Source organism: Martes martes (assembly GCF_963455335.1).
Source record: "Martes martes genome assembly, chromosome: 5".
Lineage (NCBI taxonomy): Eukaryota > Metazoa > Chordata > Mammalia > Carnivora > Mustelidae > Martes > Martes martes.
Window position 1 is genome coordinate 115,921,765 of NC_137892.1, and position 72,089 is coordinate 115,993,853.

The window sequence follows — 72,089 nt, forward strand, 5'->3', positions numbered from 1 at the left end:
GTCCATTTATTCAGATTTTCATGTATCAAAGTAAAGATTGAATAGTTAATGCCTTTGCTAATAGCTATCGCTCATCAGATATTTCCAAGTGATGGACATAGTGTTGATTTATACTCATGAACCCATTTGATCTGCCCAATGTCCCTCCAAGGTAGGTACTATTATTATCTCTATTTTATAGTTAAAGAAACTGAGGTTTAGACTGGTAACATGAGCTGCTCAAGGTCACAGAGCTATTAAACGCCAGAAGTGGGCTTTGAACCTGGATCTGCAGGATCAACCATTACCCCACCTTGCTAAGCCACTTGCCTCTTTACTTTGGTTGGCAGATGTATTCCTGTGCCTGTCCCAGGGAAGACAATGACCCAGGAGTGTTTGGGTGGCTGGAGAAGATTCAGTAGGACTGCTTTGCTGCCGGTGGGGAGGTCAGAGTAGAGAGGCCATTTTCCCCCGAGGGCTCTTGAATTCCATGTCCTCTCTCAGCCTGGCCACAGTGAGGTAACCTGAAGATGTAGCGTGTTGCAGACTCTGACTCGGGTCCAATCTGGAACCAAGCACCTTATGAGGACGTGAGCCACTGCTGGGCCAACCTTCCTTTTGGAAAAAGGCAGGAGGCTGCCGCTGCCTTCCTGTGCTGCCTGAGTGGCCTCCAAACACCAGTGATGTGTGAGGTCATCAGAACTGAGCAGCTCAGGAAATGCCTTTGGTGCCTGTGGCTTCAGATATCTCTGGTCCAAATTACAGCTTGGTCCTGCCCAGCGAGCTACAGTGTGGTGTTTATACCACAATTATTTCATTGAATCATTTGGGTTTCCTGATAGTCTGTGATGATCATGTCCTTTTGACAAATGGGAAAACAGGCCAGGAGAGGCAGGGGTGAATTGCTCAAGGTGACACAGAGCCAAGAGTTGAACCCAGGTCCAACTGACTCCAAGTCCCACTTGCTTGCACTAGACCAGTGCTTTTCAAACCTCATTCTGTGGAATCCTTGGGTGCTTAGGGCAGGCCAGAAGGAGGAGCTGAGGAGGAGAGCAGTCAAGGGGTTGAGGCTCTGTTGTCCTTTCCTTCTTCACTCTGGGCCACAATTATGTCAGGAGTCTGTGTAAGGACTGTTTGAAAGATCTGGATTGTTAACAAAATGTTTTCAGAGGACTGCTCCAAACTGCTGCTGCTTCTCTGGAAATTAGGTTCAGACTCTTCTTTTCCTAGTACTCTTAATCTGTAGCGAGGCAAGAAGACATCTGCTCTCTATTAGAGGATGTACTCAACCCCTACATGGCAGCACAAGGGAGTGTAAAAGGTACTGGACAGGGAGGCAACAGACTGGGGTCCTAGTCCTAGTTCAGTGTCACTTAGTCAAGTTATTTACTACCATGGTTTCCCTATCTGTAAAGATGAGGTGATTGGCTCAGATAATTCTGAAAATCCAGTTTAGCTCGAATAACCGGTAGATCTGGGGTATCATGTTTGGTTCATGGGATTTTAAACAGGGATGAGTCATTTGAAATTGTATAAAAATATTATATGTATAGTGCATTTTTTTTTCTGGCAGAAGAATGTACAGCTTTCATCAGTCTCAAAGGGATCTCTGACATGGAACATCTAGCTTCTCAGGACTTTTTACTTCTCTTCTTTTTTTTTTTTTTTTTGGTCAGAACTGGTGGGAGATATTTCTCCTTTTGGGGGGGTTTCAAGCTGTAAGAATGGTATGAAAAAATTATCTGCAGAAGGAAATGAGGAAAAATAAGCAGAGCTAAGATGAAAGCTAAATGAAAGAGTCAGAACCTTCTGAGCAAGCTGACAATCTTGTTTAAGCTCCTGGATGCAGCCATACCTGATACCCCTGCACTTTTCAGTTACATGAACTACTGCTCCTTTTCACTAAGCATTTTCTATTCAGTCATCTATAGAATAAATGTCTGATGCACTAACATTATTAGAAAAGTCTCCTGCCATTTGAGAAAGCATGAAGCTCAGCAAAAAAAAAAGCAAAGTGGAAAGAGAAAGGGATTGAGGTGGGTGTGTTCCTGTCATGCTTTTTTTGAATTTCCAGGAAAAAAAATGCTCTGTTTTGTTCCCCAGCCTATATATTTATATTTATTATTGTTATTGTTATTATTATTATTATTATTATTATTTTAGCAAACTGGAGGCTTTCAGAGGCAGAGAAGACCCTGGAATCAATTCCATCATTACACAGATGGGAAACCAAGATCCAGAAAGGGAATGTGACTTTCTCGAGGTCTTGCAGTAAATCAGCAAAAGACCTGAGTCTAGAATGGAGGTTACTTTCTCCCAGGTGTGCTCCACCTCTCTGTATAACTTTCCTCAGTGCTTCTTCCCCAGACAGTCTCCTCAGTTAGCAGAGCTTATGAGGGTTCTTGTGCTCATGTATGTTGCTTGGTCACAGGGATCCATATCTTATCCAGAAAATTCTTCAGTCTGCATTTCTTTATCGGCCTCCCTGGACACGGGTGAACAATGGAGTATTTGGCCTAGGGATGCAGGGAGGAGGTGAAAGGAACCAAGCCATCTCTCTGCCTGAGTCCCATCCTGTGGGACGCTGCACAGTAGCTTGAGAGAGAACCAAACCAGCCCCTGACTCGCACCTCCTTGAAACCTAAGGGTTAAAGCAATCCTGTGGTTAATAAGTTGAGGTGCTTGAGAATGGGCCTGTGCTATGGGTCTCACGCTCTCCTGCGCGACCACCCTCTGGGGCTTATCTGGAACAGGACATGCAGGCCTAAAGCCGTGAATCAGTAACTTGACTTGCTGTCCCTGCAGGGGCCATAAACTGCACCTGATGCCCTTGGCCCTTCTCTGTCTACTTATCTATAGGGAACTCATCTTTAAGCAGCCCTCTTGGCACCATGATGTTTGCACATGAGCCTTAAGAAACCTTCTAAGGGGAACCTGTGGAAACTATTCTAAGAATGCAATGGATCACTGCTTCCTTGTGATTGTCTCTGTACAATACTTATACCAGAGCACTCTTCTGAATAAACTGGCATTGCTTGGACATCATCCACTTTGCCCCTCCTGTCCCCATCTCTTTGCGTCTCGTCTTCATTTCACCATCCTCTTACCCTCTCGACCCTGGTCGTGTTGTCGAGCCGGCAGTAACAAGCATCCCCTCTCAAGTGACAGGGCCACCTTACCCTCCCGGCTAGGACTGGGGTCCCTAGGACCAAGCCAGGCATTGCCCACAGTGTTGCCCACAGCAAGAGGATTAGATACCAATGAGGGTCCAAAGCAGGCAAGGAGGATTTATGGGACAAATCCACCCGCTCACTTCCAGCCACAGGGTCAGATCTGTTTAGCGCTGGAGGGCAGTAATGGCAAGGGTAGAAGTGGGGCCAAGGGACCCCAGCACAACTATCGCCCACAGGCCCATGGGAGCGACGCAGACAAACCTGAAGGGGAAGGAAGAGGAGACTCCAGATCCGGCCCACCGCCCGGTTTCACAAACCGCTCAAAGGCGCACAGGAGAAATGACCTTTAATGTCCAATGTGTTTCCAACCCCGCCCAAGTGCCATCATTCAGTAAAGTACAAGGAGGGACTTGAGAGGTACAGTCACGAGATAAACACCGCCCCCGCTGCCTCCCGGGCGCACACTCGCTCTGCCCCCGCGCGGGTGGCCCCACACACGCACACATGCAGACCACACGGACACCGCACAGACACACGCACGTGTACCCCGATTAAATACGTGTACAGAGGGACTCGTTTGGATATGTACAGAGAAAGAGAGAGACGGAAATCCCGCCCGGCGTCGGGTCCTCCAGGCTCTCAGCATGCTCGGCCCAGCTCTCCGCGCTGTACCTGGCACCCATGCCCCTGCCAGAAAAGCAGCTGCCCCTCTCCCCGCCCCCCTCCCCCCGTTTACCCCCGGGCCCGCGTCTCCGGGCGCCGACGCCCCCTCCCCCCCTCCGCCCGCCCTCCCCCCACGATGTTTTCTCCCCCGGGGCCCTAAAACTCCCCGGGCGCCAGGGGCATGTTGGTTTTGAAGCCCGGCTGCCCGTTGGCCACGTCGGTCGCGGCCTCGCAGCCGCCGTTGCTGGCGCCGCCGTCGTCCCCGGGGCTCTCGGGTTCGGACAGGAGCTTAAAGGTGAAGAGCGGGCCCGAGTCGTGGCGGCCGCGGCGGCCGGGGGGCTCGGGCGCGGGCAGGCTCAGGAGCGCGCCGGGCGCCTTCCACTCCGGGAAGGCGCACAGCTCGACCGACGGCGGCGCGCCGCGGCCCAGGTAGCCCGGGCTCGGCGAGGCCGAGGGCAGGGTCCGCTGGCTGCCGCTCAGGCAGCTGCCGCTGTCGTCCAGCGAGTCCTTCCGCGACTGCGAGCGTTCCAACGAGCCGCCGCGCGTCCACGGCCGGTAGGTGTAGGCGCAGCCGCCCAGGCGACGGCGACGGCGGCGGCGGCGGCGACCGCGGCACTGGCACCCGAGGATGCGCACGAAGGCGCGCTTGAACTCCTTGCTGGAGCACGGGTAGATGATGGGGTTGAGGCAGCTGTTGAAGTAGCCCAGCCAGAACACCACTTTGAACACGGCGTCGGGGGGCTTCAGGGTGGAGAACAGGGAGCCTGCAGCGGGGAGGGGTGGGGTGGGCACAGGGGCAGAAAGACAGACAGCAGTTCGTGAGTAGTCAGGCCCTCCTCTCCCTGCGCTCCGCCAGAACGCCGCGAACGCGCGGCAATCCCGCCGCCTGGTCTTTGCCCAGGCCACGTTCTCTGCCCCCAGCGCTCGCCTTTCCATCTCTAAGTGAGCAAGTCCGACATTCCTTTTTAGGGCTAATCTCCATAACTTCCGCTTCGCCTCTAAAACCTTTCCTGGACTAGCTAACCAGCCCCTAGGTTCCCACTTCTCTCGACTTGCCAGGACAGCGTTTACCACTTTCGACGCCAGCGATAATCATCATCACAGGTTCCCACCTAAGAACTATCGGCATAGTTCTTAGGTGGGAAGCATTGTGCTAGGCGCTTAGCTTTATTATTTTGTCCTACAGAAAGACCTTGACGCAGATGCCGATTTATTTCCATAGTAGATATGAGAGGTATTAAAGACCTAAATGTGAAAGGTAAAACTTTAAAGGCAAAAGAAGACAACGTTCTTCTTTGATCTAGGGACGATTATTTTTATCTAGCAGTGAAAGAAAAACGACTCAACACCGCAAAAAGATAAACTACGAGGCAAGGACGGGAGAGGATATTTCCAATTTTTAAGACAGTCAAGGGATCAATATTTAGAATATAAAAGATACTCCTGCAAATCAACAAGAAAAAGAGCATTCCCAGTAGAAACGTGGGCAAAGAAAATGAACAGGCAATTTACAAAACAGGAAACCGCAGGGCTAATGAACATAGGTCAAGATGCTCAAAATATTAGAGGTTCAAATAAATTAAAATGAAAACCACAAAGAGATACAACATAGCTGTTCAGCTGGCAAAATCAGGAAGCTGGAGAGTGCTAAGTGCAGACAGGGTTGTGGGGACAGGGGGAGCCTTCTGCATGGCTAGTGCGGGCACAGGCTGTGAGGCCCTACTCAAGACTCTGGCCCCACTTGGTGTCATTAATTATATATACAGTCTTCTTCTTCTTCTTCTTCTTCTTCTTCTTCTTCTTCTTCTTCTACTACTACTACTACTACTACTATTTCTTCTTCTTTTTTTAAAAAAGATTTTATCCATTTATTTGACAGAGAGAGATCACAAGTAGGCAGAGAGGCAGGCAGAGAGAGGGGGAAGCACGCTTCCTGCTGAGCAGAGAGCCCAATGTGGGACTCCATCCCAGGACCCTGAGATCATGACCTGAGCCACCCAGGCACCCCTATATACAGACTTCTTGACCCAGCAGTTCTGCTCCAGGGCATAGATCTCAAAGAACTTTCACACAGGTCCATAAGGCGACATTCACGAGTATACTCAGAGCACTGTTGCTTATGGTGACAGACAGTTGGACAGAACCTAGGTGTCCCTCACTGGGAATTATGGAAAAGTAGAGTAGGGTAGATGCCTAGCACAGTGACTATGTGCCACTTAGAGCCCTAGACGGCATGTCCATATAGCACTAGGGAAAGATCTTAAAAAATATTATTCTTCATGAACAAATAGGAAACAGAATGAAGATTTACAACATAATACTATTTAAGTAACTCACCAAGCAACCACACACATTTAAAAAAACACTTCAAATAATGTCAAACACAAAATAGTTGCCTAAGGGTGAAGGCAGAGGGAAATGGAAATAAAAGGAAATAAATCAATAAAATAAGAGAGAGGGCTTACAATGAGGTGCTATGATGGAGAAACATGATTAACTCACCCCTCTAATTTCAGAGCCAAAAATATTTTATGACAATATTTAATTATAAGCAATTTCCATTTTAAATGCAAGGCAACTAGGATTGGAGAGGGTAAATGACTTGCCCCAGGATACTCAGTATGTTTGTAGTATAGCTGGGATTTAAACTAAATTCTGTTTGAATACAAAATATGTTTTTAAAATGCTATTTACAATACCCTGTGTGGAAAAATGAGAAAAATATACAAAAAGGAAAAAGAAAAAACATGACCCCGCAATGCAAAGAAATCAAATTTGGTGCATATACCTTCAGATCTTTTTTTCTGTTGTACATACATCTTTAAATGTTTTGATAAATGCAATTATACTTTACAGGGCTTTCCTTCTTCCTCCCTCCTCTCCCTCCCTCCCTCCTTCCCCTTCCTTCCTTCCTTTTTTTGTTATTTTAAACCATGTTCCTGGGCTCCTGGTGCAGGGCTAAGCCAGGCAAGGGTTTAAACTTAGAAAGAGGGTTATCCAGGGTTGTCTGGGTGGCTCAGTGGGTTAAGCGTTTGACTGTTGATTTCAGCTCAGGTTGTGATCTCAGGATCCTGAGATCAAGCCCCATGTTGGGCCCCACGCTCAACACAGAGTCCGCTTAAGAGTCTCCCCTTCTCCCTCAACCCTGCCTGCTCTAAATAAACTCTTAAAAAAAAAAGAAAGAAAGAAAGAAAGAGGGCTATCCATACCTGGATATACTGATTTTTTTTTTTTAAGTTTATTTAAGTAATCTCTACACCCAACGTGGGGCTCAAACTCACAACCCTGAGGTCAAGAAGCGTGTGCGGTACAGACTGAGCCTGCCACACAACCTGTTATGCTGATTCTTTTCCCAACTCGGGGAAATGTGGGAGTGAGCTAGATTCTTGGTTTGGTTTGAAGGAGGCAGATGAGGGCAACACTTCATGGTCTGATTTGTGACAAGGCCGGCACCATCAGGTTTTCATCCCACCATCCCAGATACTCCTTTAGATTAAGATGCTATATGGAAGGCATCGGCTGAAATGTACATTTGGCATGTGAACACCTAGTCCCCATGACCGGATGGGTTGTCTCTGTCCGTGGGGATGTTCTTGTTTCTGTCACTGAGTCTGAAGGGCTTAGGTACTGGCCTTGACAAATGCGAACCTGGAGAATAAGTTTTGGGAGAAGTGGAGAGAAGGCGGAAGAGCTAGGAAACCTTGTGCATTACCTTGGAGGGTAAATGCTGATGAGCGTGTATACAGGCGGGCACACCACCCTGATGAGGACACTTAGGGTCCAGGACTGGGGATGCATAGACAGTCATGCAAAAGTGAGGAGACCAAGAGTAGGAGAGCTTACTGAAAACAAACTCATAGCTGTGCTTGCCAACCCCATTGAAGATGATTGTAGAATCGAAGTGCTTAATGGGGACACTCCTTAGGGACTGGCTCTCTTAAAGGATACACAAACAACAATAATACTAGTGGCTAATATTCTTCAGAACCACTGTTTATATTGTATGTGTGCTCTGTACAGGTCTTGTGCTAAGCCCTTTATACCATCAGCCCATTTAATTATCACAATAATCCTTTGATGAAGGTACTATCATCAGTCCCATTTTGTGGATTGGGACACCAACATATAATAGTAGTAGCTATTTACATTTTCATACACTCATTCTTTTGCTCATTCATTCATTCCACAAATACTGAGTTCCTGCCAAGTGCCAGGGATGAGGCCAAGCTGCGGGGATACAGAGATGACTTGGGGTGTGGCCTCTGTCCCAGGGCAGCCCACTGACAAGTGGGGAGGCAGGTGTGTTAAAAGGTCATTGCAACAGAACACACATGGCATCACGATAGCAACATAAATGATACTCTGTCCCCCTAGACCCATGTGGCATTTCCTTCTGGTTCTTCTTCATCACTACCATATTTGAAGCCCCTAATCAAGGATGAAGATGGCTGGATCTTTGCCTTTATTTTCGTACAAAGTATTCTCCATGTACTGTAGCTCTGAGGAATATTCAGCCAAAAGTAAAGGGATGATGCTGACTTTTTTCCTAGCATTTGTTTATAACCACATTGTGAGTTTGGGCTCCCCGAGCTACTTGTTCCTCTGAAAAGAAGGTCATTCTCTGCCTTCCATTCTTTGCCTACCTTTGTCACCCTTCTGCCGACATAGGCAATGCGATCCTGTGGCTTGAACACAGGATACGGGATCACTCAAACCTAGTCTTGAATTCCTTTGTTTGTGTACTGGCTGTTTGATTTTAGAAAAGTTAATTGGCCCTCTCAGACTCCATTTTCTCATCCATAAATTGGGGATAGTATTTGTTCCATAGGGTTATTCTGAACACATAAAAATACCCATGTAAAGTACTTGACACAGGGACAATAAATCATAAATAGTGGCCATTTTCCTAAAATACTTTATATCCTGGTCCAGTCAGGAGCCTTCTCCAGGAACTCTGCTCCGATGAACCCCTCCCAGCTCACATTGACTTCTTTCTTCTGTATTCCTCAGAACGTATACAATCACATCTTATTCTGTTATTTTACTGTTTGCCTGTTCAAGTTGTAAAGCCATCCCAGGGCTGGCTGAGTCCTCGCTCACCACTCAGACTTGAAATTCCTTCTTGGCAAGAACTACCTCTTCATTTCTTTTCTTTCTCTCTCCAGATTTGTATATTCTTATTACAAAAATAACAGATGGAGGGTTGAGTAGAGGGAGCACAGAGGATTTTTAGGGCAGTGAAACTACTCTGCATGATGTTACTATGGTGGATACATGTCACTATACATTCATCCAAGTCCACAGCACGCATAACACCCAGAGTGAGCCCTAATCTAAGCTACGGACTTTGGGCGACAATGATGTGTCAGCAAAGTTCATCCAGAGTGGTAACAAATATACCACTCTGGTATGGGCTGGTGATGATGGCAGAGGCTGTGTGTCTGTGGGGGCACCGGGCGTATGGGAAATCTTAGTACCTTCCTGTCAATTTGGGTGTGAATATAAAACTGCTCTAAAAAATAGTCTGTTAAAAAAAAACCTCACTTGGAACCCCTGGCCGGCTCAGTAGGTAGAGCATGTGATTGTTGATCTCAGAGTTGTAAGTTTGAGCCTCACCTTGGGTGTAGAGATTACTTAAAATAAAATCTTAAGAAAAAATACAGCAACCACCTCACTTACTTAAAATAAAAAAGTGGTATGTACTGATTAAAAAAAATTACATTATGAAAAAAATTCTATATAATATAAATTGAAAATTCTTCTCCATTCAGATAGAGGACCAGAATGCAGTTTTATTTTTATCCTTTTAGATTTTTTTTTTTAATGGAGTGATACATGTATTGCATGCCCACCCTGAGCAAACCCTTGGTGACTTCTGATAGGGAGTCTCTTTCCTTATTAGAATTGGACTCGTTAGGATAGAATGCAGGCTCTCTCACCAGCAGCCAAGTGACCCTGGGCAGGTTTCACAGTGTCCCTAAGCCTTAGTTTTCTCAGCAGTAAAATGGGGCTAGTAATGATGGTACCATGCCTCTGGGTTATTTTGAGAATTAAGAAGATAAAACATATAAGGTGCTTATTAGCACTCAGGGTACCAGGAGCCCGCCATCCAATCAACTTTGCATTAAGGCTAATTAACAAAATAATTCTTTTTTTAAAAAGATTGATTTATTTATTTTAGAGAGGGAGAGAGAGAGCATAAGCAGGAGGGACAGAGGCAGAGGGAGAGAGAATCTGATGGAGTCTCTGCACTTAGAGCAAAGCTGGACTTCGGGCTCAATCTCATGACCCTGAGATCATGACCTGAGCCGAAACCAAGAGTCAGATGCTTAACTGCACCACCCAAGCACCCCCACCAAATAATTCTTATTCTTGTCAATCACTGATTGGGCTGGAAATCTAATTACAGGAAATCTCCAGGTGGGTCCGGTGATACTCGATGTATCATTCTGAGTAAGTTGCTTTCCCTTTCTGGGCCCCACTTTCCCTCCTTAAGTTGACGGATTTGATCCGGGTTCTCCCCAGCTTTAAACTTCAGTTTCCAGGAAGCCGGAGATAGAAGCCCTGCCCATCCTGGCTGGGACGCACCCTCTTCTCTAGACCCACCACAGAGGGGCAGTGTGTGTCAAGGGCTGGACCAGCGGCCTCTCGGATTCCAGGCGTGTTTCTGCCCCTTCTCTCCACCCCTCCCCCCCAGCTGCACAGAAGCTCCTGGGCTGAAGGGTCTTGTTTGCTTCAGTGGCTGGTCCGGATGTGACCAAGAAGCCGTAGTTAATTAGGGAAGGTGCTGAGCCTTTTTGGTGTGAAAGAGGATCAGTGACAGGGATCTTTTCTCCTGGGCACCCAAACAGACCTCTGGGGGCTCAAAAAGCCTTGAGGAGAGGGAAGCAAGTATCAACAGGAAATGCGGGTTCCTGGAAGCCTGCTCTCTCCGCTTTAGGTCAGGGCTGCGTCAGCCTTTTTGACACGACCACCAGCTCATGGTGCTCGTCCTTGAGGCTGGCTCCACTTCTCTTGCTCATGAAGTGCTGTGAGGCTCCTTGCCCTGTATCTTACAATCCTGGCTTGACAGGGCTGGGACACCTTCCTTAAGAGAAGCTCAGTGAGATAAGGGTCTTGTTGGAGGTCCCTCAGCTGGTGACTAGCAGAACGACTGCCAGAACATGTTCAAGCATCATTTGATTCAACAAACATGGATTGAGGCAGTGTAGGTCAGTGGTTAAGGACCTGTTCAGATGTCATAGGTAGGAAGATCTGGGTTCAAGTGCAAACGCTGGCTTCCCAGTTGTGTGACCTTGGAGAAGCTACTTGTGCTCAGTGAGGCTCAGGTTCCTGAAGAATGGGGACAGTGACCGTTCTTTTCTGTGGGGAGGAGATGAAGTTAGGCTTGGTAAGTGCCAGACATGTCAAAAGCACCCAATAAGTACAGCTATTCTGATGGTTTCAAACGCAGCCACTGTTACTACTGCCCACGCTGCTGTGAAGGCAGCATGACTGCTGTGAAGTTGAGGGATGTGGCAACGAGCACAGGATCTGCTGTGCGGAGTGGGTGTGGGGACTCCCACCCTACTGCTCTGGCCCACACAGGCCCAAGGAGGGGCACCCTGTTGTTCTCAAATGTGCTGAAATTGTTCACTTGTTTTACTGGGGGAAGACTCCGTCTCAAGTCTGGGGCTCCCTCAGCACCCGTTACTTCATGCTTTTCTTTAGATCAGCTCACTTTTGGTGTCTAAACTAAAAAATTTTTAGGAAGCTTTCTGGCACTATTTTTAAATCGGCACCACTTGTTATAAATAGAATATCATAGTAGAGAAAAATAAGATGAAAAAAATGATATTAGTATCTCTGGATTGTTCCAGACAGTGGTGGGCCTGAGGCCCTCTTTTTTTCCAAAAGGAAGATCAGCTGGGATTGCGGGGTATTAACTACTTGCTAAACGAAGACAAATTCCACTTTGAGGAGCTCAAGGGATTGAAGGAAAAGTGAACAGGGAAAATTTTTCTCACGGGAGAACCCAGCCCGGGGCACGTGGTAGCTGCTGAGTAAATATTTGCTCAATGACGGACTGATGGACCGAGTGTGTGATTCAGTTTCTTGTGCCATCTCTGTTATTTCGAGCTATCCTGCACACCGGCTCACATCCAGAGTGAATTTGAGCAGCAGTCCAGAAGCAGCCCCAGTAAACGCTGTGGCTCTACTCTGATGGATGCCTCCTGGTGGCTTCCTACTGAGGCCTTTGAAGCAGATCCAGTGGGACAACTAGTTGTTGGAACATTTCTAGTGGTTGGGAAGTGTAGGAGGTGGACCTGGAGGAGAGGAGAACAGAGAGGCCCAGCAGAAGGTGCCTCGAGCCCGCCTGCCCACGCCACTTGGGTTTTGCCTGCCTGAGGGCAAGGGCGATTTAGAGGGATTGGGAAGGGTAAGGCTCAAAAGCCAAGGCTGAGCAGGATCAGCTCGGGGAGAAGTATTTTTTGGCTGGATGTGGTCCCAGTGGGTCACCCTTAAAATGCCACTCAGCCAATCAGAGCAGTGGAAACAAGGTCTCAACCCTCTGCGAGCCTCCAGTCTTCAAAAGCACAGGAATTTGTGGAATAGTAGCTACCATTTGACAAGCTCTTACTCTGTGCCAATCACTGGGTAAATGCTTAACCTTCGTTTGCTTTCTTTCAACCGCCAGGGTTCCCTGCCAGCCCAGCACGGCTGTGCCGGGAGCAGCGCTAGAGGCGCCATTCCACTCGGTAGTCTACAGCACTTTTAGGTGACTTTGGCCAACCTGCATGTGCCCCCTGAAGGCCATGACCGTTGCACTCAGGGGAAGGGAAGGTAAGTCCCTGCATGTCACCGAGTCAGTGGGTGATGGAGTTAGAATTTGAATGCAAGCCGCCTTCAGTCACCACCAGTATAGTACACGGGGATACAAAATGTGCATGTGGATGTGGAGATGTCAACAGTGTTTATCCTTGGGTGGTAGACTCATGGAAGAATGTTCCTTCTGTGTGCTTTTCGGTGTTTTCCAAAATTTTCTCCACAAACATGAATTACTTTTGTAATTGGGAAAAAATCCAATAAATATTACTCAAAAAATAAGAAGTAAACCAAAAGATACTGTGTTTATTGGGTCCTTGTTATAAGTCAGCCAACTTTCCTAGACTCTATTTCATGTAATTCTCACAACAGCCTATGAGCAAAGTGGGATTATCCCTACTTTACAGAGAAGAACTGGAGGTACAAGTGGAGGTGGCACTTGTCCAAGGTCCCCCACAGGTAACAGGAAGAAAGAGGTGTAAAATGAGATCTTTAGTTGTTAAGCCCAGGAGTCTCCTCTGTTAGTTCCTGGGGTGGCCCATGGGCACCCTGTCCTTATCCCCTTCCTGCAGGGTAGAAAAGGGGAGCCTTTTTTATTCTTATGTATTCCTACATCTATAGGCCTTCATTAAACTTTGGCTGGAGGAATGACCAACAGGTGGCCCTGGAGATGCCCCAAAGCATTGGGACCTAATGCAGCGTGTCCCCGCCCCCCCAGGGCCTGGATGGCTTGTAACATCCCCCCAGGCACTGACATTCTGAGACTCTAGGATTATAGATTTGACTTACTTGCCAGCATCTGACAAACTGATGACCTCAGGGGAGCCAGTGGGTGATAAAACCATTCTGATCAGCTTGTAAATCGAGTGGAACTCTCTTTTCAACAATGGCTCTCCTTAGGAGCATTTAGCTACACCTACAGCCAAGCCAAGTCTCCCCAGCTGAAACAGTTTGGCGCAATAAAAACTCACAAATTTGAAATAGTTGCTAATTCTTTCAGCACCCGTTTTATAAAGGAGGTTTCCTTGGATTTGAAAATTCCCTTTGAGGTTTTCCATTTTCATTTGCCACTTAACTCTGGAACTTGATCATAAAGTTGTCCAACAAATACAATATCTTTGGGGCCAACAGACCCATGCTAAGTTTTCAAGCAAACGAGGCGAACAATAATAGTCACCCGAGCCACCATTTACAACGACCTAGGAACCAGTTATTAGGTACTATGTTTACACACATGTGCTCATGCAGTCCTTCCCCAGTCTTGCTGTGACTGTATCTCATTTTACAGATGAAGCAACTGAGGTTTAAGAAATGAACAAAGTCACATGTCTAGTAAGGATTAAAATCCAACTCCGAAGTCAGGGTTCTTACTCATTATTTAAGAATGAGAAAAAGAAGCTTCTATCCATTTCCTTAAGCACCAGGCAATTCCTCCCTCAACCGGGAACAATCTCTCTCTTTGCTGAATTGTCAAGGCACTTTATCCAAACCCAAAAATGCGGCATTTATCACTTTCTACCTTGAATTACAGCTGCTGAGGGCTATGCCTCATCTCTTCTGATTAGACTGTGAGCTTCTAGAAAAGAGAGTTCATGTCTGATTTTTCTCTTTCCCTAGGGCCTAGCACAATGCCTGACACATGATAGGCACTCGGCCAACATGTGTTACAGGAATGATATTAGTAATATGAATAATGCAATGGAAATATGTTAGCCCCTGGCTACTCAAAAGTGAGGTTCATGGAAAAATAGACCCCATGTCACCTGGGTGCATGTTAGAAATGCAGAACCTCAGTGATCCAGTGAATCAGGATTGGTTTTTTAACCAAGTCCTGAAGTGAAAAGCACTGCTTTAGCTCATGTTACAATTTTATTTTTAAAATTGTTTTCCTGCGTATCTTGGGATTTATGCATGAGCAGCGGCTGGGCTGAGAGCCACCTCGCCATGAGGTCGACACTCTTGCCCCAAACCCTCCAGTGGCTCCTATAGTTTATAGGATAAAGTTCAAACTGCTGAGGCTGGAATTAAGGACCTTCTCAACTTGGCTGCAGTGGACTGAATCTTCACAACATGAGTTGACTTTTCTGGCTCCTTTCCCTTTATTCACGCTGTCCACTGGTCTGAGATGTCTTTCGCTCTCCCCTCCCCCTCTCCATCCTTTCCACGCCTGGCTCAGATTCCTTCTACACACGACCACAGCCCACGCTGCATGGCTTCCTCGGATGTGCAGAAGCAAGAGGAGGGAATAAGCCGTCCATGAAATCCTGCTAAGATCCCGGTGACCCACATGTCTTACCTAATTTCACCCTCACAACAGGCAGGAGGAGAGTGGGTTCTCTTAATTCTCCGTTGTCAGTGACAAATGTGGACATTGAATCTCCAAAGGAATGGAACTCACCCAAGGTCACATAGCCATTAAATGGCAAAGCTGGGATTCAGACCCAAATCTATCTGGTCCAAAGCTGGGCATTGCCTCTGAACTCTTAGAACACCTCTGGGATGGGGGAAGTCTAGAACTGTTTGCTTGTTATTTGTCATGGTGACTTTACATCTATTGTACCTGGCCATTAAGATGGCCAGGATCTAGAAACCAAGAGTTTTATGTCACTCTACTCCAGTGGTTCTTAACCTGCTAATGCTGGTTATGCAGATAACTTAGCACGATCTAATTTGAGGGGCTCACAGGACCCACTGAGTCCCATCCGTGGGTACCCAGGAGGTGTGCCATCACCAGATTAACAGTCTTTGCTATTCACTGCAGATTCCTATCATAATAATTGCTAGACTTTAGCTGAGAGTCTCTTTCCCTTATTTACAAGATCCTCAAGGCCAGGGTCTGTCTTACTTGTCTTGGTTTCTCTGGCACCTAACACGTACTTGCCTTATAGTGAATGTGTAAAAACGTTTGTTGAGCATATAACCTCCTCTTCCTGTGCCTAGGCCAGCTTTAGATTCAAAGGAGGTGCTGAGTAAATGATTGTTGAGTGATTCCTTTGCTTATACCACCCTTCCTTCCTTTCCTTTCTTCCTTTGAGTGGTAACCACATGCCAACACCCAGTTCAGTTCCCACCTCCTTCCTGGAAACTTACCCAACTGCTGCAGGCCTCCTCTTTATTTCCCGCCAGAACAGAGTCTGCAGCACATAGATTAATATGGGATACCAATCTTAAAGGATGAGCCCCTTGTCTCCTTAGGCTGCGTCAAAGCTTTTTGAAGAGGGGTCTTTGTCCTACACTTTTAGCACAGCACTGGGCATGCAGTCAGTGCCATCAATCACCCACTGATTAACTGATCGGCACATTTCATCTCCCAGGAGGGAGGCTACTTCCCGGTGTAGCCCCAGAGTTGAGAGCAGATGGGATGGACTGGTTTCCACAGCACTTAAAGACCCATCTCTGATACCATCATGAACACTGAATGTGTTCCATGCTTTGACCTCACTGGAAATAGCAATTTCCCTGAAGAACGCTTTTAGAAAGGGCGTATCAGTGGGACCTGTGTGAAAGAAGCTGTAAAACTTTATAAAAGGGCATAAAAGGAGACATGTATAAATGGAGAGACATAGCTTGTTGTAGTACAGGAAGTCTCTATTCAAGAGAACTTTAGTTCTCTACAAGTTAATCTGTAAATTCTAGACAACCTCATTAAAATGCCAAGATGAGGGGCACCTGGGTGGCTCAGTTGTTAAGCATCTGCCTTTGGCTCAGGTCATGATCCTAGGGTCCTGAGATTGGGCCCTGCATCGGGGGTCCCTGCCCTGTGGGAAGCCTGCTTCTCCCTCTCCCACTCCCCCTGCTTGTGTTCCCTCTCTTGCTGTGTCTGTCTCTGTCAAATAAATAAAAATGAAACAAAAACAAAACAAAACAAAAAACCAAAAAAAAAAAAAAAAAACCCCAAGAGGAGGGTTTTTGTTTGTTTGTTTGTTTTGTTTTTTTGAGGGGGAGGGAGTACTAAATGATCCAGATATAGAAGAATATGGAATGTGGAAGAATAACCATGAAAAAAATAGCTAGGTCAATTGAAATAAATAAAGAATGGTGATATTGGGAAGATGGGTAAACCTACTCCCACAGATATGAAAACGTATCATAAAATCACAGTAAGTAAAAAAATACCAGGGGTGCCTGGGTGGCTCAGTCAGTTCAGTGTCTGGCTTTGGCTTAGGTCATGATCCCAGGGTCTGAATCCATCCAGCTCTCCGCTCAGTGGGGAGTCAGCTTCTAGCTTTCCTTTGTCCCTCCCCCTGCTCATGCTCTCTCTCTCTCAAATAAAATCTTTAAAAAAATTACCAGAGCAGGAAGTGAAAGAAAAGGCAGATAGATCAATGAAATTATATAGTTTAGAAAGAGAGCCAAATATCTATGAGAATTTTATATGCCATTTCAGTGTTTATGGGAAAGAAGAGATGATTCTCTAGGCAGTTTCGGGACACCAGGCTGGCCAGTTAGAAACATATAAAACTGGATCCCGACTTTATTTATTTATTTTTTTTTAAAAAAGATTTTATTTATTTATTTGACAGAGCGAGAGAGCACAAGTAGGCAGAGAGACAGGCAGAGAGAGAGGGGGAAGTAGGCTCCCCGCCGAGCAGAAAGCCCGACTGTGGGGCTCTATCCCAGGACCCCGAGATCATGACCTGAGCTGAAGGCAGAGGCTCAGCCCACTGAGCCACCCAGGTGCCCCCTGACTTTATTTCTTAATTAAAATAAACCCAGAAGCATCCAAGATTTTAAGTGTAAGAATTATTAAAATATTAGAAGGTGTAAGTGAATACTTTTATAATTTTGAAACAGGAAAGAACTTTTTAAGCATGACAAAAGTTGTAAAGAACTTTACATGACAAAAGCATGTAAAGAAGAGCATTGATGAGTTTACTTAGACATTTCAATAAGGTTACAGACTTTGAAAACAAAGTTAAAGGAAAAATTGAGAGAAATATTTGTAATTGAAGTAGTAGTAAAAGGAGTAATATTTCCAAGACACAAAGCTCTCTTTCTTTTTTTTTTTTTAATATTTTATTTATTTATTTGACAGACAGAGATCACAAGCAGGCAGAGAGGCAGGAGGAAGCAGGCTCCCTGCTGAGCAGAGAGCCCGACGCGGGACTCGATCCCAGGACCCTGGGATCATGACCTGAGCTGAAAGCAGAGGCTTTAACCCACTGAGCCACCCAGGTTCCCACAAAGCTCTCTTCCAAATCAATCTCAGAAAAAATAACTCCATAGAAAACAAAGCAAATCACTATGGGTATGCAAATAACAAAAATTAGTACAACAGACAGCAAGTAAATTAGTGAAAAATTCCTTTACAAAATGAATAGTGTAAATTAAACAGAAGCAAAATATTTCAGGTCTATTAGTTTAGGATATATTAAAATATTGCTTATGGTCAATTTGGCAAAGGTGTGGGAAAACAGACATTTTTGTATATTCTGGGTGGGAGTGTGGATTTTGGGTGGAAAATTGGCATTATCTAAAAAAACTAAAATGAGCATAGCTTTTGATCTAAGTACTCCATGTCCAGAAATTTAGCTTAGAGAAGAACCCTTAAAAGAGAGGAGAGAGAAAAGTACAAGGAACTGCTGTAATGTTCCCTCCAAATAGGAAATTACCTAAATTTCTAACAATGGGGGTTGTGAAATGAGCCGTGTATCATCACACGATGAAAAATCACAGATTATTAAAATGGTGAGCCAAGTCTACAAGGAATGCTATCCATGACAGAATTAGCCAGAAAGAAGCACATTTCAGGAAACAATGCCTTCTATGATCTGATTTTTACAAAGAAACTCTGTGTGAGTGTGTGTGAGTGCATGTGAGTGTGTGTGTGTGTGTGTGTGTGTGTGTGATGAGTGTGCATTAGCACGTCCACAGAAAAGGCAATCTGGGTGAATATACACCAAATTGTTCTCAGTGGTTATTTCTGAAGGATGGGTTTATGGGAAGACTTTCACTTTGTATTTAGAATTATTTGTGCAATGAACAAACATTGCGTTTGTCATGAAAGAGAGACAGCAAGAGAGAAGTGGAAAGGGAAGGGAGACAGAGAGGGAGGGGAAGGGAGAGAAATTTTGAGCACGGAGAGGAAGAAAAGGGCCAAAGTACACGGTGAGCAGCTGGCAGATCATTTCCTTTCTGGGCTCCCATTTCTTCACGTCATGCAACCAGGGGGCTCCCAGGCCCCCTCCCTCTCCGATTCTAAGCTTTGCGTTCCCTTGGTTTTAGAGGTGGAATGAAAATGAGGGGAAAATGTACAGACATGCACCTGCAGCTAGAGTGTCTCTGAGCCCAGAACAAACAGGCCGTGCACACTTGCTCCTTCCATCCGAGGCACACGTGAGCCGGCCGCGTGGCGGAGAGGCTCGGTGTGTTTGGATGAAAGGCTCCGTGAGAGAACAGGGACAATGACTAGCCTTGGGGAATCAGATGGTGAAATGGCGAGATTGGGCCACTTAGGCCATTAGACTCCGTTCGAGGCCTTTCATCCCCTTCCCTCAGCAGCTGTCTGCCCACTTCCCTGCCTTCCTCTCTGACTCATCCTTCTGTTCTGTCCTTTGGCTGGTGGTAATCAAAACCGTTTCCTATTTCCAAACCGGTCTACAGGCTCAGGTTGGGCCTGGGACCCACGGACAGCACTGTGTCTCTTTTCCACTTGCATGGTCTGGTCTGGGACCCGCTCTTCCCTGCTCCTCAACCACAGCGTGACTGTGCTACTCCGCTGTCTCTAGGTGGTCCTGTCTTTTCGCCAGAGCCCTCTCCTGCCTTGGTGCATCTCGAGAGCTAGGCACATTGCTGGCCTTGTGAATACCGTATAATAAAACGATTAGTCTTTGCTGCTGAATGCATTCAGTCTCCAGATTTTTGCAAAAGGGGACTTTATCTTGCTTCTCAATCTTGGTTCAGAGGCACGCCACAGAATGACCCCGAAATTCCAGCCCTTTTTCAGAACTCAAAGGCTCCTTGGCTAGGAAACTTTCCAGGTAGAAGTGCCCGAAGGACAGAGAGCTGGCTGGGTTTGCTGAGGCCACGTGGGAGTGTTTTCTGAGAATTTCCATGAAGACAGGACCGATGGGTTCAATATTTACGGCTTGTGCTGTTTATATATGTGTAGCCTAGATGTCACCTGGGAGCATTCCTGCCCCTTGAAAGTGAGTTGGGATTATCGTGAGTGTCCCTTTTCCTTAACTTTGTCAAGTCCTCAAAATCCTCCCTCAAAGTCTCTGGGGGGGCTAACTTCATCCTGTCTCTCCTGTTTCTTGGGCTCCATTTCCCTTGACAGTGTGTTCTGCTAATTCCCTCTCAAAACATGATCCCATCAGAGGAAAATCACCTGGGCCAAGCATTTGAACTACTCTTTAATGCCGGGCTCCCTGCTCCTGTCCCTGCCCCTCCTGTCCCAGCTCTCCTCCTCCCAGATTGCTCCAAGAGTTCCAGAATCTTTGCTTTTTCTTTTCTTTCCTTTCTTTCTTAAGGTGAACATTTCTCTTCTCTCTTCTAGTTGTTTTGACATTGGCTTTGTGGAGGGCAGTGGGGAGGGGACAGTTGGGGATAGTGATTGAGGGAGATGGGTTTAATTTTCCACGCTTAGCTCTAATTAAGATATTTCCCAAAGACAGTTCCTTTCTTTACAGAAAATCTAGATTTTCAGGAAATACAGTTTTCTCCACCTCTTCCCATGTGAATAAATGCTCCGTTCTGTTTGATGTAAATTTGCAGATCATTGTCCCTGCATTTCTCCACTTCATAGCAAGTCTTTCCTGAGCACTTCCTCGGTGCCTGGTACTGGCTGAGAATTTAATCCAGGAGATTAAAATGGACTGGGGAAGCAGGGAGATCTCAACGATGATTTTATTCAGCCCCCCTAAGCCACGAGGTGCCCATTTTAGAGATGAAAAACTATGGCTTTGAGTGATTTAGGAAATTGCTCAAGATTACAGAGTGATGGAGACGGGATTCAGTTCCAGGCCTGACACCAGAGCAACTGATCTCTCCGCTATCTCGGGGCCGATTCCCACAGACCAGAGACTCGTTATTTCCCTGGAACATTCGGTGTGAGGGCGCCTGGAAGGAAACCAGGAAGTGCTGGTTACGTGTAGGCATGGAGAGATGTGTGTGGGCGATGGTTCGGGAAGGAGGTGTGATTTGACTTTGCTACTTTCAGAGAGCTTTTCTGCAAAGAACAATTCCGTCCTCACACGTTTTGAGGAGCCAGAAACTGGAAGGGTTGCGTCCCCTTTGTGAGAGGGGTGCACTGAGGTTGCAAAGGCAATGAAGTAAGTGTGTTTTGGAGAGCCTGTAGCGTAAGGGTATTTTTGGTCCTTGAGAGGAGGCCCGACTTCCTGCACAGAGTCCTGATCACAAGGAAGGTGGAGAAGGCATGCTGACTCTCACAACAGAAATGGACTCAGTCTTTATGATAGTTCCAAAGAAAAGAAAGAAGAGGGTGGTGATCCGAATTTAACCAGAACGATGACAACAGCAGGTTCCACCTGGTGAGATCTTAGAGGTTGCAAGCTCCGTATCCAATCCCTGATGTGCATTATTTCATTCAGGATCCGAACAGTTCAAGGGAGCAGGTACAGCTGCTGTCCCCATTTGACAGGTGTTGAAATTGAGGGTTGGAGGAGAAGTCATTCGCTCCCAGTCCCAGAGCTCTGAGATAGTAGAGTTTTTTGCAACCCAGGAGTTTTTGTTCTCCTCTCATCTGCTGTTTTGACTTTGTGAGGCAGGCCACCAAGGAGCTGAAGACTAAAAGAACATTTTAGAAAGTGGAGCAGATTCCGTAGGGGAGTGGGGCGTGCAGGGGGAGACAGAAGAGCCATGTTTGGGTGTGAATAGACTAGTTTTGAGATGACTCATCTTCCCTGCCAAATCCAGGAGGAACTGTAATTATTTAGAATTGAAAAGTCATCCTTCTGCCATCTCCTGGCTTCTTAAAAAGTAAGTCAGCCCCAGGGGCCCACGAAGGTAGGGGGAGAAGGGATATTTAAACCACAGATTCTTCCATCCTCTGCAGAGGGGCAATGCCAAGAGCAAAAGCGAGAGACTAGGGCAACGTTTTCATAGGTTTGGGGAAAAATAAGTAGAGCTCAAAATATGGAATGAAGCCGTAAAAGGCAGAACAGCCCCCTTTCCCATCACATCTCTGCCATCTTTCTGACAAAGATGTGGCGGTCTTGTGCAAAGTGAGACCCCAAAGCTGGCCATGGCTGGGCGGCAAAGCCAGGGCAGTTCAGGTTCTAGGTTGAGAGGCTGCCTGCATTCTCTGTGTGTATCTCACCGTGGTTTGGCACCCAACCTGTCCATCCAGATGGAGCTAAATTTTCCATGGGGTCACCCAAAAGGACAATTCACTTAAGGGTGCTAATTCCTCTGTCCACCTCCTTCCCTCCAGGCCACGACAGGATGTTCCCTCCCAATTCTGAAGATGTCACTGAACCTCAATGGATCATTATAAAAAAGGGTCCATTACTTCCAGAAGCAGGTGTTCTGGCCAAGGAACGCTCCCGGAAAAGCCTGCCTGGCAAAGCGGCATTTCCAGCAGATGGACAGGCGAGGCCCTGGCCTTCATGTCCCCTCCCCTCTTGTCCTCGTCCACTGCTTGTGACGGGAGCCAGTGGGTAGGGTTGGTGGAGGTTTGACTGATCTGGGACGAGGCTCTCCAAACCATAAAGGAGCAGATGTGGGGGGAGATCATGACAAACGGCAGCCTGTGAAGACAAAGCCCATTTGGCAGAAGGGTCCCTTGCTTGTTCTTTGGAGGCCGCCGAAGTGCCTGGTGGAGGCCAGCCGGGGCTGGCCCGCCCGTCTGCTCTGAGCTCTTGCTGCTTCGCTGGAGGACAGAGTGACCTCAGGAGGGAATCTTGACCTGGGGACCTGCCTCCGCCCCGCCGTGGTGAATTGTCGTGCCTGGACATCTTACTGCCGCCCCTTCTGATCTGGCTCTGTATGCCACAGGATTGTGAAAAGGAACAAGTGGTCAGCCAGCATTTGACTGGACCTCTTTGTCTGGGGTTAGTTTTAGTTTTGGTGTTCTTGGTCTATCAGTCCACTAGTAAGCAGAGCCGTTCATAAAGGTGTCTGTGACTCCCTGTCAAATAAGTGGTTATTTGTTGGGCACGTGTGCATTTTCTGTGTAGCTGCTTCTAAATTCTGTCAGATTCTCAAAGGGTTCCATGAACCAAAAAAAAAAAAAAAAAAAAAAAAAAAAGGATAAGAACCCTTGATTTAAAGAAAATCGATGTCTCCGTCAGGAACTAGGTTGCACGCATGCTCTGAAGAGTGCAGATCAGCTACGGGGAGTCTGGGCTGCATGTCTCTAATGAACAGTGAAAGTTAATATTGCTCTGTGTTGGTGACAGGGCCAGTGGATGGGTGTTTAGATTCTGACGGTGGGAGTATTAACTGGGATGTGCCTGCTGGAGGGCAGTTGGGGAATATGATGCCGAGACTTTACAATTTTATGTATTTAGTTACCCTGAAATTTTAATTCTAGAAATTGATCTTAATGGTTAAGGACGCAGCCTCTGGAGTCATCGTCTATGTCACTGTGGGCAAGTTCCTTAAGCTCTCTGGACCTCAGTTTCCTCATCTGTAAAATGGAGGCAATGCTATTAATCCGTCTAGATAGATATACACACAAAACACTTAGTACAATGCCTGAGACACAATAAATATCAGTGATTATTATTTAGATATAAGGATTTTATTGTCACATTATTTATCGTAACTGGAAATTAGAAATATCCCCAAATAGCCAACGTAAGTGACTGGTTTCATGAACCATACAACTCAACTAGTAAAGATTAAATTAGTGAGTATCATTGAAAAAATGTTCATAGTATATCGGAAGACAAAGCAGCTTACAAAACAGTATGTATTATGCCCACAGAAAAGTGGCTGAAAAATATGCATTAAATATTTCAGTGATTATGTTGGAAGGGTGGCTTTTATTGTCTTCTTTTTGGTTTTTTATGTCTTTTAAATTTTCTACAATGAGCATTATAACTTTTTGCAATAAGGACAAAACTAACCTCAATAAAAAGAACTTAAAAAAAAAAAGATTTTATTTGAGAGAGAGAGAGAGAGAATAAGTGGTGGATTGGGGCAGAGGGAGAGAGAGAAGCAGATTCCCTGCTGGGAAGGAAGCCCAATGTGGGGCTCGATCCCAGGACCCTGGGATCATGACCTGAGCGAAGGCAGACGTTTAACCAATTGAGCTACCCAGGCACCCCCGAAAGTAAGTTTTTTTAAAAAAAGTTGACTAATCTGAGTTGGGAAACTGTGACCTTGAGTAGTCATTCCTGTGAGAGTTCCTTTCTTCAGGTCTGAAATGAAAAGTTGTACCTTCTTTCTTTCTTGAGAGAGGGGCACCTCAAATGACAGGGCGAGGGTAAGCATGCTTTGTGAAGGGTGACACCTGGCGCTTGGAACCAAAGCAGCTCTCACAAAACAATCTGCCTTGTCATGCAGGACCCCGAGGCCCCCGCTCTCTGGACTTTGAAAGCCTGCGTCTGGCTCTGGGCTAAAGTCCTGTTATGATTAACTCTGGGGAACTTGGCATGGATTGAGGATGAAAGGTAGAGTGACTTTCAGCTACGAAAATTAGTCTGCAGTCAGGATCCCAAGTTTAATCTCTGTGAAACCGATGGGCAAGTGTGGCCATGCTTACTAATTAGGCAACAGCAATATAAATTGATCAAATCAATTCCCTTCGTGACGCAAAGCCTAAGAACCCAGGGACAGCTGGAGCTTGGAAGAGCTTCCAGAAAGCCAGAGAACATGAATCCCTTTCCCAGAGATGTTAACATGGTTAATCTAGATTGCTTTGCTAATTGTCGGCTCCCTGTTCAATAATGGATGATACGGTGACGCAATGTGGCTCCCTCGTCTCTCGTGTGGCCAGGCTCTGGGCTGGGCCTTGTAAATTGCGCTCATTCATTTCTTTCCTGGATTTACAGCAAGCATTAAACTTGATCAGGCTTAAAGAGCCCTTGCTTTCTGGAAAGAAGCAAAGTAATAGCCAGGGTTCCCATTTCATTTACTAATAGCTTCACTGTTAATTTGAAAGTCAATGTATTAAAAAGGAATGTAAAAAGGAAACCATTAGAAGAAATGGGGCTTATTTCAGCAACCAAGTGTTGAGACCGGCATTTTCCATTTATTTAGTACAGATCAAAGGAAGAAAAGAAAGAGAGAGGCTGTTGTGGTGGAATGAAATGAGTGTGGAGTACAGGAACAGACAGAAAAGCTCAGCTCTTGTCACTTTTCGGCCCTGAGAACATGGCCAGTTATTTTACTTTCCTGAGCCTTGGTTTTCTTATTTATACAACGGAGACAACGACGCCATCTTCAAAGGGTTGGGCACGTTAAATAAGAGAACATATTGAAACCCCGCACTTGGTGCCTGGGATGTAATGAGTGCTCAGTAAATATTAGATTTCTGTCGTGTCCTGTCCCCTGAACGAAACCCTGAGATCATGTCTTCATTCTGTAGGACAGACTCACGTATGCTAGGCCTGCTGTCTGTGCTGCTGGACTTCCAGACTGTTCTTTTTGACGAGACAACTGGCAGTCTTTCCAGAATTCAAACCACGTGATTCTGAAGAGGGGGCTTAACAGAATGTGGGACTGGAAATTTGGGTCATGTTTGACAAAACCATATTCAGTATTATACTCTAACATTTTATGTAAAACCCTGTTGTGTTCATAATACACAACACAAAAGGAAGTGTGAATCTTGGCTGGTGGTATGTGGATCTCTAATTGCGGAGGGCTTGCAACTTTTGGTTTAGCTAAAGGGGGTCACGGGTTAAGCAAGACTGAGAAAATTGTCATTCTGGCAAAGCACACTTGGAATGCCAGCCAGTGACTGGAAGGGAACATGTGGGGAGCCCCTGGGTGAGGGTATGGATAATCTTGTCTTTCTTGTTCTGGTGCTGTTTACACAGATGTGGTCACTTTGTGAAAGCAGGTAGGGTGCTACCCTTACGACTGGTGAGCTTTTCTGTGTGTATGTCACACTTTGCTAAAAAATATAAGGAAAAGTAAGTGATACAGCTTTGGCACACATTCAGTTGAGATGGGACAAGGCCTAAAGATGTCTCAAGTCAATCTACTGAGGAAAGTGGGAAATTCTCTGTAAATCCTAGATGCTGCTTGCTCTTAGATCACCTAGGTTTTTTCTTTTCTTTTCTTTTTTTTTTTTTTTTAAAGCTTTGTTTATTTATTTGAAAGAGAAGAGAGCGCACACCCGAGTGCCAGGGAAAGGGAAGGAGAGGAAGAGAGAGAATCCTGAAACAGACTCCCTGCTGATTGTGGAGCCTGTTGTGGGGCTTGATCTCAGGACTCTGATATCATGACCTGAGCCAAAATCAAGAGTTGGCTGCTTAACTGACTGAGCCACTGCCATGACCCTGGTCTAGATTTCTATGTGTGAGAACAGAGTACAGTCCCAAGCTGCCTTGACCTCTCTCCTGGACCACTGCTCCAGCCTCCCCCATGGTCCCCCTGCCTCCACTCTGGAGCCTCTACAATCCATTCCCTGTTTATCCCAGAAATCTTTAAAAAACATAAACCTGATTATATTGCTTCCGTTTCCAAAATCCTCCAATAACTTTCTTTTTTTTTTTTTCTCCAATAACTTTCTATTGCATGTAGTGAAAACTCTGAGCTCTTTTTTTTTTTTTTTTTTTTAAGATTTGATTTATTCAAGAGTGAGAGAGCATGAACAGGGGGGAGGGACAGAGGAAGAGGGAGAAGCAGACTCCCCGCTGAGCAAGAAGCCTGACTCAGGACTCTATCCCAGGACCCTGGGATCATGACCTGAGTCAAATGCAGATGCTTAACTGACTGAGCCACCCAGGTACCCTTCTGAGCTCTTTATCATGACCTACAAGACCTTATAAAATGTCCATGCTATCCTTCTATCAGGCATCCCCTATGACCTCTCTCCTCCTCTCTCTCTTCACCCCAGCTTTCTGGCTGCCATCATTCCTGCTCAACCACGCCAAACACATTTTTACGTCAGGGCCTCTGCATTTCTTATCCCTGCTGCCTGCAGGGCTTCCCCCTCAATCCCTGCAGGGCTGGGGTCCTTCCGGTCTCACTCAGCTTTTCATCCAGGGCCTTCACCAGCCTGCCACCCACCCTCCCAGTGTTCTCGGGCTTTCTCACGGTCTTTACTGCCCTGTCCTTCTCTAGCACACCACCTCATTTATTTCCTCCATGGTACTTGCAGTGACTCGATACCATATGGTTCCTTTTTTTTGTTTGTTTTTTGTTAAAGATTTTATTTATTTATTTGACAGACAGAGATCACAAGTAGGCAGAGAGGCAGGCAGAGAGAGAGGGGGAGGCAGGCTCCCTGCTGAGCAGAGAGCCCGATGCAGGGCTCGATCCCAGGACCCTGAGATCACAACCCAAGCCGAAGGCAGAGTCTTAACCCACTGAGCCACCCAGGTGCCCCCCATATGGTTCCTTTGTATGTGTACTATTTGTCCATGTACACCCCCCAAGGCTGGGACCCTCATGAAGGTAGGGACTTTGCTGTCCTGATCTACACTACTTACAAGTACCTAACACAGAGTAGGTACTGGATAGACTCTGGCTGTGATCTTGATAAGCCTCTCAATCTCTGACCTTCAATTCCCACATCTGTAAAACTAGGCTAGTGATAAGCCTCTCCTCCCATTCCTAGGGTTGTTGCAAAGATGATAGGAGATAAAGCAGGTGAAGCGTTTAGCACATGGCTTGGCACATCGTACAAATGGTGGCTGCTGCGCCCGGGTGCTAATTGCAAGGCTTTGTTAATCTTATAGCCACTAGAGGCCTCTGATTGATTTATCATGAGCAAACAATCATCTTTTGTTAGGGACACTTGGACGAAATTGTAATAAGGCATGTTGATAGACCAGCTTTCCCAACATTGTTCTGATGTTTCTTTGGCTGTTAGTGATTCTCTGTGTGCTGTGCAAATATTGACTGGTTAATAGAGACTTTGTGCTACTTTGATGATCCTTCAAAAGACAGGGCAGATGGAATTTGTATCTAGAAGAATGAGGAGCATGCAGGACCCCTGTCTACAGTCAGATACGTGAGAAATGAAAACACAGGATCACAACACTCAGGCCAGGAGACAGTGGCTGGTGAGAAAGCAGATTGCCAGGGGGCTCTCCACAGGACAAATGAGGCATCCCGAGTAAACTGGTATCTTTCTAAATGTTCTGTAAAAACAAACAACCACCAAAAACCTGTTCAAAATGTTCAGAGGGAACAGGACCTCTGTGCATTAAGAAGTTCACAAAGGTAAAGTGTTCTCCGTCAGATGCTGATGTAAATAAATGGGCAGATCTTGGGTGAAGAACCTCGGTGAATGATAAAAGCAACTGAATTTGCAAGGAAGAGAGAACCCAGAAAAATAAAATCGGGTAGCAAAAGTCAGAGAGAGAGAGAGGGAGAATGAATGAAAATGAGAGCCATTCGTGGTAGAAAGTCAGCCACCCAGGTAATGATATAGTGATTGGAAGAAAATCATCACAGAATTTTAGCTGCAAAATGAGAAAGTGTCCCATGGTGTTCTTTTTCATTTTATCCTTTTCCCCCCCTTATGATCCAGGGAAGAAAAGGTGGGAAAAAATGGGGAAAAGTAAAATGAAAAGCAAATCTCTTCTTTTCCCCAACCCCTGAAAAAAATCCCCTAAGTAGGTCGCATGCAGCATCCTCAGTCATCTCTGTGGGGGCCCAGGCTCTAGGAAGCATGAAAGAATTTCAAGGCATTGCCTAGATAGATCTGGTTAGTGAGAGATGATGACAGGTGACACCGAGAGGAAGTCATCCAACTAACAACTTTTAATCAGGTTGGAGCTGGGAGTCGGGGACCTTTAGGTCTGGGGCTCTTTCGTCAGGGAAACCAGAGGGAGTAGCCCTGTGTGGGTATTTTGAGGGCGAAGCAAAGTTTAAAAGCATTTTGTTCTCCTCAGGGGGAATAGAGGAGCTCAATTAACAAAGTATTTGATTATACTTAGGTGGTGTTTTTCTTTGAAACTTCCTCTTTATTATATTTCTCTTTTTCCCCCCACAGAGATGATCTAATTTATACTTTTATTTCGATAAAGAGGGCTTTAAAATTGTTAGCTACACACGTAATAATGAATGCTTTTTCTCTGTAAAAATTAAGAACATAATTTGACCATTTTGACCATTTTCTGGTCAATTTTGACCATTACCTCTAATTCTGAGCTCTTCCTTCAGAGGAAGTTCTTGTTATCTTTTTGGCGCATAACCTTCCAGTTTTTTTTTTTTTTTTTCTATGCGCTTCATACATAAACACTCATAGAAAATAGAATGTTTGGAATTTTTGTATTTTTTGGGTAACATTTCATACTATATGCAACACTATAAAACTTAAGAAATTGCTCTTCCCTGAGCAATTTCTTAATTTCTTAATTAGTCTACACATTTAATTCATTCTTTCTGACTCTTGCATCAAAGTTCCCTGTACAGATATGTCAGGGTTAATTTCCTCACTTGCCATATTATACCTGGATGTTTAGGTTGTTTTTCAATAAGAATATATATTTTTACAATAATTTTTTTCTTCTCTCTCTCTCTCGCATGAGCAGGGGAGGGGCAGAGGGAGAAGGGGAGAGAGAATCTTGAGTGGGTTCCACATACACTGTGGAGCCTGACACGGGGCTCGATCTCATGACCCTCAGATGGTGACCTGAGCCAAAATCAAGAGTCAGAGGCTTAACTGACTGTACCACCCAGGCACCTCATTTTTAAATAACAGTTTTATTGAGACATATCACATATCATAAAATTCACCATCTTAAAGTGTACAATTAGTGGTTTTTAGTGTGTTCAGGGAATTGTACAAGCATCACCACTATCTAATTCCAGAATATTTTCATTACTCTCGAAAGAAACCCAGTACTCATTAGCAATCACTACTATCCCTCCTCCCCTCAGCCTCTAGCGACCACTAATTTACTTTTTTCTCTCTGTGGATTTGCCTGTTCTGGACAGTTCATTTGGTGGAGTCATACAATATAGGACCTTTTTGCTTGGCTTTCCTTCTCATATCCTTTTCAAGCACTTTTTTTTTTTTGGCACCTAATAATATCCCATTGTATGTATATATGGAATTTGTTTATCCATTTTTCAGTTGTCAAGGCATTTGGCTTATTTCCACTTTGGAGCTATTACGAACAATGCTTTTGTAAACAGTTGTATACAAAATTTTGGGTGAACGTATTTTCAGTTCTCTTGGGTACATATCAGGAGTGGGACTGTGGGTCAAAAGGCAGCTCTGGGTTTAACTTGTTGAGGAACTGCCAACTATTTTCCAAAGTTGCCACATCATTTTACATTGCCATGAATATATACTTTTTTGAACAAAAAAGAACATATTCATGGGGCAAATGGATGTGTTGATTAACTTGAGACATCGTCAACAAGCACAAGACATCGTGCAGCAAGCTGAGAAACACACTAACTCAGAGCTGTCTGGTAGAACTTCCTGTAATGGTGACCATATTCCAAATATGCACAGTCCCCTGTGGCAGCCACCAGACACATGTGGCTACTCAACTTTTAAAATGTGACTACTCTGACTGGGGAATGTAATTTTTAATTTTATTTAATTTTAACAAATTCAAATTTGATTTGCCCCATGTGGCCAGGGGCTACTGTCTTGGTCAGCAGAGTGCTTAATCTCTCCTGTCTGTAAAAACTCACAGTTCCCAAAATAGTTGCCTTAATTTACCCAGAAAATGAGTGCTGCCTGGTCTGGATTGCACAGCTCTGAACTAGCTACTGTCACAGACATCACAGAGAATAATTCGGAGACTATGATGCCTTAAATTCTAACTGTACCACATTGAAATTCAGGTAACTCCCAACTTTTTCAGGGATGTGTTTGGGAAATTGGTACTTTGTGTATCTCCTTTATGCTTTCAACTCACTCAGTTTATTTATTTATATATTTTATTGTTCTATTTTATTATTATTATTTTTTTAGCTCACTCAGTTTAAAGAACTGGCTTTATTGTTTTGTTTCTTACTACAAAAGGAATACATATTCACTGTAGAGAGGCATGAGGGGAAATAAAAATGACCACAGGCAACTCCTGTTAATATTTTGGGGGGCGTGTGTGTATGTGTATGTGTGTGTCCACACAATTTGCTTTTGCTTCGGCTTTGGGGACAGGGAACAGAAGTGCCACTGGAACCAGTCTTCTTCCTCACAGTTCCTGGGAGAAGACTTCATTCACACACTGCATTCTCACTGTGTGTCAGGCCCGTGCTCCGTGGAGTCGGAGTCGGTTGGGGTGAGCTGAACATCAAAAACCCATTCTAGGCCAGGGTGACCAGGTGCTGATGGTGGGGAGAGAGAGAACAAAGAAAGTCCAGGAGAGGAGGAGCCTCTGCCTGGGGAGTTGTGGAAGTCTGCAAAGGGGGAGTGACACTGAGCCAGATATTTGAACTGGAGGAATTTATGACACAGGGAGGGAAGGAGAGGGGTGTTGCAGGCAGAGGGCAGAGTGATCAGGGAAGGGAGATTGCTCCTGTTCGGCTGGAGGGGGTAATAGTATGGGTCACGTGCAGCTTATCTGCTTTGGTGTGCTTGAATTCTCCTATTTGCCTGACGAGATAAGTCAAATGTCATTCCCGTTTTTTATAGGCAGAGAGTGGAAGCTGAGGGAGACGAAGTAATTCGCCCAAGGTTGCACAGCTCGTGAGGGGCAGAGCTGGGATTCTGGCCTGTTGAGCACAAAGCTCAGTCTTGAGACATGAGATAGGCTGGAGCCCTGTCATGGAGAGACTTTTCTGCCACATGCGGGAGCTGAGAAGTTACCTCGCAGGGAGTTCAGCAGGATCCTGGCGTGACTGGATCTGTGTTTGAGGGAGATCATGTTGGCTGTAATGCAAAGACAGCTTTGGAGAGACCTTCACCCACTCTGTAAACAGGTCCGCAATTCAGCTGGGATTGAATCCCTCTCAACACACACACACACACACACACACACACACACACACACAGCTTCAGTGATAGGAGCCTCTGAGAATCCAGCGCTTGTTGTCTCTGTCCCCCTTCCCAGTAAAAATCTGTAGCAGCAGCCTGAGTTCTGTGTCTATTCCAGACCATGGTTGGGGGCACAGGACCGAGCTCCTTGCCAGAGGACCTTGAACAAATCATTTCCCAGTTTCCTCTTCTGCAAAATGAAATTGCTGGAATTTCTGTGTTTAAATGCCCTTTCCATCTTTAAAACTGGCTCCTAAAAACAGTGGTACCTATTAAGGGATTTCACTGTGGCTACACACCATGATTTTTGGAGAGTGGCTGTCCCCAGATTTTAGAGCCTCTTCGTGTTTCCTGCACAAGGCCGGAGATCTGGCTTTCTAGGCATCAATGAAGAAATAACAGAATCTTTTTTGTTTGCAGACTAGGCCAATGGAAGCAAATAACCTAATTAGGACCTCACAAGCTGCTTGCCCAGTTAAAGCTAATTTAATTAAGGTCTTATTAGTTGTTATAACTACTTTTTAATGAAGGCTTATTACATTCAACTACACAGATCCCAAGCAATTGTATTAAATGTTGGCAAATGACCCATTAGTCTTCGATTTCACTTCTTTTTTGCATGGTTCCCACCTATCCTGATATTCAGATGCCTATGGTTGATTTTTTTCTTTAAAGCCACATGCAATGTTGAAGGCATATTTCCCTTTTTTACCTGATTTCCCATTTCTCTGGGATTCCCTGCACGCCGGAATTGTATTGGAGTGATATGAAGGACGAAGAAAGGCTCACCAATAGCCTCCCATATTTCCTAATATTTCCACCATTAATCACTCCCAAATGGCACAATTTTGAGGACTAGGGGCCCCCTCCTTAAAATGCTAATGGTATGGTGGAAACACAGAAAAAATGATTATTATGAATTAATTAACATCTTACCAAAGATTAGCTCATAATATTAGCTAATCGGCCAGTAAATGCGACTCAAGAAAATCAATCCGGGGAGTGAGTAGTTTTGATAGTTGTAGGTGTGTAGAGCAAGATGGGGAAAAAAATCAAGAGTTAGTTTCTATTGTGCACCAGGCACTGGGCTAGATACTTCCACATTTATTATCCCCATTTAATCCTCTTAAGACCTTGATATGAATACATTATCATAACTGATCTACAGACAAGAAGCAGGAGCACAGAGAGGTTGAGCCAGCATCAAAGTTTCACAGATAGTAAGGGAGAGAGTGGGGATTTGAAGTCCCCCAGGACAGCAGACAAAGGCTTGGAGAGGGTATCAGTGTGGGGAGCAGTACCAGGACACTGGGGATTAAATTCAGCCCTTGGGGGTAGAGTGGTATTATCTGTGGGCAGGTAAACCCCAGGACAAGTGACTGAGTGACACTAAAAACAAACCTGGCAGGACTCCCCTCACCTCCCCTCTACCCTCTGACCCTGGTGGGTCTGATGTGCTTGTGTTGTCTCCCTCCATCAGTGGGCAATGTGCTGGCATTAAGAGCATGGGGATTGGCCTCAGTGATGTTGACACAGAGGCCAGTTCCAGCTCTCTTCTGTAGGTATGAACCTGGGCAAGCTGTTTAAGCTGTCTCAGCCACAATTTTCTCATCTGGACAAAAGGATACTGGTGTCTTCTTCATATTCCTGTTGTGAACGTTACAGGCTGTGTGTCAAGCATCCAGCCCAAGGAAAGTGCCAGTAAGGAGCCGCTTATCCACTTCTAAACTGATGAGCTGTGTGGCTACAGCGGGAGGGCCATAGGCAATAGGAAACGGGTCCCCGGAGAAGGGGGGGATCCAGTCTTATTAGATTTATGGTTCTTAAACTTGAGTGCACACCAGAATCACCTGTGGGGCTCAGGAGACCCCCCTACCCCCCATCCCATCACCTGGGCTGCAACTCCAGTCTTTGATTCAGTAGGTATGGGGTGGGGACCAAGAACTGTCACCTCTAACATGTTCCTGGGCAAGCTGGTGCTGCTGGACTGAGGACCACCCTGGAAACTCACTGGATAAGGTCACTCATAGAGGTTGCTCTCTGACCAACATAGATGGCTGCTCCAATCACTGGGATGGCCATAGGCATCATATTCTGAGTCCTCCAGAGTCTGGGATGAAGCAGAGAAGCAGAGATCTTCCCCCGTTTTTACCTTGGTTCTGTGGTTTTTTGAGCCATTGGGAGCCAGCCCTTGCAAACAGGGGCCAAAAATGTTCACTTAATTATGATGCCTTATTTATTTTTTTGCCGTGCTGGTCTCTGAGCCTGCTTAGGTTGAAGGGATATTTGTGGTTTAAATGAACCAATTTTGTGGTGGAATGCGCTGATACAATTTGTTCTTCACAGAGAACAAGGAGGGGTTAGGCTCTAAGTAACAACTTCTAATTCATCTATTAGCCTCAAAATTTATATTTTTTCAAAAGCTTTTCACTGGCTTAAAGGACAGATATTCTCAGACATGCAGAAGCAACAGTACTTGCCTTCCACCATTCTTTTTACCAAGAAGGGTCATCTCACTGGATACCAGTGAGATAATGTATGTGAAAGTGTCCACTATAATGTCTTGTAAATAAAAAAAATATGATTTGCTATGTTCATTAAACAAATGTTTTTTGAGCCCTTATAAAATGGTGACAGCACGCTTTTATATGAATGTTTCTTTGCTTTGGCACTACTGACATCTTGGGTCACATAGTTGTCTGTCCTGTGCAGCATAGGACGTTAAGCAGTATCCCTGGCCTCTTCCACTAGATGCCAGTAACACACTCTAGTTGTGACAATCAAAAATGTCTCCTGACATTGCCAAATGTCCCATGGGAGGCAGAGGGGGGAATCATCTTTTGTAAAGACCCATTGCTTTACATGAGCAATCTTATTTTATCTTCACAAGGGCCCAGTGGAGGACCTGTTATTTGTCTCATTTTAGAGTAGAAAGGAGGAACAGAGAGGTCAAGCAATTTGCCAAAGTTCACACAGCTAGTAAAGGAGCAGGATCAGAATTTGAACTCAGGGCTGACATAATCCAGAGCCTTGGTCTTGAACACTCTTCTTGATTCTAAGAGTTCACTTTAAGAAAGTGTAGGGAGGAGAGTCTATTTAATAACGTACATGTATCCTGGTGGTTGCTTCTGAGGAGAGAGGTGAACCCAGGAGAGGGGTGGGGGCATTTAGATGTATTTGTAACATTTCATTTCTTCAAAGAAGAAAAAAGATACATAGCCAACTCAGCAACATGTTAACATTTGTGAAGTCTGGCTGGGAGGAGTCATGGGTCTCTTAAATTATTTTTTGTACTTTTTGGAAAAAATGAGATAGCTCATAATTAAATATCAAAATAATTTTAAAAAGAGCAAAATGAGTAGAAATGCTAATATCTTCTGATATTTTCTGAGCATGTGACCATCACAGTTGGCACCCTGTTTACTCAGTTTTTATTCTTTTCCTCTTTCTTAACAGAGGGATCCCCCAGCCTTCTAATGTGAAGGAATCAATCATATTTTTGTTTCCCCAAAAGGCATAGTTCCTTTGCAGAATTTGTCATAATCATGAAAGTATTGACAGGACCTTATTAAATATCTCCTCCAAAGTGGATACTGTGTTAGAGTCTTCACGTATGTTAGTGACTCATGTTTATGCAATGTTTACTAGTGTTTGGTGCCCCCCTGAGTCCTTTGCATCCTTCCTTTCTTGTTGCTTGCTTACAATCCTAAGATGATTTTGGTCACATTTTACAGATGAATTAATTGAGGCTTAGAGAGATGAGCTGCACAGCCAGGACTCCAGACCTGGATTTGTCTGATTTCAATGTCCTTGTTCTTTCTAGTACCTTAAGCTGCTACTCAAACAGGAGTTACCAAGGACCACAAGGCTGTCCCAGAGAAGGAAAGGTGCCAGCCCTCCCCACTGGATGAGGGAGTGAGATGGCAGCAGCAGGAGACAGGTGGCAGGAAAGGTTTTCCTGGTCAGTTCTGAGAACCCCTGGCTGGTCCCAGGCACCTGGCTTAGCTTCTCCTTGATCTCCGGCCCAGTGTCAGTGGGTCAAAGTTCGTCCCTCCCTACCCTGTCCCAGATGCTGGTTCCAACACTTCTAGATTTAGTACAGTCTGAAAATAACCCTGCCTCTCCTTCCAGATCAACAGTTCAAGGTCAGTGTTAAATTTCACTTCTGGCTGACCAGGGCCCATTGACTGCTTCTCAAAAAGCCTCCTCTCCCAGCCGGGTCTGCTCAACAGACCATCTCCTTGCTTCTTGAGCAATGCTCAACTCAATTTTCAGTTCATGAGACTGGCATCTTCCACAGTCAATTTGAATTTTGCAACTAAAATGTGGTGCATTTGCCACGCTCTCGTCTAAATATAGACTGTCCACTGCATTCCCTGGATCTGCACAGGCCCTCATGGTCGGGGGAGGGGGGGCGGCGGCGGGGCAAGTTCAGATGCCGAGAGAAATCCTTCCTTATTAACTCATCCTCCAAGGGCCTCAAACTCAAGTGTTTTCCTCAAGGGTGGGGGACCGCGTTTTCTTTTATATTGTTATAGATTTAAATCAGGAGGCCTGGAACCTCGAGCCACTGCTGTGGACAGTGGTGGGCCTGGCAGCCTCGCGAAAAATCAAACCCGTTTACACACCGTGGGTGACTGCTTTTTCTTCTCACATCCTGGGTAAAATAACACACATTCCAAGGCTGCTGCCTGCTCTAGCTCCCCTGATGGATGGGGTGTTGCATCCCAAGAGGGCAGCATGCTAACCCTGAACTTGGGAAGCTGACACCAAATTAGTTGGAAGGATGTGAAGCTTTCAGGCCATCTTATCATCTCTGAGGGGAAGTTGACTTGTCATGTGAGAATGCCTGAAACTTCTCCATTGGCAGTGAGAAGCTATCAGTGTGAAAAGCAGCTCCTTCGCTATGCTGAAACAACTTAGTGGGAGTGCAAATTGCGACACCCTTCCCACAGGTTATTTGATGATATATGTTTGATGCCTTTTACCTGAATATACCTTTTTGATCTAACCATTCAAAGTGGCCTTTATCCTGAGGAAATCCTAAAGAGCAGGTGCAAAAAGATCCTAAAGGAAAAATGGATATAGAAGAATATTTGTCACAGCTGAAAACTCAAAATAAAGGTACATCAAGAGAGGATGGATTATTCCAAACATATAAAAAGATGCTTAGCCTCATTTTCACTAAATTTCGCCTATCAAGGCAGCAGAGGTCAGGACGCTTGCTAACACACTGTTGGCAAATGCGTGGGCACTCTCAAATACCGGTTATGGAAATGCAAATTGGCATAATCTCTATGGAGGATGATTTGGCAATATTTATAAGAATGTAAAAACTTACTCAGAATAGTCCACTTCCACGATTTTGTCTTATAGATGGTGTAGGAAATAATGAAGTGTGTACAAGAATATTTACTATAGTGGTGTTTGTGATAACGAAAATTATGAAACAACTTAAATATCCTTCCATAGAGGCCTACTGGTGGGGGGGAGGGGGGTGGGGCAGCACAATGGAATAGTATGCAGCTATTGAAAAGGATGAAGTTGCTGTACTTACATTGAAGTACTTACATAGGAAGATCTCCAAGATATATTATTTGGTGGAAAAAACCCAAAGTGCAAAGTAATGTTTTTAGTATGTGATTTCCATTAAAAAGAACATATAAATGTATCTCATAGAATATCTCTGAATGGCTATGCAGGAAATTGACAACAGCTGCCTCCAGGGACGGGAAGCAGATGGCTGGGGGCCAGTGAAATGAGAGGGACATATATACTTCTCACTCTACACTTTGTGAATGTGATACCCTGTGTATGTCTCACCTCCTTACATAAATGAGTTGTCATAAGTGGATTGGTTAAACACATTATGGTACCTTCCATTATGGAATGCAATGCAGCATTAAAAATGTGAAAAATAAAAAAATGAAAAGATTCAGATTTATTGAAATGGCAAGAAGTCAACACTGATGCTTAGTGATAAAAGCACTAGGTGATTCAATTTGTATGTACACACACACACACACACACAGACACTCATACAGAAAATTCTGGGAAGTTGATTATATAGAGAAGGATTATGGATGACCTTTGCTTTCTTTTTTATATCTTGCTGTTGTGTCTAAATTATTTTTCATTATCAAGAGTGACAAAATTCTTCTCATTTTGAAAAAAAACATACAAAACCAAAAAACAACAAACAGCTTGACAACATATTTTTGAACTGGGGCAGCAGGCAGGGCTGTATCCAACAAAGAAAGGGGACAAAGAATTTTTAAGTGTTCCACTTAAAAATTATTTTCCACTTGAAAATTATGTGGTGATCACATAATAGTATATATATACACACACACATATATATATTTATCAAAAATATTAAATGCATGTAAAGTAAAATTAGGTTAAAGTGATGCAATTTTTTCTTTTTGGCCATTGATTTTTTTTTCTCTTAAGATCATAAAAAAATGAATAGCTCATCCCAACTCTATTGAAACTCAATTTATATTCTATTACACTTTCTTTTTTTTTTTTTTTTTTTAAAGATTTTATTTATTTATTTGTCAGAGAGAGTGAGCACAGGCAGACAGAGAGGCAGGCAGAGGCAGAGGGAGAAGCAGGCTCCCTGCTGAGCAAGGAGCCCGATGTGGGACTCGATCCCAGGACGCTGGGATCATGACCTGAGCCGAAGGCAGCTGCTTAACCAACTGAGCCACCCAGGCGTCCCTCTTTTTTTTTTTTTTTAAGATTTTATTTATTTATTTGAGAGAGAGAGAGAGAGTGAGAGAGAGAATGAGAGGGGAGAAGGTCAGAGGGAGAAGCAGACTCCCCATGGAACTGGGAGCCCGATGTGGGACTCGATCCCGGAATTCCGAGATCATGACCCGAGCTGAAGGCAGTTGCTTAACCAACTGAACCACCCAGGCGGCCCCTCTATTACACTTTCTTAATCACAAACATTCTATGTGCTTGTTGTAACACATGAAATAATACAAAGGTATATAAAAAAGTTAATAATGCACTCTTCTTTTCTTCATTCTACCCCTGCAGGTGATGGAATTAATGGCTTTGAAAAATGAGATTACATGTTACTCTACAAGTTACTTTTATAACTTAAATATCATGAACAATCTTCCTAAATAATAGATTAGTAGACATAGACTTAACCTATTTGTTTTTTTTTAGACTTTAAAAATTTATTTTAGAGAGAGAGAGCATGAGTGTGAGTTGGGGGAAGGGCACAGGGAGATGGAAAAGGAGAGAAGCAGACTCCCAGCTGAGCCAGACAAGGAGCTTGCTGGATCTCACCACCCTGAGATCATGACCTCAGCTGAAATGAAAAGTAACCGCTTAACCAGGTGCCCCTAACGTATTTGTTTTAATGACACTTTACATTTTACTATATAAATTTACTATATAAATTTTAAATTTCTTATTTATGTAAAATTAAACAAAATCAGGCCAAACCCACTGAGCCACCCAGGCGCCCCCACTATCTGATAGTTTTTACAAAATGATACCATTTGTAAAGGTAAACAGCAGATGCCTGGGTGGCTCAGTTGGTTAAGCGTCTGCCTTTGGCTCAGGTCATGATCCTGAAGTCTTGCAATCCAGTCCTGAATCAGGCTCCCTGCTCACCAGGGAGTCTGCTTCTCCCTCTGACCCTCTCCCCCTTCATGTTCTCTCTCTCTCATTCTCTCTCTCCCAAATAAATAAAATCTTAAGAAGAAAAAGTTAGCTGATAGAAAGTTGCTACAAGTAGTTCCGCAAAATAGTTACAAAGCACAATGGCATAGTCCAAGTTCCCTGTGGTCCTAAGACTTCATTGTTTGAAAGAAAAATGCATAGAGAACTTTACATCCTGAAGTACATCTTTATAATGTCTTGTGGCAGGGTTCTTACTCTGGGGTTATGGGGCGGGGTCTGTGAACTTGGATGGGAAAAATCACTCTTTAAAAAATTTTAAAACTAACCTTTGGCTGAAAGTTAGCATTTTCTTCGGGAGGAATGTGGGCAGCAAACCATAGTAGAATTAGCAGGATTTGTCACCAGTAGAAATCAGATTTATGATATCATATTACATTTGTTGCAGATATCTTGAAATATTTGCACTTGTCACTACAAAATTATGGTGGTTATTTATTTAACTTGCTGCTAGATCTTGTTTATTTAATATGTTAATAAAGAAGAACATTTTTTATTCTATCATAAATTTGTTTTTTTTGACATTGGAATAACCGTTTCAACATAATTGGTTTTTTTTTTTTTTTGCAATCCTATCTCTCTTTTTTTTGGTCTATGGTGAGAAGGGGCTTCGCTAGGTTGCCAAAGGGGCCCAGGGAGCAAGAAAGCCCAAGAACCCTTGTGTTAAGGTAACTTCTGAAAGGCTGGGGATAAGAAGCCACAAATGGCTGCTGTGAGGGTGTATTTGCAAGCAGGGAGAGGGGCCCTACCACGTTCTCTTGATGCCAGGGGGCGATTTATGGCCTGAATATATAAACTGGAGATATAATTTTGTTGTTGTTGTTCTAGTTGGTGGAACTTCCTTCCCCCCACCAGCTGCCTCCCTGGATCCCTGCCCGGCTGTGCTGGTGGTGTGAGCCTTGGGGCCCATGTCTGCGAATGACAGTAAGCCCGGCTTGCCCTTGGTCCCATTTTAACCTCCGTCTGGGGCAAAGCCAGGGTGCTGAGCTCAGCCTCTGAGCAATGCACGTCAGCCTGGCAAGAAGCTCTATCTTAAGAAGAATTTCAAAAATCATGCGAAGCCAAGCCCCAACGCATCCCACCTTCAGGGGAGCAAGATGCAGGGAGCCGATACTCTTGGAAAAACTTAAGTGGGGATCCGTGAGGAATGGTCGCCTTGTGTTAGAACATTCTGTTTCTGAACATTTTGGCCTGAACGGTTCCTTGATGCAAACTTACAGCACAATTTGTGTGCTCACAACAGAGGGGTGCTTGATGGTTCAAAGGGGGCTCAGATGTGCTGCCGATGGGCGTGGTCAGACGTACTCTTGACGGAGTCCTAGGAACACCGGCCTGCCAGTGAGCACTCTGCCCTGGCTTGACTCACACTCCATCCTTCCAGGAGTGGGAATGATGGATGGAGGGAAGATGCCCCTCCCCCTACAGATAGTCCAGCCTTAGGAGTCCTTCAGACACAGCTCACTGTCCCCTCTGCTCCCCAAATCTTATTATTTCAGCCTACCCCTTCTCATGTCTGTGCACTCTAGAGACCTGTGTCCTTCAGATCACACCACTTCTCTTGGGTAGGATGGATCCGTTCCTTCCTTTACTAAGCGTTTAAGGTCTAGCTAGCCATAGTTTCAGATCCTGCCTCCAGCACTGGTGTAACCAGGGTGAGTTAGCTGAATGAAGATCTCAAAATCCCAAATCAACATTTACAGTAACTCCTCTTGCCCACAAAGGAGAGACATGTGAAGTTTCATCTTTCCTCCTGAAATTGTTGCTCACTTCATTCTCTTTCTTTCTCTCTCACCAGATGGTTGAGGCTGTGGGGGCCCGATTCTCTCTTCTCCCCCACCTCGGCTCCTCAGTGATCCTGAGGCAATGTGGCACGCTCCTCTGCAGAAACTCTTATTCTGGGGTTTCAAATAGGGAGGTACTTGTATCATTCAAATTTTGAGTGATAAATTTATTTTGAGAATAGGAGGGGATTATGATAATCATCATCATCATCATCATGTTATGGTAGCAGACATAATGGAGGCTGGGTTGTCTGGAGACGTCATTGTAAGCAATGCTGTGTTTACCCGACAAGCAGACCCAGTAAATCTTTAGAGCTTTAGCAAACCTGGGACATCTCCACTTTTTGGGGATATAATTTGATATCAAAGAAATTAAAGTAGTCTTCATGTAATAAGCCCGAATGTAGTGGGGCTAACATTTATTTTAAGGCCCATATGTGTGTGTACATGTATGTGTTTTAATTCAGAATTACAGATGGAGGTAGGAGAAGCATTCACTTCTCATTACCTTGGACCTCTCTAAAGGTCTTAACCTGATCCTGCTATGAAGTCCCCAGAATTGTTTCCTCCTCCCCTCCTTCTACAGGGACCAGGTCTGGCCATATCCCTCCAAGAGGTGAGAGGAACTTGACAAGGGCCAGTAATGTGAGGGGAAATAGGGTTGATTGGACAAGGTCTCCCCCTGGAGTGGGTGGAATGGTAACCTTTAATAAAGAATGAAGACGTTGTCCAATTTTCCAGCTCCTGCCTGTGTCCACTCTGGTCTTCACATAGCCCATCTTTCTTCCCTGGTCCCATGACAAGGCTCATACTGGCATTTGGTTTTACAAGAAGCAGTCATGATAGTCTCCTTTCAATGCGCCTCTGCTCATTTCTAGGAATGAGATAAGTCATTTGATGCCTCTAAGCCCGTTTCCTTATTTTTTTTTAAAGATTTTATTTATTTATTTGTCAGAGAGAGTGAGCACAGGCAGACAGAGTGGCAGGCAGAGAGAGAAGGAGAAGCAGGCTCCCCGCTGAGCAAGGAGCCCGATGTGGGACTCGATCCCAGGACGCTGGGATCATGACCTGAGCCGAAGGCAGCTGCTTTACCAACTGAGCCACCCAGGCGTCCCTTCCTTATTTTTAAAATGGGTGTGACCCCAATACCTGTCTGATGGGAGAATGGTAGATAAGGCCTGGAATGCACTGTATGGATCATATAGCTGCAATTGGTATTTTTACTGAGAGTCTACTGGGTACACGTCTTCAGGTGTGCAGGATGAGATGAGTCAAACTTGGAACCTATCCTCCAGAGGTTCGCAGCCCGAGAGCACCGCCAACGATTTACACATTGCCCTGATCTCTATGGACAGGTGTAGCGGGCATCATAAACACAGGGTAGAAGGAGGGATTGCTGCCAGGAAAGGCATGGGACCCAAGGAAGCTTCCCTGAGACAGGTGTCCGCAGAACCGGGGTTTTATAGGTAGGCAGTGTTGGGATATTCAGAGGGTGCAGAAAGAGCATTTCTAGTAGAGAGAAACAGTCTGAGCAAATGCACAGGGGAAGGAAGATGCAAGATGTATTTGGGAAATGACGACTAATTCTGTTTGAGTTACAGTACGCTTCTAATTCTCTCACTAAACTCATAGTGCTGTTGATTTTTTCATTCACTTAGCTTTTGTGAACACCTGTGTCAGGCAGGGAGGAAAGATGTGGTTACTGCTTATAAGACAGTCACAGTCTGTAGAGGAGACAGGTAAATTGACCAGTCATCCCTGCTGTGCTTGGGTGTAGGTGAAGGGTTCCTGCCTAGCCTCAGCATTCCTCTCTCTCTCTTTTTAAGACTTATTTATTTTATGGGGGGATGGGGGGGGAGAGAGAAGCAGACTCCCTGATGAACACAGAGCCCCACGTGGGGCTCCATCCCGGGACCACGAGATCATGACCTGAGCAGAAATCAAGAGTTGGTCGCTTAACCAACTAAGCCACCTAGGTACCTAGGCATCCGTCTCTTTATGGGAACTCCAAGGAACTGGGAGGGACCCAGGAATTTTCTTCATAGCTGTATGGTTTTGTAAAGTTTTCAAAAGTAAGATCTATTAAGTGCAATTGATTAGGGCCTCTGTCTTATTCCAGGCTGACTTCCCTCTATTGTATTTCCCCTTACATGGGTGTTAGTGAAGGGGTCATGAGCATTTTGGGGAGCTATTACGAGTTGAGATATATTTCATTTGGGTTTTATCATATATATATATATGTACACACACACACACACACACACACACATATATACATATACATGTGTATATATATGTGTAGTTTGCAGATTTTTCTTTCTGTATAGCTTGGTGATCACTAGCCAGTTACTGCAAGGTGGAAAAATGGCTTCTAGAAATACTCTCTTGTTCATGATGCTGACCCTGCTGACTCACCTGGACTTGTGACATTAAGAGGTAGGGCCAGAGGCTAAGTCGCGGTATAAGTCCTGTAGTGCTGGGACCACATATATGTGGGTGACAGAGGTGAATCATGGTTTGAAATATATCCAGCCAGAAAATAAACTTAACTGTGAAAAAGTCTTCCAAGTTTTATGTTTTCCTAAATTTGATAAAAGTCTTTTTAAAAAAATTTATTAATTTATTTGAGATAGAACAGTAGGAAGAGCATAGCAAGAGGGAAAAGCAGACTCCGTGTTGAGTGTGGAGCTGGATGCAGGCCTCGATCTCACGACCCCAAGACCATGACCTGAGCCGAAATCAAGAATAAGATGCTCAACTGAGCCACTCAGGTGCTCCCAAAGTTTATAAAAGTCTTAAAAAAGTATGTGAAATTACCAATCATGAGTTAGGACTCTGCAAAATGTCTGAAGTATCCGTAATAAAAGAGGAATTTTGAGTTATCGTGGTAGGGGAAAGACCCAATTACTTTTATATTTATGTTCTCGCCAGGACATGATGTCTCTTGATTGCTGAATGATAGGCTGCCACGTTCCCTCCCTTTCCTCCTTCTCTGAGTAGACTCTGGTTTCCCCCAACTCCTTTTCAGGGTTCCATAAATCACAGCTCAGAGCTCCACACTTAGGGTACACCCAGTGATAACCCTTTAGCCTTATCTGGTTGCCTAGATGTGAATCCAGATTCTATCCCTCATCACCTGGGTGGCCTGAGGTAAATCACTCAATGTCTCTGAGCTTCAGTTTCCTTATCTGTAAAACGGGGACAATAACAGTGGGAGAGGAGTCAGTGAGAGAACGCCCAGAAGCAGCCCCCAGCCCTGTGTAGCACAGTGAGCCTGGCACATGGCAAGACCTCATAAATGGGATCTATTAGTATTATTATTATCAGACATGGTCTGGGAGCACAGTGACTGCGGAAACATTCTGCAGATACTGGAGAAAGCAATTTCCCAGTGTGGCCCAGCAGACATCAGTTATTTTTATGAGCCACATACACGCTCAGGTAAAGGCATTTCCTGCATTACAGATCGGAACGAGCCCATCTGTGACGGGGCTGCAGCTACACCCACACCCGCTGGCATTTCTGTGGCCTGAATCCAGCAGGATTCAGTGCCTCCACAAATGGCCCCCTCTCCTGTTGTAGCCTTCGCACATCATTCCTCCCCCTCCTGCCCTTCTGCCCCTGTCCTTTGAATGTCACTGCAAAGCGGAAGCTCGTTATCCACCCCCTCCCTCCCTTGTGCCCTCCTTCCCTCCTTTGCTTCTCGCTTCCCCCCCCCCCAATATTTATTGGGTCTCAGCGCCGTGGTATCTTCCATGATGCTAAGAGTTTAAAAGACTCACAATAAAATTGCAAAAACATCTTTGGTGGGGATAGACATAGGGCTACAACTTGTTTTTTTTTCCAAGTAGGACATTAAACACACGTACACACAGGACTATCATCACTACTGATTACCATCATTCCATCAAAGAAATGCTATTTCAGTGTCTCAAAATAGAAAGGACATGGTCTTTAGCATAAAAGGACAGTCGTTTATATTGAATACATTTGGAAAAACACAGGCTTTTTCTCATGGTTTTCCTCATTTTGTCACGAGCCAGTAAAAATGTTATGCCCATGGGCACCAAACCCCAGACAAATGTTCAGAAAGCTCTGTAGTAACAATAAGAATGATATAACAAATGCTTACAGAGTGCCCAATGTGGAGCCTGATAGACTGTACCATTTACTAGCTGTGTGACCTGGGGCCAGTTACCAAACCTCTCTGATCTCTTGTTCCCTCAGCTATAAATACAGGGATGATGATGCTTGCTCTGCAGAAGGGTTTTTGAGGACGGTGAGCAATACATAGTGTTCAGCAGTGAGCAGTGTACCCAGGTCATTGAAGAGATGCTTCTGCAGCGCTCATTCTCTTCTTCTTGTCTGGAGAAGCTCTAGTTGAAAGAATTCACCTTCCTTCCTCCCAGCCTTCTGCCTTCCACCATGTGGACTAGCCCAGGGGACTGGGCAGGATTGGAGGTGCTTCCAGCCACACTGGGGGGAGCATAAGCAAGTTTTCTTGGCTCTCTGTGGGGTGCTCATTCCAGGATTTCCCAGGCATAGAGTGGACTGGTGCTAAGCCCTTGCATAGGAATCACCTGGGAACTTGCTAAAAATCAGGATTCTCCACTCCCTCATGAGAAATTCTGATACAATAGGTCTGTGGTGGAGCCCAGGAATCTATGCTTCTGGGAAGAGCCCTCTGCCAGATGTTTCTGATGAACAGTTGGTCAGTGGTTGGTCACAGCGCCCAGCTTTTGGGTTGGGACATTCTATCTACTTGCAAGAGTGTCCGGCAGATCACTCATAGCATGCTGTCCTATGAACCCTGATGAATAGGATCTGAGGAAGGTTCTGGAAGGAATTCTCTTGGCTGTGTTTTGTTGGCCTCCCAACAAATGATACCTGCCTCGCCCAGAAACTTCAGAGTTATTCCAGACATGTTTCTTGTTCTCACTAACCCTCCTAAATCATATAACCAAACCATCCCCAAGTCCTTGAATGTCTTCATCCCTCTCCGCCCTCACTGCCCCCAGCCAAGTCTGAATTACCTTCAGCTCCCCCTGGGCACGTGGCCTCTAAACGGCCATGCCCCAGACTCGTGCTCCATAGAGAGGTCTGGTTCATCGTTTCAAGACATAACTCGGATGGTATCTCCTGTCTGCTTCAAAGGTTGTAGTAGTGACCAGTGTAGCTTAAGGTAAAATCTTAAGTCCTTGTTGTGGCCTAAAATCCCCGCGTGGCCTGGCCTCTGCCCACACCTGCAGCCCTGACCTGCCCTTGGCTTTCCCTACCCTCCCGCCTTGCTACTTCCTCACCAGTTCCAGCCTCAGGACTCTCGGGCAGGCCCGTCCTTCCGCCAGACCCTCTCTTTCCACCTGGCGCCTTCACCGAGTTAGCTCCTCCACAGCTTGTCACTCAGGGACCCCTGTGATGTGCTGACTCTGGTAAGTTACATCTAACAGCATCTCAGCCCTTTACTTTCAAGTCATTTGTTGCAGTTTGTGTGCATGTGTTTTTCAAACGATCTGTGTTTCCCACTAGAACTAAATCTTATGAGGACATAGAACATAGCTGTTTTGCTCACCACTCTATCTTTAGTACAATACCTGCACACAGCGGGCATCCCATAAATACATACTTATTCAATGAATGAATGAATGATTGAATGAATGATTCAAGATGTAGGGTTAGATTCTCAGATGGAGGGCAAGGATCCACTTTTTCCCCTAGCCAGGGTGATAAAAGTCCCAGCATCAGGAGACCCACATCTTACACAGTGTCGGAGGTGGGGAGCAAATCTAGCCCTGAGCAAGACTGGGATGACCTTCCCTGACATTTTCTGGGTGAGTCTTTTTGCAGGAGTGAGCGGGGAGTGGAAGAAAGACAGGGCTTTGTGACAGAAGTACAATACCCAGTTTTTGACAAGGTGGCTCTGGAGTTTCGGAGCACATTTGGAGGAGAGCAGATTGGGACTGGGGAGCAAGAAGGCCAGACATCTCCCAGCTGCAGTCAGTGGAACAGGTATGTGCCTTCCCTGATGGACCGGGCTTCAACCCTTGGCTCTATCATCTACTTACTGTGTGACCTGAGGCAAGAAGACTAACCTCTCTGAGCTCCTGCATATTCATCTTTAGAGAGGGAGTAATTACTCTCCCCTGTCAGGGTGGCTGTGAGGATTAATGAGATCATGTCTGTGAAGAGCCTAGAAGAATGTCTGGCACATAGTACCTGCTTCGGAAAAATACGACCTCACGAAGCTGTAAACATCATGCAGGCAGAGGCCATGAAGCACGTAGTAGTTGCGTTAGGAAGTCTTTATTAATGATTTCATAAATGGCCGAATGTATTTTCCTTCAGAAGGACTTTCCTTTTCCTCTGTATAAAAATTTCTTCCTCATTCAGATTAATTGCTTTCCTTGTGGACACCTCAAATCCCTGTGTTTCAAAACCTCAGAGCCGAAGGGTTAGTGTGTGTGTGTTTGTGGGGGTGGCTCTGCCCTGAGTCATCTCTGAGACCCTCGCCCTCCCCTGTGCAGGAATTCATCAGTTCCAATCTGAATGAGAGGACTAGAGAAACAAATCAGTGCAGAGAGGGATTCCTATTTGGTCCCAGTACTAGAGAACACAACTGTTTCTTTGAAATTGACCTTCATCTATTTGGAGGGGAAAGCAGTTAGTTCAATAATGGCTTCCTGGTGCCTTTCAGCATTTTAAAAGATGGAAGAAAGATCTGGAGCGAGGCAAGGTTCCAGTGTTTTCTAAACAACGCACTAAACCCAGCTACCAGTTGGCTGCCCAGCACTTCCTGCCACCCGCAGCGGCCCCCTCCCCCCACTCCAATCCATCCTTCAATGCAGTGCACATCCCTGAGGAGCCCAGCCACTCCTTGAGTGCCTCCTGACCAGGAAGACTCCTGACCAGGTCTTCCCCAGGTGGGTGGGAGCTAGACTTCACTCTAATGCCTAGCGGCTGAAGATTCCTCGGACATCTTGCATATGGCCCCTTGAGTAGAAATGCTGCTGTATTATATTCCAATTATTTCCTGTCCCTCCATGGCCCAATTCCAGGGGCTGAATAAAGAGGTCCTTGTTTGTTGGAGTCCATCCCTGCTCCCAAGTAAGTGAGAGCTGGTCCCTGGCCTGACTTGGTCTGAGGCCATAGGGGAAGGGTGGGGAGGAGGTAGGCAGGGTGTTACAGGTGGGGAGAGCTCCACAGGAGATGAAGGGCCCAGCCCCACAGGCAGCCCAGCCCTGCTCCCAAAAATAAAAACAAGGGAGGAAGGAAAACAAATGGGGCCCCTGCCCAGGACTCCACAGAGGGCATGGCTGTTTTCCCTCCTTCCCAGGAGGGATCCCAACCCTTCTCTCCCATGGAGAAGACAAACACGGCTATGGAAATCTCATGCTATCCAAGCACCTGGAAGTCTGTTGCTAATTGGAAGTTCCTCCTACCTTCACTTCCCTGTTTGCCAATGACTCTCTCCCCCTAGATCTGCTTTCTCTCCTTGTTGAGTGAAAAGCATTTCATGGAAAATTTCAAATCTGGAACCTTGTTCAGATTCCAAAAGAGTTACTGTTCTACACCATGCTCCCATTGTTTGGGTGTTATTTGAACTCAGGGGAAATAGAAACCCACACCACCATTTTACTGGGATGGTCTTCCTAAATTATTAAGAACATGCTAATTAAGCACCTTCTCTGTTTGAAGCTCTTGAGTACTTTTCAAAGTCCATCCCAAACCCAAGGCCTGGAGTCCATATTTCTTACCTGCCCAGGCTTGGGTAGCCAAGGGAGAGGATGCAGGCAGAGTAGCTTAGGGATAGCACCTCAGGAGATCTCTGGGAGTCAGTGGCAGCGGTGTTCAGGAAGGTTTCATGGCAAGGAGAGGAGAAACAAGCTCTGAGAGCAGGCCATGCAAACCAAGGACCTGAGATGTTAGGGGGTTATGGTCTCAGAAAGTCATGAACAGAAAGGGAGGAAAAGTGGAGATAGGGTGCTTGAGAAGAAAATGAGGGTGAGTTTGAAGAGCAGGACCCACAGAGAAGCCACATCCTCCTGCACAGTGGGTGCCTGCAGAAGGGCTAAGCTTTGCAGCATTTAACTTGTGTCCAGGAGGGTGGAACCCGAAGGGAACTGAGCGATCCTCTGGCCAGTGATTCTCAAAGCCTGGTCTGTGGACCAACACTTCAGAATCACCTGGTAGGTGGTTAAACATGAGGGTTCCTGGGACCCATCCGATACTGAATCAGATTGTCTGTGGATTATGTCTAAGAAGCTGAATGTTTATCAAGTTCCACAGATGATTGTGATCTTTGTTAAAGTTTGAGAGCCCTTGATTTAGTCCAACCCTCCTGTTCCCTGGAAGTGAGATCTGAAGTCTAGAGAGGTAAAGCAACAAGCTTAGGGTAACAGAGCTGACTGATGGCAAAGCTCATGTGAGAACTCTATTGCACTTGACCCCTGGGGCAGTGCTCTTTCCATTTCAGCATGCAGGCGGTTTCTTCACCTATTTGGAACTGTTTCCATCACCCCCTAAAGTGAAAGCTTGCACCTTTGATCCATTCCCTGCATCCTGCGGGGGCCTTCTCCTTCCTGAGGACGCTCTGGTCATAGCCTCTGCAGGCTGGGGGGCAGAGGCAGAAGGAAGAAAGGAGAAAGACTCAGTTCTGAGCCGCTAATTACAGTTGTGGGGGTTGACAAGTGAGTTGAGCGGGAGAAACACACTTATGGCTGAGGGGCGATTGGGATTTAGTTTGTAGTACGAAGCTAACTTTCACTGAGCTTTTGCTATGCACCAGACACTGATTAAGTCCTTTCTATGCATTAGTGCAAACCCCATGGAGCAAACAGTAATTAGCCCTATTTCGCAGATGGAGAAACTGAGGCTCACAGACCAGCAGTCATTTGCCCAAGGTCCATGCTAACGCATGACCAAATCACTTCCACATACCACCATGATCTTTATATAGCCCAAAACAGTGTGAACTGTTACCCACTTTAACCCAACAAGCCTACAAAAGGACCCCAAGACCTTGGGAAAAAAAGAAAGCTTCTCTGCAGTGAGATGTGACCACTCTTGGGGGGCACGCACAGCTTCAAATGCTTCCCATGTAACACACTAAAAATATTTCCAAAAGGCATTAATTTGCAAACCTGCCTCAGAAATGACAACATGGAGTGGAGGTTAAGTACCTTTTTTCTTTATCTTTTTAAAATGGAAACTCCAGATGTCAATTTGCTTTCCTTCCATTTGCCCTTTTCTGGTGAAGGAAGTGTGTCTACAGAATTTTAGTTATTTGAGGGATTTGGTTATGTTGCATTCTAACGGAGCCCTGCGTGTGATCGCAGGCATATATGGTCCATGGCAAGTAGCAGCCGCTACCTCTTCTGCTATCATGGCACATGACTTTGCAATGATCACCTCCCTCCATTCATTTTCTGGAGTGTCCCCCAGGGATGGAAGAGGAAACCACAGCAGATCAGTGCCTTAGAGAAAGGCACTGTTTCCCAAGCCATGTGGACAGCATGTCACGGTACCCTCCTCTAGGTTTACTTCCTAGCCAGACTGTATCTTCGTAGGAAAAATCAGGAAGCTTTTTGAACAACTTAGACCACTAAACAAAAGAAGATGGACATATTTGTATAGGAGAGGATGGACTCAATTTCATCCCAGCAGGATTTGATGCCTGGCAGCCTAAGGTGAGGGACCCCTGTAATTTAAATCTGGCTATTTCAGGAATCACCAGAGTTAGGAACATTTTCAGGTAAAAATTGAAAACATGTGACCCTCTGTCTTCCTTCTCTTTCAAATCTCAAGCTTTAGCCAACTCAAGGGCTGATTGGGGCGGTGCAGCTGTTAAAATGTTCTTATTAACTCATAATGAAGGGAGTGCATTGAGGTGAGAGCAAGCGGTGAATGGAGGGGGGGAGGACGCAGCCTCTGCAAAGCTCATGGGGAGCGTGGGTCTCTGCAAGAGCCCTGGAAATGCTGAATGAAAACTGCCTTTCTGCGTACGAGCTGCCTGCCTGCTTCCCAAATGCCGCGTCTGCGGTAACTACAAACTATTTTGTATGCTGCATTAGCGACACTGCCTTAACCGGCACATCATTACTACTGAGATAACGCTGGTGCGATGTTCAAGTCCAGTGTCCTTTTTAATTATTAAACTGACGCCGTTGAATGAGTCATTCCACATACCAGATTTTCCTCCTGTGGTTCTATTTCAAGTGACTAGCCCCTTTCTTAGCGTGTTCCACTAACACCTGAGTTGGTTCTTAGCCAGCTACCCAGTCTGCAAAGCCTTTGCAGAACAAACAGCATTCTCCAATCGCCAAACACACACAGATCGCATAAAAAACAAAACCCACAAAAAAACTTTACGGTAAGCTCACCAGTAAACCCGAGATCTGAAAACACCCAGTTCCCCTCCGCCAGTCCCCAACTTACCAAGTGGTAGAGCGATGAAGAAGGGTAGCCAGCACAAGATGAACATACCGACCACAATGCCCAAGGTCTTGGCTGCCTTCTTTTCCCTGGAGAACTTAAAAAGTTTGACAGCTATGGAACTCCTGGGGTTGTGGCCCTTGGCCTTGGTACTGCTGAGGGTGTCCTCATGAAAGTTCTTGGAGTGGATTCTCAGAGTCAGCTCCTTGGAGTTGGACATCTCTTTCATGACTCCAGCTTCCAGGTTCTTGGTGGTCCTCTTGGCAACGATGTAGACGCGACAGTACATGACCAGAATGACCGCCAGAGGGATGTAAAAGGAGCCCAGGGAAGAGAAGAGGGCGTAGAAGGGTTCTTCGGTGACCCCGCATTCCTTGTCATCGTTGGGCGCCGGCTCCTTCCACCCAAGGAGAGGCCCGATGGAGATGACCGTGGACAAGACCCAGACACTGAGGAGCGCCAAGATGGCCTTCCTGCGGGTGACGAGCGTGGGGTACTGCAGGGAGTAGCGCACCCCAATGTAGCGATCGATGGAGATGGCGCACAGGCTCAGAATGGAGGCCGTGCAGCACAGGACATCCACGGCGGCCCAGATGTCACAGAAGATCCGTCCCAGCACCCAGTAGCCGAGCACCTCCAGGGCTGCGGAGAAGGGCAGCACGGTGAAGCTCAGCAGCAGGTCGGCAATGGCCAGGTTGACGATGAAGTAGTTGGTGGGCGTCCGCAGGTGACGGTTGCAGGCCACCGACAAGATGACGACGATGTTGCCCACGATGGCAAAGAGGATGAAGGCGCCCAGCACCAGGCCCACGGAGATGGCCCTGGTGATGTCCAGCTGGGGCAGTGTGGAGTTGCTCGAGGTCTGGTTGGGGCCAGTGAAGTTGGCATTTTTCAACTCTCCCCAGTGGGCAGGTGCTGATGTGTTGTGGCCGGTGTCCAGGTCGGGATTCATTTTAGAGTCGGCCCTCCATAGCCTGGGGTGAGCGGGCTGGAAGGGCTGCGGCCAAGCTCCTCAGCTGCCCTGCAACTTTGCTTCGCCCGCGGTCTTCTTCCCAGAGGCGCCCTCCCGGCGAGGAGTCATCTCCCCCGGGCAGCCCAGCCCCGCGGCGCGTCTCCTGCCTGCCTGCCTGCACCGAGCCGCCCGCTCGCCGGCTGTCAGAGGGAGGCGGCGAGAGAGGGGCCGAGGCGGCGGCTCCAAGTTTAATGGTCCACGTCAGGCGCGCGGGGCCGGGCGGGCGGGGAGCGGCGGGGGAGGGGCGGCGGGCAGGGGGCGCCCGGCTCGGCACGGCCCGCGGCGGGTGTGCGGGCAGCGGCGGCCAGCCCGGTCAGCGCCGAGGAGGGTCTGCTCGCGACGAGCCGCCTCTGGGCTCACTGCACGGCGGTGACATCAGGCGGGGGAGCCCGGCGTCCTGACTCCGCGCGGCACTAGGGGGCAATGCGGGTCCAGCGAAGGCGCCCGCAGCCCCGACGTCGCCACCCTGGGCAGCCCCGGGGCCAGACGAGGGCCCCCACCCCCACATCACTCCTTGCCCGCCCCCCCACCAGCGCGAGCCTCGGGCTGGGGAGGGGGAGGAGCGACGGAGCGTGAGGACCCTCGTCCCCCACCCTGAGGTGGCCCGCTGGGATTGTTGCCCGTTCTAGTCTCCCTTCAGTCTCAAAAGTGGCGTGGGGTGCTTGCCGCTAATGGGGGGCGTCTGGAGTCAGCGCCCAGATTTAGGGGGATGTGCAACTTGTGTGGCACCTAGAAGAAGGATTGCAAGGTTAGGCTGGTGAGAGGGGTTTGAGTAAGATCTGAGACACTCCCCCCTCCGCCCCCCCCCCCCCCCCCCGCTCCCCGGCCCCCACCTGCCTCCCTGTGAAACCTCTCGGGTCTTGTGATATAGTCCAGGGGCTTCTCCTCATTCATTCGTTTCTTCACTCCCTCTCTCACTCACTCCTTCAACAAATTGTTAACGAGTCCCAACCGCCTGCGCTGGGGGCATAGCAATTGAACCAAGGAGACAAAGACCCCTGCCCTCCAGGAGCTTACACTCCACTGGGAGGAGACAGACAAGAAACAAATAAATAGACAAATTGAGGTGTGTCCCATGCAGACAGGTGTAACAGAAAATAAAGCAAGGAGGGGGACGTGGGATGGTGTGTGTTGTGGGGAGGGGTATTTGAAATTTTAAATGGGTTCTCACGATGTCACTGGGGTGATGTTTGAGTCAAGACCTGAAAGAAATGAGGGACTAGCTACTGGGCTATCTGGAGGTGAGGGTGGTGGTGGTGGCAGAGGGAGAGACTGCCAGGCATCTGGGGAAGGGACTTGTGACATCTGGATTATTTATTGTTTTTTTTTGTTTTTCCCGTTTCTGTCTGATATTCCCGTTGGACATTCAGTTGTAAGAACGCACTCCCAAAGGTGAGCATATGGTACTTAGGAGAGAAGATACTGGCTGAGGGAGAGCCTTATGCTGGTTGACATTTATTCAACACTTGTCATGTCACAAACAGCGTGCTAAGTACATTTCGCATTTTCTCATAATCCTAAGAAGGAAGGGCTATTCTTATCATCGTTTCCATTTTGTGGATGGGACAAGGTATAGCGAAGGTTAACTCTTTGCCCAAGTTCACACAGCCATCGTGGAGAGAAGCTAGGACTTGATCCAAATAAAGGTCTATCTAGAGTTGAGCACCCAGCAGCTGTGTCACACTTTTCGCCTGGAAGCACTGGAGGGGTGGATTTTTTTCCACCAGATTTATTGAGATATAACAGACATATCACCTTGTGTGAGTTTAAGGTATACCATGTGCTGATTTGATGTATATTGCAAAAGGATTACCATTATAGTGTTAGCAAACACCTTCATCATGTCACATAAATATAATTTCTTTCCTGTGGTGAGAACATTTAAGATCTACTCTCTTAGCAACTTTCAAATATATAATATGATATTATTAATTATAGTCACCATGGTGTGCATTAGATCCCCAGAACTTACTCATCTTACAAATGGAAGTTTGTACCCTTTGATCAACATCTTCCCATTCCACTGTCCCCAACCCCTGGCAACCACCCCTCAACCCTGTTTCTGTGAGTTTGGCTTTTTGATTACACATATAAGTAATATCATATAGTATTTCTTTCTCTCTCTCTTATTTCACTTAGCATAATGCCCTCAAGTTTCATCCATGTTGTAGCTGTGGCAGGATTTCCTTCTTTCTCTTGGCTGAATAATATTCCATTGTGTATGTATACTGTAACTTTTTTTTATCTATCCACCATTTGATGGACACTTAGGTTCTATCCATATCTTGGCTCTTGTGAATAATGTTCTAATGGACACGGAAGTACAGATATCTTTTTGAGATTATATTTTCATTGGCTCTGGCTGTATAACCAGAAGTGGAATTATTGGATCATATGGTAGTTCTATTTTTAATTTGGGGGGAACCTCCATACTGTGTTCCAAAGTGACTCTAACAATTTATATTTGAGGAAGGGAGTGGATTGATTTTTATAGAGGGAGCTGTCTTCCAAGTAGTAAAATTTTGGGACCTGAGTGGCTACTGTTAAGAGAGAACTCACATTGATTGAGCTTCTACTGAGAACCAAGCATTTACTCATTTTCTTTTATTCTTCACAACAATGCTTTGAGAGGGTCGTAACCATAGTCCATTGACAGAAGAGAAACCTGTGGTTCCAAGAGGATTAGTACATTCCTGAGGTCATGTGGCTAGTGGACTTCTGATAGAGCAACGTAGTGACAGCTGTAGATTGAAAGGTAAAGCTTGATGACTTCTTTTCCTCTCCTCCGGAAGCCCGCATCTAGGGCTTCCCACTGTCTGCCCTTGATAATCACTTTAACTTGTTATTCAGAGGTGGGGAAACAGGAAGTCAGTCAAGGTGATTTACATTTGAACTCCTCAACCTAGAGGTAGGTTCTTAACCTCTTTTTTATTATATAAACTTATAATACAAAATATGAATACATTTAATACATAATACAAAATATAAATACATGGTTATCACACACCTCTCTAAGGTTTTAATCTAAGGCTTTAAACTTCTCCCACCAAATTGCAGAGATCCCCAAATGCACAAAATACACAATTTCAAGGGTTCCTTGATATTAAGAAATGTGTGATCGAGGCAGCCCTGAAAATGGATTTTTTTCCCTATTTCAATTAGATTTGCTCAAGTTGTATCTGAAGAATCTAAAATAATAGAGTCACAGGTTTATAGTGATTTAGCTCTTTAAGAGCTATCAGAACATTCACTTGCCCATTTTCGCATTTTGGAGGTGGTCTAGAAGGCAGAGGGAAGTGGTAAACTCCTATAGATAGTCATGTGTAGAATTGGTTATCAAACTCTTTTTCCCCAGACCACAGAGCAGTGCTCCTTCCTCTACCCAGAGGGAAGCCACACATGATAGCCCCTCATGACTTGGTTCAGGTATCTGAATGTGGAAGAGATTATTGAGCCAGATCAAAAGGTCCAAAATCCATGTAGATTTCAGACATACTGTCATTTACTGGTATCTTTCACAAAGGCAGAACAAACATCCCACTATAAGGGAAATAGGTATTAGCCTTAATAGCAGCCATGTACCAGGACCCCACTAAGCAACCTTTGCTAATGGTCCTTTCCTTGCTGCTCCTCTCCTCCCTTCACTGGAGATGCCTCTTAACCCCTCTGGCTGATATTTGACCCATGGAATTGACCATTTGTTTAGGTGTCATGAGGATACAGACGATATTTCATTTTCTCGGTACTCCCTGGGGCAAAGCCAAGCATAGAGCTCTGACTCACTCGAGGCTTGGGGAAGAAGAACCTTTTCATTATCCATCTGATTACATTAGAAACCTCTGATGTTGCAAGCTCCCATTTCTTTGAGCCCTCTAGGAGAAGCTGTCACTGAATTTGACCTGTGGGGAGACCAAGGCAATGGGAGGTTCTGAGATCAGCTTAGAGGCTCGATGGGAGGAGGTCTCTCACCTGTGACCATGCAGTTTTGCATGGTATTCCCTCTCTAGCTCTCTCGACCAGCCACAGACATCGAGATGTAAAATCTAGATGTAAGGCATCATGCTAGGTGCTGTGGGTAAATCGGAGATGAATTAAATCAAGCAAGTGATGACTTAGCACTGAGTCAGGTGCTGTGGGAGAGGATGACGATGGTAAAGCGCCCTTCAGGGATTACCTGCTATGTGCTATGTACCCCATGTGCATTTACTCAAATGTTTACAACACCGTGAGGTAAGAGTTGTCCTCATGTTACAAGTGAGGAAACTGAACTCCAGAGAGTTTCATTCACTGAGTAAGCAGCATTGGTATTCGAAGCATTGTTGTCTGGCTCCAAAGTTCGCATCCTTCTCTCTGCACCAGACTGAGATTAAAAAAAAAAAAAAAAAAAAAGGTGGCAGAAGGTTCAGTGTTAGCCCTGAAGGAAATTACAGCAGAAAACAGAATGTGATCAGGGTCCTGAGCAAAGCAGAGGTCAGGGAGGGGACGCCAAGGCAGAGCTGTCCAGGAGAGAGGGCTCTGCACAGGGACTCCTTGGGTCAGGCTCCCTTGCCTTCCAGGCCAGCACTTGGTCTGCCAAGGATTTGAGAGCTGACTTGGGTTCTAATCCTGCTTCCTTCATTTTTTTTTTTTTAAAGATTTTATTTATTTATTTGACAGAGAGAGAGTGCAAGAGAGCACAAGCAAGGGGAGCAACAGAGGGAGAAGGAGAAACAGGGTCCCCGTTGATCAGGGAAAACAAAGACATGGGGCTTGGTCCCAGGACCCCAGGATCATGACCTGAGCCAAAGGCAGATGCTTAACCGACAGAGCCACCCAGGTGCCCCTGCTTCCCTCATTTAATAGCTGCTAATGTGACCTTGGGCAAGATGATAAAGTGAACTCCAGCATCAAACAGACCTGGGTTTAGTCCCAGTTCCACTAATTTATTAGCTGGGCAAGTCAGTTAATCACTCTCAGCCCCAGTTTCTTTGTCTGTGAAATGAAGATTATGATAGTCTCTAACTCAGATTGGGCTGAGGTAAGGATTAAATGTGATAATGTGTAAAGTGCCTAGGACAGGGTCATGGTAATAGTATCAGCCAAGAGTTATTAAGGGCATGCTAGGTGCTAGGCATTGTGTCCCAAATGCCTTATACGCATTATCTGATTTAATCCTCATCATACTATTGTGAAGTGGATGCTATTATGACTGACATTTTATAAATGAGGAAACTGAGTCTCAGAGTGGTTGCCCAAGGCTGCGGGGCTAGCAGGTGGCAGAGCAATGCACCCAGAGAATGAGCCTAAACATGAAAAAGAATCGGAGCAGTGAGGCGTCTGCTTCATGAGGTAAACTGAGGTCTCCGGGACGTGAAGGAGACTTTTTGCCCTTGGTGGAGCCCAGATGGGAGAGATGAGAAGCCCTCTTTCTCCTGGGCAGGGGACGCCTCCAAAGGCAGCAGGTCAGAGGATCTCAGGACTGAGAGATTTCAGCTCCTTCTGGGCCAAGCTGTCCTCTCTGGTAATTATAATTTGTCAATCTTTGGTGTGGGTTCTCCCGCCCAGAACTTCCAGTAGCACAGCATTTCCCGGGAAGGTAGAGGGAGATCCTTAGCAGTCCTTTTTGTAGCTGACTGGTGAAGATTAATTGCCAAGTCATCCAGGGGCTGAATTCATATCATGCGCTCACGGAGAGTCCGGGAACACTGAATTGGGGGTTGGGGGCCAGGGCCCAGGGTGCCAGAACATGGAGTGTGAAAACCTGCTAACTCCGGAACAGAAGAACTGGTCCCTTCTTCTTTATGCCCCAGCAGCAACTCTGGTGGGACAAGGTAAACAGGTTGCCAGCACCAGCCCACAGTGTTGCAGACCTGAGGGTCTGGGGGAGTGTGTGCTGTTTTCTCAAATGATTCTGGCTCTCCCTTTATGGCTGTGGGCTTTGCCCATCGTTTTGCCCAGGAATCCATGGTGGTCCCAAAATTTCTCTAGAATGAGCCTATAGGTGGTGATCTGGTTTGAAGGTGAATGGCAGCTGTGTTGGCACTGTGCTCTCCATGAGACCGACGCCATTGTCCATAACAAAGACCAAGGGCAAGGAGCTGTTGGAGGTTTTACTGGGGCTAAAGCTCTCCCAAGATGCCCGTGTATTGCCACTGCCAGGATTTACTTTCCAACGACATTTGTTAAAACCATCAAAGGTTAACGCACGAGATCACAAAAAAAAAATTATGGCAATAGACTCCTTACAGCTGACTTTCAAGTCACTGGCTCCTCTGGGCTCTTCTGCTATGGTCAGGATCACCTCCTTCTGAGATGTCAGAGCCAGAAGGACCCTAGAGATCATCTAGTTCAGGGGTCAGTGGACTATAGCTGGTGAGACAAACCCAGTTTGTGTCTGGTTTTGTAAATAAAGTTTTATTGGAACACAGCCACGCTCATTCACTTATGTTTTTATTGTGGGTACTTTCATGCTACAGTGACAGAGCTGGGTAGCTGCAATAGGACTGTCTGTCCTGCAAACCTAAAATATTTACTCTCTGACCCTTTTTAGAAAATGTTTATTGACCCCTGATGTAGTTCAATACTGTTATTTTGCATGTGGGAACACAAAGGCCCAGAAAGGAGAAGGGATTTGCTTAAGGCAGACCCAGGTTAATAGCCCAGAGATTTGAGCCCAGCCCTATGACTGTTTTTTGCCACTGTTTTTTTGTTTGTTGTTTTGTGTTGTTTTTTTTTGCCTCTGTTTGTGCAGCCTGGTACAGGCTCTGCGTTTGAATCCCAGAGACAGTTGATGAGATGTGCAACCTTGGGCGAGCTACGTAACCTCTTTCAGTCTCCATTTTTTTTCCACCTGAGACCTGCGGATAATCCATCCTCTTTCTTTAGATAAAGCCCATGTGAGGTGGTTGTGAGAATTTGTGAGAATTAAAGGAGCTGTAGTCTGTAACACTTAGGATGGGACCTGGCTCATAAAAAACACAATAAAAATGTGCTATGATTATTGATGTCCTCTGTGATTTTACGTGTATTAATCTTACCCTTCTACCTCCACATTTCATAGAGAAAAGGACTATCCCTTATCATGGGTTCTTTAACTTTTTGGGTCCTAGACCTTGTTGAGGTTCTACTGAGAGCTGTGGACACATTGCTTTACTCCACACTTTTCCTGAATTCCTTATTGAACTTCCTCAGTACCAAGTTCCTGGGAGGGCCCCTGGAGCAATTGATCTCCAGCCTGTTACTTCTTATTTTTGTTTGTTGACCCTCTCTCCTGCTAACTCTATCTTGGTGTAAACTCTTTCACTCTTGGGTAAAAGAAGAAATCCAGTGTTTTCCCTTTCATCATGGAGCAATGCTTGAACTGAGTAAAAGTGAGTGGATCCTGGCCTTATCCTATCTTCCTAGAGCTCACGATCTAAGATGAGTAATGGGAACGTGCATCTGAGGATGCATAGAGAATTGTGTCTGACATTGAACATGAATGTGAGTTAAATAAGGAAACAAATAAATACATGACATAGGTCTCAAATTTCTCCATCCCTCCTCTTCTTCCTCTTTTGTGCTCTCTGAACCAAACCAACCAACCTTTTTTGGGGGCTTTTCACTTGAGATGGCCACCAAGTTCAGAAAGGTCTAAAGGAAGTGGTGGGAACCTTTTTCCTTGGGGGCATCTAAAAATTGTATCTGGTATTAGAGCCCAGCTTTGGAGAGGACAGACCGGGCCCCTGGGGAACAAGGCAAGGAAGTGATGTCAGAGGACGATTTCTGCCTTCTCATTTCCATTCCTTGACAGAGATGACAGCATAGGGCCCTGGGGTGAGGGTGGGCATACTTGGGAAAGGAGTGTGGCATCCCCATGGGTCCTGCTGACATGGCAGAGGAGGAGGCGTGTGAGAAAGAGGCAGTTTTCTTTGCCTATCTCTGCCATGCACTGAAGAATGCTGGGACAGGAAATGCCCAGCGTTTCTCAGCTATTTATTGGACGCCAACCCGACAAATTTGGAAGGTTGCCTCAGGAGTCCTGAAAAGATGAAGGGAGAAGGAGGAGGAGTCTTGTTTTTTGTTTTTTGTTTTCTTTTTTCTTTGCCTTTTGTGGGACTCTCCTGGTAAGTGGTTGTGGGTAGGGGATACGGGGAAGATTTTGTGGAATGTTCTAGACAGAAGCATCTGATATAATAGTTATTAGCCACATGGTATGAATTGCACGTTTCTGGCAGGGCTTCCAAATATCTCCAGCCCTTTGGAGTGCTCTCCATTTAAAGGTAAGAATTGCCTTCTTCCCATGGCTCTATTTTAATTAACTATGAGTACAGTTCTGCACCAAGCATGTGCCAAGCTAATTCACAGGCATCATCTTATTTAATTCTCCAAAAAGAACTTTTGGGGAAGATGTTGTTGGCTCCAGTTTACCTATGAGAAAACTGAGGAAAAGAGATGTCAATAAACTTGCTTAAGTTTGCCCGGAGATGGGATTAGAGCAGAAGCAGTTTGACTCAAAGTTGATGCTTTTCATCTCCCAGATAACCCAAATTTGGCTGCAGGCTGACCTCACTGCTAAACAAAATAATAGGAACTTCTGGGCAAACCTCAGTGGGCTGGTGGCAGAGATCTACAGAGGCAGAAATCAGTTTGGACTGTGTGCTACCACATGATACAAAATTCCTATGAGTCCTTCTGTGGAATTGGATGCAAGGACTACATCTCTCCTGCTAACCTCTCCTTGGGAGCTCAAGTGAGCTCAGGCTTGAGTTTCAATTCTTCCAAGCGGAAGGGTGGGAGACCTGATCCAATAATTGTCTGTAAGGACTTCAAAGGTTGTGTTATTGATTCCATGATGGCAACCAACTGTTAGATTGAGAGAGAGAGAGAGAGAGAGAGAGCGAGCGAGCGAGCGAGCGCACAAGTCCATATCTAGACTCTAAAGAGCACGAGAGATACCAGCAGGACCTCAGGAAGTGGCTTATTAAACATCGGATCAAATTCTGGTTCCTGCCACTTCCTAGTTTTGTGAACTTGGGAGAAGTTATTTCATTTATTTAAGCTCCCAACTGTTTATCTGTAAAATGGAGATTTTAATAGTATTTACCTCATCAAGTTTTATAAGGAGTAAATGAGGCTTTGGCACCTAGAAAGCTCTCAGTAAATATTAGTTATTGTTGATATTTTGTATCATCTTGAAACACACACCAGGTTTCTCAGTATATGGAATATTTAGGTATAGATTTTCCTAGCTGATCTCTCAGTGATACTTTCAACCCTTCACTTGTCAATGGATGCAACTGTTTCCTTTTTTTTTTTTTCTGATACAAATAGCCCTGAACAAATAGTGGCTGGAAAAATAACAATAGTATGAACAACAGTAGCTATCACTTGCTGAGAAATTACTGTGTGCTGGGCTTGCCTTATGGGCTTTACATGTTCCATCTTATTTTAACACAAGACTCCTATCAGGCAGGGGGAAATATCTATCTGGCCTTTGAGAGGCAACTTCTGAAAGTAACTCCATCACACCCAGAGCCCAGGGCTTACTGGAAGTATTTCTTTATGCAGAGAACTCCTAGGGATAATGGAGACCAAGCCAGAGTGGGTACTGATAGGCTTCAGGAGTGGGGTGTGGTAGGCTGTTGGTCCCATGAGCTTGCTGTGCAGAGGGAAGGGAACCAGCTTGTTCCAGCAGGCAAGGCCACAAGCTCTTGGCTTGTAATTCTTGGCCACTGGTACAATTAGTGTCAACAGGAATTTTCCTTGTGTATCAGACTGATGAGGCTCATAGACTATAAACCATCACAGCAAAGGCAGGGAAGGAAGGGGGACCCGTACGAATCTCCACCTGCTCCTGATACTGTAGAAAGGACCAGATCCTTGAGAAGGGGCAGAAGAAAAGGTGGGAAAAGGGCAGGGAACAAACTCCAGTGAATACAGATCTTCAATTAAATTCCAGAGTTTAAATGAAGCTGTGAAAGGAAAAAAAAGTTATTCAGTCTAGAGCTGTTTTCTCTCAAGTTAAGCTGGAGAACTTATCCCTAAAAGAGCTGGACCGGCTCCACGTATAAAAGTTCAGTTGTTTATTGTCACCTGAAAACTTTAGAATGTTCTTTTGCTCAGTTTGGGGACTGCCCACTTTACCCCTTGCTGGTGCTGCTCTGTTGGAAGCCTAGGAATTTAGAAAGGAAGAGGTATGGAGCCACTGAGCAGGCAAAGGTTTGCTTAGACAGTCGGTAATGCTTTACTGGGCCTGAGTCACCTAGGGTGAGCTCCAGCAGGTCTGAAGTGAGGTCCAGGATGAATAAAGAACATTTCTTCCCCTCAAGGATCTTTATGGGGAGGTGGGTCATACACTAGCCTTTAATAACAGTGTGGCAATAAATAACACTTCAAGACTCTTCAGTATCTAGTCATTTGTCATGCAAATGACGATAACCACAAGTGTTCTGAGTTTAAATTAGACTGTGTGTGTAATGCACTTTGTATTGGGTCTGACAAAGAGTAGGTCCACTCAGTAATGTCAATTTTTCCTTCTAAGGGAAAGAAGCCTTTTCCACGGCTGAGTAGGTTAGCTGGTCTCTGCTGAGGAGGGCTGTTCTCCTTAGGGCTCTGGGGAGTATATTCAACTTGTGAAGACATTTTTTCCAACTCCATAAGTGTACCCATTTGCATTCAGAATGGATATCTACTTAGAAACAATTATTCTCTTTGTGTTCAAGCTGGTCCCCTTGAACCCAGCTGATTTGCTCACTGGGTGTATACAGAAGAAGGGAGGCATTCAGAATCAAAGCTGGAAGGGCTTGGAGAGGTTGTGTGGCCCTTCCCTCATTTCACAGATGGGGAAACCAAGGCCAAACAAATGATGCGACCATGTCACTCTGAGCTAGACCCAGTACTGAGTTCTCTGATGTCTAACCCAAGACTCTTACAAAGAAATATACTTAATGTAACTAGATATTATTGGCATTATTTAATCACTAAACAAAAGGCAATAGATTTTAAAAAAAGTTATCAGAGTAAATTGTTCCTCTGGTAAAGCTATGGAAAGATACAGAGAACAAAAGGGAAATCTCCCTTTAATCTGCTATCCAGAGAGAATATCACTGTAAATGTTTTGGCAAATGGTTTCTAGACTTTACACTCACACAATCACACACACAGGCAAAAATATGCACACATACACACGCCCACACAAACATGCATGCACGCATACACATACGGGTGCATCTTGTTTGGGCTCCTAGCCTCTGTTCAACTTCCTTTTTGCACCCACTGCTGTCCTCTGAGTTCCCCACCTCCCAGACCCTGGCTAAGTGTCCCCTGTGGCTCTAGGGATGGAGACCCTGACCCCATCAGAGCCAGTGGAGCTCAAGGACACTTTTGGCAAGGGATTTGAAGATAAGGGGATGAAAGTTTGGAGTTAGGTGTGAGGTGTTCCAGATGTCATGTGACCACTGTTCGGGAGCCTTTCTAGGTGTGGACATAGATGGAACTCAGTGATGTCTATCTGCCCTCACAGACTCCCACAGGAGTCACAAGAATAATTCCCATGCTGGGGGTGCCTGGGTGGCTCAGTGGGTTAAAGCCTCTGCCTTCGGCTCGGGTCATGATTCCAGGGTCCTGGGATCGAGCCCCACATCGGGCTCTCTGCTTAGCGGGGAGCCTGCTTCCCCCTCTCTCTCTGCCTGCCTCTCTGCCTACTTGTGATCTCTCTGTCAAATAAATAAATAAATCTTTAAAAAAGAAAAAAAAGTTGGTAATTGGGAGATACAAAAAAAAAAAAACCTTTAAAAAAAAAAAAGAATAATTCCCATGCATTAGGGTAGCTAGTTGGCTGTTACCAGTGGATCCAATTCGTAGTAGGACCTTTGAGGGAGTCATTTGATCTCTGTGGGCTCAGTTTCTGCCTCTGTAAAATGGGATAATACTTGGGAGACTGCAGGGAGGATAATATACAGCACTTGTACTACCAGTAGCAATAATAATGATTAAATTTACAGCTGCCTCTATTAATTGTTTGCTGTGGTCAGGACTTATGCCAAGCAGTTTAATATATTGTTTCATTTAATCTTCGCACCCACAGAGAATGGAGGGGGATCTGCGTGAGATTGCTTGTGTAACCGTGAAGGACTGAGATGCGGGATCAGATTCCAGCTGTCCTGATTCCTGTCACAGTCATTTTGCTGACTGATCCCTTCTGTTTCTTTGAACATTGGTAGGGGGATCTTGGAGCTTTTCCAGGCCTCTTGGCTGGGGGCCACCTCTGCCCTCTGCAGGGGACAGGACTTTGGTTCCAGACCAGAGACTGGGAAGTGCCCGCTGGGCTGTCGCTGAGAGGGCTGGGACACTGGCCAGGGCCCTCTCTGTCTGCAGCATCCCTCTTCCTGGCGGTGCCCCAGTGTTCCCTAGGTAACCACAGGGGACGCAGCCCAGATTTATGGCCTTGCCGTTCCTGAGCAAGTACCTGACATGTTCTGTCCGAAAGCAATGGTGTCTGGCTCCCAGATGACTCATCGGGAGGGGAACAGACATGTGTGGGTGGTGCAGAAGGAAGGAAAACCCCCACTCTCACCTCCCACAGGCAGAGAGCCCAAGAGGAATTGCTCCATCACACAGACTGTTGAAAAGACAAATGTTCAAGGCTCCCATTTTATAGATGGGGACATTGAGGTCCTATTCCCTCTGTTCTTTTATTTATTTCATGAATGTTGATTGAGCTTGGTGCCAGAATATGTTAGATCGTGCGGGGAACACAAACATGGAAAAAGCACAGACTCTGTCATTCACGATGCTATTGACTAAGCAAGGGGAATACGATGTGGAATGGGGAATTGTCATCAGGGTGGGATGTTCAAGTGTGAAAGGGCCTCAAGAGTTAGCCTGCCAGTCATTGGCATTTAAATAGGTTCACGTGTTCTTTGGGCTGGGGGCAAGGGACTTTGCCCACGTGTTTGCGGGTGGACTGGGACTGCCTCCCTACCATCTATCAGAGCCAAGGCACCCGCGGCAGCTCTCCACCTGGCTGCATAGAGGTCCCAAAGAGAAACCAGTGTCTCTGTCTCACCACCGGCTCCCCCACACTTCTTAAGAGAGACTCTGGCTACGTATACCCTGACCCGATGTGGTCCCAGCCGCAGTGCTCTAAGAACAGAACGTATTTTGGATGCTATTCTAAGAATGAAGTGTCAGTGTCAAAAATCATGTTGCCAGTCCAAAAAAAAAAAAAAAAAAAAAAAAGAGCAGGTTCAATTTCACCTCCATTCTTTTAGCACCTACTAGATGCTGAGGAAAACTGGGAGGAACATGAAAGCCCTCAAGAAGCTTCTAGAAAAGTTTTGGGATTTTTCCATCTGGCTGATTTTAAGGCAGTTGAATGTTACAGAGCTGAAATTATATTTTACGGCCGGTTCATCAGTTCACACTGGTATTTAGCATGTCTTTATTCACTTTTAAAGTATTTTACCTATTGGGATTCTATTTGGCCTATCTGGCTGGTGCTGGAGGCAGGAGGGTGTGCTGGAGGCAGGAGACTTGCTGAGAAGTCTCCTCACTTTTCCCTCTGAGGAAGGCGAGCACTCTGTTCTAAGACAGAAGGGAGAAAAACAAGATTTGACTGGGTTATTGTACAGAGTGAACCATCTCTGATCTCCACTCTTTGGGAGCTTGTTAGAACAGCACGCACAGTTTATATAGTAAATAAATCTACATTAATGTGCTTCCTTAAAAATAATGTCAGTACATCCAAATGTAGGTTTTCTCCTTCTGAGTAGTAACCTTGGCAGGCAATACACTTGTTTCAATTATCCAATTAAAACTATTTTTTGGGGGTGCCTGGATGGGTTAAAGCCTCTGCCTTCAGCTCAGGTCATGATCCCGGGGTCCTGCTCAGCGGGGACTCTGCTTCCCCCTCTCTCTCTGCCTGCCTCTCTACCTACTTGTGATCTCTGTCTGTCAAATAAATAAATAAAATCTTAAGAAAAAAACAAAAACAAAAACTATTTTTTCCTCCTCTCTCAATATTGTTCTCAAACCAGTGCACATTCCTGTGTCCATCATGGCCGAGTCAAGCACTCATTATCTGAGAGCAGATGCGATTTCTGGATTCGATAGTACTAAGAAGTTACCCAGCCCTGTGCTGTTTTATAAGGCTGGGAGCTGACCCTGCATCTTCCAGGCTACAGTTCCCAGGCTCCCTTGCCATCTCCCTTGCTTCCAGCTGGGTTTGGTCAGTAGAGGGCATGGCAGCAGGGAGAGAAATAGAAGTTAGGACATCTCTCTCTCTCTGTCTTTCTCAGGGGCTATTCCTAGTAAAGTTTAGTTATTTCTATGGCTCCTGCCCCACCAGATGGATCCATAGTATAAATATATAAATACATATGTATATATATATTATACACACACATATATCAATGGTTTTCTATATGCCAGCATGAACTTGCTTTAAGATATAACAGAAAAAAGATCTCAATCACAATAGCAACTGAATATGTAATACCCAGGAAAAACTGTAACAAGAAATGTATAGGACAGCTATGGAGAAAATGACAAAACTGCAGTGAGCACCATGAAAGAGGGGTTGAATAAATGGAAAGATATATTATGCTTCTAGAAGTATTATAATAATGTCAATGTCCCACAGTTTAATCTATTGATTTAAGGCAATTACATAAAAAAGATATCAATGAGATTTGGAGGGAACTTAATAAATGATTCCAAAGTGCTTTTGGAAGAATAAATGCTCAAGAATAGCCAAGAAAATTTGGAAAAAGGAAGGTTATGTGTGGGGAATTGCCCTACTAGATTAAAATGTTTGACAATGTGACTGGCAGAGGGTTAGGCTGGCAGATCATCAGAATAGAACAGATCAGCTAAAACCAGGTCCAACTCTGTGTGAAAATTAATATATAATAGAGGTGACACTTCCATTTTTCACAAATGGTGTTAAATTTGAATATTTGGAAAAAAAGTTAGAGTCTTACTTCTCACCTTAAATAAATTATACACCCAGACAAATTAGAGATTTAAATGTAAATATCTAAATCATAAAAATATTAGAAGAAAGTATAGGTACATGTTTTTATCTCTTTAGGGTTAGGAAAATTCTTTTTAACATTCAAAACCAGAAATCATAAAAGAAACAAGTACGAATACAAACAAAATTGTGAAACTTATAACAAAACTTCCTACATTATCAAGTTAAAACACAAAAGATGTATTAAAAACATGTTCAACTTGTATGAGTCATAGATAATGAATATTCTAGGTATTTAAAAAAACCCTTATGGATCAACTAGGAAAAGATGAATAACATCCAAAGAAAAAAATGTGAAAAGATCATGAATGGATAAATCTTTTTTTTTTAATAAATTTTTTTATTTTAATAAACATATAATGTATTTTTATCCCCAGGGGTACAGGTCTGTGAATTGTCAGGTTTACACATTTCACAGCACTCATCATAGCCCATACCCTCCCCAATGTCCATTTCCCCACCACCCTCTCCCGTCCCCCCTCCCCCCCGCAACCCTCAGTCTGTTTCTTGAGATTGAGTCTTTTATGGTTTGTCTCCCTCCCAATCCCATCTTTTCATTTTTTCTTTTCCTACCTCCCCCCAACCCCCCCTGCCTTGCATCTCCACTTCCTCATATCAAAGAGATCATATGATAGTTGTCTTTCTCCGATTGACTTATTTCGCTAAGCATGATACCCTCCTAGTTCCATCCACGTCGTCGCAAATGGCAAGATTTCATGTCTTTTGATGGCTGCATAGTATTCCATTGTGTATATATACCACATCTTCTTTATCCATTCATCTGTTGATGGACATCTAGGCTCTTTCCACAGTTTGGCTATTGTGGACATTGCTGCTATAAACATTCGGGTGCACGTGCCCCTTCGGAGCACCACGTTTGTATCTTTAGGATATATACCCAGGAGTGCAATTGCTGGGTCATAGGGTAGCTCTATTTTCAGTTTTTTGAGGAACCTCCACACTGTTTTCCAGAGTGGTTGCACCAGCTTGCATTCCCACCAGCAGTGTAGGAGGGTTCCCCTCTCTCCGCATCCTCGCCAGCATCTGTCATTTCTTGACTTGTTAATTTTAGCCATTCTGACTGGTGTGAGGTGGTATCTCATTGTGGTTTTGATTTGTATTTCCCTGATGCCGAGTGATGTGGAGCATTTTTTCATGTGTCTGTTGGCCATCTGGATGTCTTCTTTGCAGAAATGTCTGTTCATGTCCTCTGCCCATTTCTTGACTGGATTATTTGTTCTTTGGGTATTGAGTTTGCTAAGCTCTTTATAGATTTTGGATACTAGCCCTTTATCTGATATGTCGTTTGCAAATATCTTCTCCCAATGAACGGATAAATCTTAAATAAAATACATGGATGATCAATAACCATATACAAATTTGTGTAGCAATAAATGTAAATTACACAATAAAGATGTGTAGTTTTTACCTACTGGGCAGGTAGTAAGGAATAAAACTAAGTCTGAAAAGCATGGAAAGGCTGGGGGAAATTGAACATTTCATACAGTGTTGGTAGGCGTGTAAATTGACACATTTCTCAAGGGTGTTCAACAACAGGTCTCAAAAGACTTGAACATGTGCATTTTTTAACATAGTAATTCCACTTCTCAGAATTTACCTTAAGGTAACAAGCAAACAAATGCACAAAGATCTGTTTATCTCAGTTTTGATATGAAATCAAATTGACACACACACACTCACGCCTCGTTAGAAGCACCCTCAATGTCCACTAATAGGGAATTGCTTAAAGCTTTCCGAGAAGGCAATGTAGCCATTTCCAGGACAGTGATGGAAAGTCATGATGTAGTATATGTTTAGTGAATAGTCTTTCCAGAAAATATTGAAAGTGAAAAAAACCAGGATGCCAACCTGTATGAATAGTTAGGGTCTGCTTTTACAATCCATATAAAAGTGTTAGATGATTTAGAAAGAGGTGGTAAACACAGATACAAATATATTAGCTGGGATTTTATATCTGAGTAGGTGGAGGGAATACAGGTGGTTTCATAATCTCCTCTATTTCCTAAAGGCTTTTTTCCCCCCTCCTCTTTAAAACAATAGACATGAAATCAACTGTCCTCCTTTCCTAAAAAAAAAATTTTTTTTTGGAAGGACAGAGTCAGATCCAAATCTGGAATCAAGATGGGAGGCTTTTTTATTTAGAGCTCCATTAAAGCTGTACTTATCCATTTTTCCACAAACTTTTTGGCCCATTCTTTTTCTTCTAGCTAGAAATACTCTTTCCAAGCTGCCTTCCCCCTAATAATCCCAATCTTCTCCACCTATTAAAGTCCCACTCAGCCTTTGGGGGTTGGCTAAGTTTCTGTAGGAGCCCCCCCCACCCCCCACCTGGCAGCCATCTTTGCTTTTTCCTTCAGTGCTCCCCACCACACCTCCAACACGGCTCCAGCATGGTCCACACCTGCAGCCGGGTGCAGTAGTTTCTTGGGAATTTCTTGTTTTATCCCCCCTCCCCACCCCCAACACTTTGTAGGAGAATCAAAGTAGAGTTTTATGGGCTAGGATGAAGGTGGGAAAACCCTACCTGACAGACTGGAAAGCATCAACGTGGAAGGGAATGCAAATGCTTACAACCATGAAAGTCCAAATGCAAGAATTAAGGAGGGGACAAAATCTGGCTAGCTGGACAGACTTAAACTGGAACCAGATATCAGACCTATCAGGCCCATGTGTTTGTAAGGACCCTTTGTTCTAGCTGATAGAAAACCAGCTGCAACTAGCTTAGTTAGTTGAGTATAATAAACAGTTCAAAACCTGGCATGTTATCTGGGCTTCAGTAGCCAATGGAACGAAGGGTTTGAGACCCTTTGGATAAATCCTCATATATCATATCTCATCTTCATTTCTTTTCACAGGATAAAACTTCTTTTCCTCTGATCCACAGGATGAGAAAAACAGCCACAAAAAAATTCTCATTTTTACATCTTAGAATGTAGATAGCCACAAAAAGCCTGGCTCCTTTCCGCCTTGTCCCCAAACTCCCACAGAAGGGCTCAAACAAGTCTGCTTGGGTCAGGGGCTCACCTCTGGGCCAATTGACTGTTGCTGGACAATAAGTTCTATGATTGGCCATTAACCTTTGCCAGGGGGAGGGGAGGTGTCACATTCTTCTGGGATGACTTCCATGGTGACCATATAGATGAAGGAAGGGACAGTTCTTAGGAAAGAGGTGCTTCACAGGTATTCACCAGAGCACATAAGGATCCAAAATGTGATGGAGGAGAGAAAAGCCAGGAGGGTTTGCCTGAAAAACCACTTAACGCTTGAAAACTTTCTTAAGAGCCAGCAGGAGTGCAATGTTTGAATGGATTGGGCATCTGCCTTATTTTTTTCTTCTAAATTATAAGGGCTGAGGCCCTGGATATTTTTGTGGTTGTTTCTCATCTCCCAGCGCTTGTCATAACCCCTTACACCTAATGGGTGGTCAATGAAGGTTTGTTGTAATTTTGATCTACAGTATTCTCATTGGGGGTTTTGCAAACTGTATCTGTATGACTTCAAAAAAGAGTACTGGAAGTGTTTTTGACATTAAGAAATAACTCCACAGCCTTTCTCTCCGGTTAACTGATTTGATGAGAGCACTCTCTTGGAAGGGGAGAGCTTGGTAAGCATGGTAATAACTTGTTTTATTTCCCCAGTCCCATTGTGTGTGTGTGATGTGTGTGGGAGAGGCACGTAGATGGAATTCGGAATGCATATTGAACATGTCATGCAGACGTCCCATTTCCGTTGGACCCTTGTCAGTGATACCAAGACCAGTTTTGGCCAGAGTTAGCAAAATTCACTTTTTAGAGTTATGAATTCAGACATTTTCAGCTAGGATTCTTATAGTGGGAGGTCCATACCAGGCTACTTATGCACAAAGAATTTATTGATTCATGTCAGAGAATGGCTGGCTTCAGGTAAATCTTAATGCAGGGCTCAAACAGTACCAGAACACAATTTCTCTCTCTCTCTCTTTTTTTTATTTGCTCTTTCTAGGGGTCTATTTTTTTTTTTTAAGATTTATTTATTTATTTATTTACTTGACAGGCAGAGATCACAAGCAGGCAGAGAGGCAGGCAGAGAGAGAGGGAGAAGCAGGCTCCCCACCGAGCAGAGAGCCTGACGTGGGGCTTGATCCTAGGACCCTGGGATCACGACCCAAGCCAAAGGCAGAGGCTTTAACCCACTGAGCCACCCAGGTGCCCCTAGGGGTCTATTTTTTTTTAAAGTTTTATTTATTTATTTTAGAGAGAAAGAACAGGAGTGGGGGGTCAGAAGGAGAGGGAGAGAATCTAGCAGATTCCCCGCTGATCATGGAGCCCAACTTGGGGTTTTGGGGGGTTTGATCCCATGACCCTGAGATCATGACCTGAACTGAAATCAAGAGGCACTTTCAACCAACAGAGCCACCCAGGTGCTTCAAGGGTCTTTTTTTTTTTTTTTTTTTTTTAATTAACCTATAATGTATTATTTGTTTCAAGGGTACAGGTCTGTGATTCATCAGTCTTACTCAATTCAC

At 45.2% G+C, this 72,089-nt stretch overlaps 1 protein-coding gene across 1 annotated transcript; it reads right to left on the reverse strand.

Moving 5' to 3' along the window:
• Nucleotides 1-3,971: 3,971 nt before the first annotated feature.
• Nucleotides 3,972-52,509, reverse strand: ADRA1B (adrenoceptor alpha 1B; the record flags this gene model as incomplete). Its single annotated transcript, XM_080804463.1, has 2 exons — nucleotides 3,972-4,579; nucleotides 51,561-52,509. 2 exons carry the CDS (start codon nucleotides 52,507-52,509, stop codon nucleotides 3,972-3,974), a joined length of 1,557 nt encoding a protein of 518 aa, XP_080660589.1.
• Between the last annotated feature and the right edge of the window lie 19,580 nt (nucleotides 52,510-72,089).